We start from the raw sequence: 72089 nt of genomic DNA on the forward strand, positions 1-72089 counted from the left end.
CAGCATGTCTCCTACTCCGCCATGTCCAGGCCACGCCCCCTCCTGGTATGGATTTTAAGGGGAACCCCATGCCAAAATATAAAAAAAATGGCGTAGGGGTCCCCCTAGAAATCCATAACAGACCCTTATCCAAGCACACAACCTGGCAGGCTGCAGCAAAAGAGGGGGAACAAGAGAGTGCCCCCTTCCTAAACCGTACCAGGCCACAAGCCCTTAACATGGGGAGGATGCTTTGGGGTCTGGACCCCAAAGCACCTTGTCCTCATGTTGATGGGGACAAGGGCCTCATCCCCACAACCCTTGCCCTGTGGTTGTGGGGGTCTGCGGGCGAGGGGCTTATCGAAATCTGGAGGCCTCTTTTAACAAGGGGACCCCCAGATCCCAGCCCCCCTTTGTGAATTGGTAAAGGGTACATTGTACCCCTACCATTTCACCAAAAAAGTGTAAAAAAAGGTAAGAAAACAAGAGACAGCTTGGGACAAGTCTTTTATTAAAAAAGAAAAAAGTTCAGCGATGTAATCCATCTCGAGCCGACGACCGAAAAAAAGAAAAAAAAGTTGTAACAGATGCGCCTCCATCGGAGGGTCCAGCCGAATGATGCTTCTCTCGCTCTGACAGATCTTATATAGCTGAGGGTGGGGCCACCCAGTGACGTACATGGGGTGACCCTGCCCCTCTCTGACGCCACAGGGGTTTTCCACGGGCCGCTGGGCTTCTGCTTAGCTAGCTAGCTGAGGAGGAGGAATCACAGAGGGGGCAGAGGCGCCACCCAGTGGTGGGAAACCGGAAGTGACACTGCAGTGCCACAAAAAGCACCACCCACCTTCCTCCGGACTATGCCAATGAAAAAAAGAAGAGAAGCCCAAGGGACAAATGATTTTAGAGTGGGAGTGTTCGGGTGCATTGCTTGCGCACCGAACACTCCCTAAACACAGACCAATGAAGCTTTTCAGCTGCAATCAAAAAGCTTCCCATAGACAGCCATGTGTCCAGCGCCTGGACACACTTAAAAGACATGTTTTTTTATGACTAGCTTGGGGGGCCATGCCCGGGCACCCCCTATTGATGGGCCACCACTGTCTCATGGCCAATTGGGTCTTAGGAATCCTGGCCAATCAGGTCTTAGGACCCGCTTCCTGATTGGCCAGGAGGAGAAACAGGAAGACATTAGAAAATATTAATTTGCTAATGTAACACAAGTGGGTGGGCTCAGGGCGTAGTGCTCTGGGCCCCGAGCCCCCCTTTTTGAAGCCAGAGTCTCATGCTCTAATTATGTGCTTCAAAAAAAATTATTGGAATCCATGCGTCCGGCGCGTCCGGCGCCTCTGGTCTCAGATCTGACCATTCCAATCACTGACTGACACCCTTTTCTTTCCAGATTACTTTTTATCTCTTGCAAACTGTTTAGCCGGCCAGCACATTCTCTGCACTCATTTAAGGTGGCCTTAGGAATGAAATTAAAAAGGAATCATCTATTCTATGGCCACCTTAAATGAGTGCAGAGAATCAGTACATTCTCTGCACTCATTTAAGGTGGCCATAGAATGGTGGGTGGGAACACCTCATAATAGGCACAGCGAGTGTACAGACCCGGGAACTCAGCACAGGGATGATGGTAACCCCTCATAATGGGCACAGCGGATTTACAGACCCGGGAACTCAGCACAGGGATCATGGTAACCCCTTACAATGGGCACATCAGGTGTACAGACCCAGAAACTCCGCACAGGGATGATGGGAAACCCGCATAATGGGCACAGTAGGTGTACAGACGCGGAACTCAGTACAGGGATGGTGGGAAACCCCTCATAATGGGCACCGCATGTGTACAGACCTAGGAGTTTGGCACAGGGATGGTGGGAACCCCTCAAAAGAGCACAGCAGGTGTACAAACCCGGGAACGCAGTACAGGAATGGCAGGAACCCCTCATAATATGCACAGTGAGGCTGCAATTGACTGGCACAGGCCCAGGGCCGCTGATAAACCAGTACAACTGGCCCTGTTGTAGGGGGCCCGGGCCAGCAGGGGCCCGGATGGCAACCCCCTTTAAAAAAAAAAAAAAAAAAATTATTTTTTTTAGGGGTCCGGAGGTCCCCAGGGGCCCGGAGGCCCACAGGGTCCCAGATGACAACTCCCCTTTTTTTTATTTATTTTTTATAAAAAAAATATATATTTTTTTTAATATATTTTTATTTTTATTAAAGGGCCATTTTTTTTTTTTTTTTTAGAGGTCCGGGGGTCCCCAGGGGTCCGAAGGCCCCGGATGGCAACCCCCCTTTTTTTTATTTATTTTTTATAAAAATATATATATATTTTTTCTAATATATATATTTTTTTATTTTTTATTAAAGGGACAATTTTTTTTCTTAGGGGTCCCCAGGGGCCCAGGATGAAAACACCCCTTTTTTTTATAAAAAAATAAATACATTTTTATATATTTTTTTATTTCATGTATATATATATATATATATATATATATATATTATTAAAGGTCCCCAGGGCCCCAGATGGCAATCCCCCTTTTTGTATAAATTCTTTTTTTTTTCATATTATTTTATTTCATTTTTTTCTTTGTATTCCTTATATATGTGTATATATATATATATATATATATATATATATATATATATATATATATATATATATATATATATATATATATATATATATTAAAGGGCTCATGAGGTCTCCATGTGGCAAACCCCCCTTTTTTTTTTTTTTTATAAATCTTTTTTTTTTTTTAATTAAAGGGCCCAGAGGTCCCCAGGGCCCTGAATGGCAACCCCCCCCCCTTTTTTTTTATATAAATGTTTATTTATTTATTTTATATATTTTTTTATTTTTATTTTTTCATTTTTCATTTTTATTAATAATTTGTAAAGGGCCCCCCTCCGCTTCTGCTTCTCAATTTGCGGCAGCCCCCCCCCTCCCGCTTCTCAATTTCAATTTCAGACGGCAGCCCCCCCCCCTCCCCCCGGTTCTCTGCTCCAGGTGCCTACCAATGCCGCCAATCCCGTAACGTGCTGCAGAGACAGTTTCAAGGCGGGGCCAGGGGTGGAGCTAAAGGCGGGACCAGGGGTGGAGCTGAAGGGGGCCCCGTCAGGTAGGCTGTACGGGGCCCTATGATTTCTATCAGCGGCCCTGGGCACAGCCTAGCAGTAATGATACATAATCACCTGATAAATGGCTATTTACAGCCCTGCATTACTAAAAGTTAAATTTTTCAGTTAACCCCCCCAAACTTTTTTCGCCCCAGCCGCTTCTGCTGCAGAGACAACTTGACTGAATAAATGTGTGTTTTTTGTAGTCTTTGTCCCCACTGAAAAATTTCCCAACACTTCCCATTCCAAGGTTCAGTTTTTCACAATTTCTATGCCTTCCCCACTATGTTGAAAACTGAAAGAGTTAGAGTGCTTTCATCCTCACAGCGCCCGTGCCCCCTTGCTAGCACCCGAAAAAGGGTTAAAACCGCCGGCAAAGCGCAGTTAAAGCGGTGCTTTTGACAGCAGTTTGACGGCGCTGCCGATTGATTTCAGGAGCTATATTCACCGCTCCTATTGCTGCAAAGAAGCTGCTGGCAGGACTTTTTCTGACGCCCTGCCCTGCCCTTGGGCTTTCACACTGGAGTGAATGGAGCGGCTCTTTCAGGGCGCTTAGCAGGCGCTATTTTTAGCACTATAGTACCTGCACAGCATAGTGTGAAAGGGGTCTTAGACTTTAAAGGAGCTGTAAATTAAAAAAAAATTCACCTTAATGCAATCTATGCATTAAGGTGAAAAAACATTGCATAACGCCGCCCCCCGAGCCCCAATTATACTTACCTGACCCCTTTAAAGTCCCACGCAGTCCTGAGATCCTCTTCGCCGCTCAGCCTGGCCGCTTGGCCAGAGCGGATGGGATTGAGAGCAGTACAGCCATTGGCTGGCGCTGCTGTCAATCACATCCAGTGGGGCGGGGCCGAGTGATACAGTGAGCGGCTATGGCCGCTCGCTGTATCATGGGAGTGCGCCCGCAATTAGTGACCACCATGCGAGCTCTCGCATGACTGTGGTTACTAATTGCGGGGAGAGAAAAAAAGTTTTGGGACTTTAAATGAGAAATATGTTAACATATATCTACATCCCTGTTATATGTAGAGAAGAAGAGGGGTTTGGGACTTTAAATGAGGTATGCATGAGAGAACTCAAAGATAAGACAGTGTAATATGGATGCGTTTATTTGTCTAAAACACATAGCAGAGCATGCGATTTCGAATGTATACATAATAGGGTAACAAATGCCTATTTATTACCCCCAGCTACTACCTGGGTTGGGTGCCTTTACTATATAACCCAATTACCACTTACCCTTTTGGTTTTCATTAATGTTATCAATTATCTAATTTAGATGGGAGCCCCAGTTACCTGCCAGTTGAACATACATTCATCTGTGATACATGTTTATGCTCTTGGTTTTCCCACTGGCCCTACCTCAGTTCCCGATTGCAGACAACCCTAGCGACCCGTGCGCTCCTGGTCGCATATCCTCACATGCTGGGAATGAGTAAGTTTTTTGGAGATGGCCTTTTTTCCATCTCTTTATTGCTTCCCATTATTTGGGTGTTATGCTAAAACGTACATTTTATACTTGTGTCCTTCTGCAGAACTTACTCCACTACGCATCCGCCCCTGATGGCTATAATGCCATGAAGGGTGTCTCGGGCTTACACAGATGCTACATATGTTTCAGTTTTAGGACCTACCTTGGGTTTAATGATTCTATATGTTTATGGTTTTTGCATCATGCTTTTTATATGCACTGTCATGTATGTTTACTATTATGTATACATTCGAAATCGCATGCTCTGCTATGTGTTTTAGACAAATAAACGCATCCATATTACACTGTCTTATCTTTGAGTTCTCTCATGCACACTAATTGCGGGGAGGACCGAGACAGCTGCTGAGGGACCCCAGAAGACGTGGATCCGGGCCACTCTGCAAAACGAACTGCACAGTGGAGGTAAGTATGACATGTTTGTTATTTTAAACGAAAAAAAATAATTCCTGTGCAAACGCTTTAGGGCTTAGGACTAGGGGAAATTAAATGTACAAATTTTCTTTTTTGTTGTGTATATATCGAAGGAGGATATGTTAAAATATGTAATGATGATTATTTTTTTTTGTGTCTGTTTTCTTTATAGCTTTCCCTGTATAAAGGGAAAAAAAAGTTGGGGAAAAAAAAAAGACTTTAAGGCTGGGTTCACACTTGAAACAGATGCGGCTGATGGCATGGGTCCGATGCGACCCTGTTCCCTGTTTCAAGGATGAATCAAGCCCAAATTTTTGCCTGAATTTGGGCCTGAACCTAAGCTAAAGACGCACAGGACCCCTGTGCAAGTCGCTCCGCAGCCGCTCCAGAGATGTGTGAACCAGCTCCGTTGAGTGCCGGTCACAATTTCCTATCATGTGAATTGAAATGCGGGAGGATCCGCATTCAATTTGCACTAGAACCCAGCCTAAAACACAGTAAAATGCCGCCATCAGGGAGGTACAGGTAGTACAGTACACCTGTAAGGGGCCCAGAGGTCCCCAGGGCGCCGGATGGCAACCCCCCCCCCCTTTTTTTTTATAATTTATTTTTTAATTTTTTTAATTTTTATTAAAGGGCCCCTTTTTTTATAAAAAAACATTTAAAACTTTTTTTATTTTATATATATATATATATATATATATATATATATATATATATATATATATTATTTTTTTTTTTATTATTATTATTATTATTAAAGGGCCCAGACGGGCCCCGGAGGCCCCTGGGGCCCCTGATGGCAACCCCCCTTTTCTCACCTCGTCTTTCAGGACAGCACTTGGAGAGAGCGCAGCTCCACCCACTTCCCAGGAAACACTGCAGCCATTGCTTTAAATTCCACCCCTTCCACCATGACCTCAGTTGTTGTGTTTCCTCCGGCCATGGTGGAAGCGCTGCAGGGAACCAGGGGTGTGCTGTACTCTCTCCAGGTGGAGGTGGCTAAGGCATACCTGCGGTCGGTTGGTTGTTCTCAGGCAGAACCTGCTGGAAGTTTTTACGCTCCCATAGGCAGACAGCGTGGGCTAATGGAGGTAGGTCGGGTGCCTCTTCCGGGCTCACGCTGGTCCTTTCCGAGTGGCGGGCGACATCACTTCCGGGGGGCGGAACTTCCGGCAGCGTGCGGCGGCTTCCGGTTCCAGCCGCTGGAGCGCAGAGGGAGAGGCGGCCTTGGCGGTGCGTTTCCGGTCCTCATGGCGACGAGTGGATCGGGAAAGTTTAAAAAGGCAAACGGACGGCTGCTACACCCTGGGGGACTATGGAGCCAGAAGAAGCAGTGGAGGTGGCAGGAGCAGGAGCCACAAGCACCAGCCTGGCCCAGGTAGGAGACGGCGGTTTCCATATTCCTGGGCTGTGTGTCCCTCCTGTTGCCCCTTAAGGGCGAGGGGAGCGTGCAGCACTATCCCTAGTAATGTCTTTGGGAGAAATGCTTTATTTGTTTTTTCACAGCGGTGATGGGGATTGGTTGTTTTTGGTTGTTTTTGTTCACTGACTGTTGGTGGCATATTTTTTTGCTGTTATCTGATACACAGAAGCTAAGCATAGTGTTGTTGTTTTTTGTGTTTTTCAGAAATGTAAAGAAAAACTTAAAGATGCATTGCCGCCACCTAAGAAAAAGTGTGTTTGCAAAACTTCCCTTAAGGGATCATGGCATAAGCCATTATGCAAAACTTGCATTGCAGATTTGGTTAGAGAGGAAGTCTCCGCTAGTGCACCCTCTGAACAACCAAAGGAGATGCTTTCCTCCTTCAGGAAGGAATTGGAGGATACTTTTCAATCGTTCCGTACCTTCCTAGAAAAACGTCCGGTTTCACATTCTACTCCTAGAGCTTCCACTAGTTCCCGGGGGGGGGCAGTTAGTGAGTCTGAGGATGAGGAACCTAAAAGTGTGGTTTCAGGGTCTGAGGCAGAGGAGGACGATGATAGAGATAAATCTTCATCACGTTCCAAGTTGTCTTTGGAGGAGGTAGATGACCTCCTAAAAACCATACATGCTACCCTTAATATTAAGAAGATAAGGCCCAATTGTCGTTACACGACAAGATGTACCAGGGGTTAGATGAGGTTAAATACAAAACCTTTCCAGTGCACAAAGTGTTGTCGGATGCTGTCAGAAGGGAATGGAAGGACCCAGAGAGGGCCCCCTTCTTCTCTAAATCTTTAAAAAGAAGGTTCCCTTTTGATAAAGATGAAGCGCAGGTCTGGAATAAGAAACCCAAACTTGATGCAGCTTTTTCTAAAGTGTCACGTAATACAGATTTGGCTTTTGAGGACATGGGTGCCTTAAAAGATAACATGGACAAAAGAGCTGATGCTCTTTTGAAGAAGGCGTGGGATTCCACACTAGCCAACCTCAAGCCTGCTATGGCGTCTACAGTAGTAGCCAGGAACCTGGAACATTGGCTGGATAAGTTAAAAAGCCATATTGAGGCAGGTACCCCTCGCAGAGAACTTCTAGAGTCCCTTCCAGTCTTGGTGAACGCTGTAGGGTACATGGCGGATGCCTCAGCCGAGTCGATAAGGATGTCAGCTAGGTCCTCAGCCTTAATTAACTCGGCTAGGAGAGCCTTATGGGTTAAAACCTGGTCAGGTGACGCAGCCTCAAAGGTGAAGCTGTGTGGTCTGCCTTTTGAGGGGGACCTAGTGTTTGGTTCTGGTCTAGAGGCAGTTCTAGACAGAACAGCAGACAGGAAAAAAGCTTTTCCTTTAAAGAAAGTAGTGCCACAAACCAAGAAGAATTTTCGTTCTTTTTTCCAGTCCCAAAATTCAAAGGAGGAACAGAATGTCCTGGCGGCCCCCGAGGGGCCGAGGGAAGCCAGGGGTGTTGTTTCATCCCCCCAGTCAGCCCACAAAACCCCAATGACGGTCTCCCGGCTGTGGGAGGGCGTCTTCAGTCGTTTCTTCCACAGTGGGAAGTGGCGACTTCCAGTGCGTTCGTTCTCAAGGTGATCGCAGAAGGCTACACACTGGAATTTTCGGAGAATCCACCGTCCCGTTTTTACGTGACTCAGTTGCCCAGAGATCAGGAGAAATCTCGGGCAATGATGACACTAATAGAAGAATTTCTTCAACAAAGGGTTATCACTCCTGTACCCCAGCAGGAGGAGAGTCAGGGGTGTTATTCCCACGTGTTCTTAGTAAAGAAGCCATCAGGAAAGTTCAGATTGATTCTGAACTTAAAAATCCTAAACAAGTCAATCCGTTACAAAAAATTCAGGATGGACTCCATCTATTCAGTAAGGAATTTTCTCCCAACAGGATGTTTTCTTGCTTCAATAGATCTGAGAGATGCATACCTGCATGTCCCAATAAGAGCCTCATCGAAACGCTTCCTACGCTTGGCGATCAGGACGGGGAAGGAGGTGAAACACTTTCAGTTCAGAGTCCTCTCTTTCGGGTTCTCCTCCTCCCCCAGGGTCTTCACGAAGGTAGTGGCAGAAGCATTAGCACCACTCAGGTTGGAGGGAGTATCTGTGATCCGATACCTGGACGACCTCCTGCTGTTTGCCAAATCAGAGGATCGGTTGCTCAGAGACCTGAGGAGGACTCAGACCCATTTGGAGGAATTAGGTTGGATTTTAAACAGGGAAAAGTCGAACCTGGTTCCCTCTCAAGTGATAGTCTTTCTGGGGTATTCCATAGACTCGGTTCAGGAAAAGATTTTCCTTCCGGAGGAAAAGATAGTCAAAGTACAAGCAGCAGTAAAGGCAGTACAGACAAATCTCCCAGTAACTGTCAGGACAGCTATGTCCACTCTGGGTCTCCTCACAGCCTCTATCCCAGCAGTTCAGTGGGCCCGTCTCCATGCAAGAGATCTCCAGCAGGCGATCCTTCGAAACTGGTCTTTCGGGGAATCGCTGGAAAAACAGTTTTTGATCCCACCTCAGGTAAAAAGAAAACTATGGTGGTGGAGGACTCGGGCAAATCTGAGTCTGGGTCTGTTATGGACCTTCCCCACGACAAAGATCCTAACAACGGATGCAAGTTCCTGGGGGTGGGGTGCCCATCTCGAGGGCCATATGGCCAAGGGATCCTGGTCAAGGAGGATTCCAGGAGATCCTCCAATTGGAGGGAGTTGAGAGCCATTTTCCTGGGGCTAGGGGCCTTCAGTCAAATTCTCCAAAGTCAACATGTCCAAGTCCTATCGGAAAACGCCACGGCAGTGGCATATATCTCAAGGCAGGGGGGCACGAGAAGCATGTGTCTCCTGAATCTGGTTTTGCAAATTCTGTATTGGGCAGAAGTAAACGTGGCATCCTTGTCTGCGGTACACCTGAAGGGCAACCTGAAACATCTGGCGGATTTTTTAAGCAGACAGAGGGTTCTGGAGTCCGAATGGAGCCTAAACCTAGAGGTTTTTCAGGAAATTGTGGACAGGTGGGGAACTCCAAAATAGACCTTTTCGCATCTCAAGCCAATGCAAAGGTCCCACGTTTTTTCTCCCGCAACAGGCTGGACCAAGCAGAGGGACTGGATGAGTTAGCTCAGCGCTGGTCCTTCCGCTTGTGCTACGCTTTTCCCCCGGTACAATTGATCCCGCTGGTTCTCAGAAAATAGCAGGAGGAAAGGACGACTCTAAATTTTAGTAGCCCCTTATTGGCCCAAGAGGCCCTGGTTTTCAGGCCTGTTGGACCTAGCAATAGAAGCCCACTGGCTACTTCCAGTCAGGAGGGACTTACTGTTCCAGGGTCCCCTTCTACATCCCGACGCAAGTCATCTAAAGCTTGCGGTTTGGCTACTGAGGAACACATCCTAAAGAGTAAGGGATTATCCAGACGTTTAGTTAATACTTTGCTTAGTAGCAGGAAAGAAGTTACCAGGGCTATTTATTTTAAGACCTGGAAAATTTTTAATTTTTGGTGTGAGTCCAAGGATTGTCCTCCTTTTAAGTAATTTCTCTGTCCTGGAATTTTTACAGGACGGGATGGACAAGGGTCTGGCAGCCAGCACCCTGAAATCTCAGGTTGCTGCACTTTTGGTTTTTCTAGAGAGAAGGTTATCTCTGGATCCCTATATTGTTAGGTTTTTTAAAGCTTTAGCCAGGGCTAGGCCTGTACCATTTACATTTTTTCCCAAATGGGATTTATCAGTTGTTTTAAGAGGTCTGACTAAAAGACCCTTTGAACCACATATAGAGGCCTCTCTTAAGTTTTGGACATTGAAGCTGGTTTTGCTAGTAGCAGTCACCTCAGCTAGGCGAGTCAGTGAACTTCAAGCTTTGTCCATTGTTGAACCGTTTTTGACCATCTTCCAAGATAGGGTTGTGTTAAGGACAGATCCGGGTTTTCTACCTAAGGTAGCATCTGCATGAGAACGCAAGAGATAGTTCTTCCTACATTCTGTCCAGCTCCATCTGGTCCGAAAGAGAGAGACTTTCATACTTTAGATGTGAAAAGGTGTTTAGTACACTATCTAGAGATCACTAGTGAATTTAGGAAAGCAAATTCTCTCTTTGTGTTGTTCTCGGGAGCTCGGAAAGGCTATGGAGCTTCCAAAAACACTTTGGCTAGGTGGCTTCGTATGGCTATTCATGAGGCTTACAAAGCCATGGATATAGAACCTCCCACGGGAGTGGTGGCTAATTCTACAAGGGCAGTGGCAACATCCTGGGCGGAACGAGCTGGGGCTTCACCAGAAAATATCTGCAAAGCAGCCACGTGGACGAGTTTCTCTACATTCACTCGCCATTACAGAATGGATTTGCTCGCAGCAGCAGAGCAATCTTTTGGCAGGAAAGTCCTGCAAGCGGTGGTCCCACCCTAGAGTAAGTACTCGGTTATCATCTCCAAGTGCTGTCCTGAAAGACGAGGTGAGAAAACCTTAGTTAGACTTACCGGTAACGGTATTTCTATGAGTCTTTCAGGACAGCACCGATAACCCTCCCTTTGTATTATAAAGGTTAATGTATAAATGCTAACGTGTATAGTTGCTATGTTCTGCTTATCTAATTTCAGCATGGCCGGAGGTACTCGTTAACAACTGAGGTCATGGTGGAAGGGGCAGAATTTAATGCAATGGCTGCAGTGTTTCCTGGGAAGTGGGTGGAGCTGCGCTCTCTCCAAGTGCTCTCCTGAAAGACTCGTAGAAATACCGTTACCGGTAAGTCTAACTAAGGTTTTTTTATTTATTGAAAAAAATATATATATATATATATATTTTTTTATATATATATATATATATATTTTTTTATTATTATTAAAGGGTCCGGAGGTCCCCAGGGCCCCAGATGGCAACGCCTCTTTTTTTTATAAAAAAAAAAACGTTTTACATTTTTTTTATATATTTTTTTTATATTTCTTTTTTTTATATGTATATATATTGTTATTAAAGGGCCGAGAGGTCCCCAGGGCCCTGGATGGCAACCCACTTTTTTTATTAACTTTTTATATTATAGTGCCCAGAGGTCCCCAGGGCGCCGGATGGCAACCACCCCACCCCCCCCCCCCCTCTTTTTTTTTTATATAATTTTTTTTTAATATTATTAAAGGGCCCAGAGGTCCCTAGGGCCCCGGGTGGCAACCCCCCTTTTTTTTAATAAAAAATGTTTTACATTTTTTTATATATATTTTCTTTTATTAAAGGTCCCAGAGGTTCCCAGGGCCCCAGATGGCAACCCCCCCTTTTTTTATTTTTTTTATATATATTTTTTTTCATTTCTTTTGTAAAGGGCTCATCCGACCCCCACCCCCCCCCCCCGCGTCGGCACCCACCCGCTTCTCAATTTGAGGTGACAGCACCCCCCCCCCTGCTCCAGAGGGCCCATGCCTGAAGCTGTGTAAGGGGCCCTATAATTTCTGATGGCGGCCCCCTGTGTGCACATGTTCAATGTATCTGGTAATATGAATTGTATTACATACTATACATTGAATCCTGATATATATATATATAGTATACTGTGCCCAATGTTTGAAAATTTTAGGTTACAAACTGATGTTAACTTTAGATAAGTCATGAGATCATAGTATTGATAATAGTAGAGTATTACAGTAATACAATTTAAACATTGAAAACAAATAGTACTGTCATTTAAGCATTATACAAACGTCAGAAGGTTATTTTGATGCCAATTTATTGATTATATCATTTTGTAACATTCATTATTCTAAAATATGAGATACAGAATCAATATGAGATTTATATGTATCATACAGCAGTGTAACATAATAAAATTTGCTGTCGTTGTTTTACTTTTGTGCACTGAAAAACGATTTCTTGTGCCCTGAAAATAAAAAAAAATGTTTATATGTATATATTTATATATTCAATGTTAGTATAAATGTAAGTAAAGCATTTTAGTAAAACATTTTTTAATGATGGATAATCAAAAAGTAATGCAATATACAATGTTGTAATAAAAAAACTAAGCAAGTCTAAGGCCCCTTCCACACAGGGACGGACTCGTTTGCAGCGGTCCGCCAGCTCAGCAGGAGATCTCTCCGCTGATCTCCGCTGAGCTGGCGAATGACAGGCACAGGCCCCTCTCTGCTCACTGAGCGGGGAGGAGCTTGTCCAGAGCCGCTGTCTCCTATGGAGAGATCGGACGAAAACGGACAGCATGTGCGTTTTCATCAGATCTCACCCGATCAGCCATGGATCCGTCTGACACTGCTGACATCTGACGCTTCATAGAGATATATGAAGCGGCCGTTCAGGTCCGCTGACAAAACTGACAGGCGGATCTGAACGATCCAACCGTGTGAAAGGGGCCCAAGTCTTTCATTATTTTATCCTTTTTTCAATCTATGTGCATGAAAATAAATAAGTTACATTGTATAGGCTCTCCCCAAGTAATCAAAGTTCACTTCCATTGCGTTAACATCACAAATACTTTGGAGCATATTTACTAAAACAAGAAACATAAGTTAACCCCCCTGGCGGTATTCCCGAGTCTGACTCGGGGTTAAATTTTTCAGCTATGATATGTAACCCCGAGTTAGACTCGGGCTCCTCTCGCTGGATCCACAAGCAGTGTTTACTTACCTTGTCCCTGGATCCAGCGATGCCACCGCGCTGTGTGAGCGAGCGGGTCCTCGCTCAATTCACACGGTGCCTCTGTGTGCCGCCGATCTTCGTTCCTTGCGACGTTACGATGCACAGGAGCGGAGAACGGCGCCAAATTCAAAAAGGTAAACAAATACCTTACATACAGTATACTGTAATCTTATAGATTACATTACTGTATGTAAAAAATACACACACCCTTGTCCCTAGTGGTCTGTCCATGTCCTGCATGTACTTTTATATAATAAAAACCTTTCTTCTTGCAAACTGTAGATTGTCCATAGCAACCAAAAGTGTCCCTTTATGTCAAAAATGGATTTAGAGCAGCTAGAAAACAGCGATAATAATTTATAATCACTTGCAGAATTGTGCGATAGCGATTTGTGGGGAAATTCGTCATAAAAAAATAAAAGTAATGACAGCGACAATTCTGCAACTGAGCAAATTTCAGTGATTTTGAGTTGATTACATTATTGAATAATTTTTATTATAATTATATTATTATTTGTTATAATTATTTAAAATTATGTATTATATTATAATTTATCATTTTGTTTTTAAAAAAAATTCATACCCGGGATGCCTATTAGACTCTGGATTGGTCAGATTTAAGTGAGTTATTCCTAAGAATTACAGGCCTACAGTAAAAAAAGCCAAATTTCCTTGCAAATAATGGTACCGCTTTCAGCACCTTTTTTCTGAAATAATCATACCGCCAGGGAGGTTAACTGACATTTAAGACACAAAGCAGAGTGTTTGTCAAAGAATTCTGACTGAGGCTAGGTTCCCACTTTTGTGTGCGAGAGAGCGGCAGTACTATGCTATTTGGAGCATGTAAAATTGCGCATATTGGCAGATGCATGGAGGTGCCAGTAACATTATTGGCACCACCGTGCATCTGCTAAAGAGCACCTTGTTTCTGTGCATGTCAGGAAAGCCGCACTAGTGTGAACGTAGTTTGACTTGTGACAGGTTGGTGTTTTTTCATGTGTCTCTTTTAATTGCTTAGTACAGTTCTATGTAATAAATATACTTGTGATCACAAGCAAATGTGCTTTTGGCATAGTAAGTTTTTAAAAAGCATAGTCAGTTGATAGCCTAACATATGGTAAATGCTATGTTTCAGTGAGATATTTAAAACTGAACTCCAAGAAAATAGCTACAAACACAGATAAAACACATATGTGAAAGCTGTTTTACCTTGTATTTCTTTCCATCCAGCCCTGATATTTACACAGCTCTGCCCCAGGTTACAGCCCTATCTAGCATGAGAGGGGAGCTTTATTTACTGCAGTTTCACTTTCATGTACAGGTTCCCCTCCCCCACATCTATTCTGATACTGGGCAGTGAAACCACAATCATTACATGGATGAACTAATATTTTGGTTATTTTCCGCTCTCCTTATATCAGCAGGCGCCTTCCACTGCAATACAGTATGCCTGAATGACTCCTTGTGCAGATTCTCCCTCCATTTCTCTGAGCTCTGTTGTACAGACTGTACAGGGGCTGCAAGAGGTAGATGTGAAGATAAATTCCAAATTTGGGTACTTGGACCATTTGCATTACAAAAGTAATTGAATGATCTATTGATGACTTGAGAGCTGCATTAATTTATGAATTATTTTATCTACCCAAAGTTCAGCTTTATTATGTAGGTCTTATATAGAAAATACAAAGTATGACAGCAGTAGTAATGCCATTAAAACCAGCAACACTAAGATGCAAAACATATTTTAATATAATGAAGTATTGTTTTACCTTTTCTATTATTTAAGACGTAGGCTTGTCATCCGATAAGCAGAGGTATCTGCTGCTCTTGCAACTCCACTTTCTGAAAAAAGGCCTCCAAGATCATTTACACCTCCAGTTCCTATCATGCTTCCTCCAGGATATCCTGTATTTGAAATAGGTCTGCCTAAATCTAAATTTGCACCTGCAGACATTGCAACATTTCCATCTAAACCTCCAGTAACTTCCCCTGAAGCTTGAATAGCAGTTGAATCACTTCCCCATGTAGGGTTGGGGATTATTCTTGTAGGGCCACTGTTTGACCCACTTCCACTTGTACCTAGAACCCCTCCTAAAAGTTCAGGAACAATATTTGCAACACTTCCAAGAGGGCCATTTGCCCCTAAAACCCCATCTAAAAGGTTAGGAGCTATTTCTGTAACAATTCCAAGAGGGCCACTTTTTGGCTCACCTAAAACGCTGCCTACAGTTCCTAAAATACCAGTATTTGAATCAAGATTTCCAATCAACCCTGTAGCTGTATTAATAAGTCCACTATCTGGTCCACCTAGCAATCCTTCAACAGAATTTGTGACTTTTTCAAGTGTGTCACCAATGGTATGTACAGCACTATTAACTACTTGTAGCACAGTTGGCACCAGTTGTGTTACCCCACTCAAAAGTCCATTTGACCGCGTTACTGACCCTGCTGTTCCTCCACTGGATTGTAAAAGACTCCCTGTTACATCAGTTACCATTGCTGTGGTTCCATCAAGTTTCTTACCCAAATCACCAACATTTTTAATAACAACTCCTGGTAACCCACTTAATGATACAATTAACTCTCTAACCAAAACACCTGGTCCCAAAAGGACTTCTAGGACAAGCTGGAGGAGTTTTGGATTCCGAATCTGTAATAATGCTAAAAGGCGGGTCACTCTATCTATTGGTCTAGTTGCCTGACTTTGTCCAATAAAGCTAGGAACAAAATATAAAGACTGGATTAAAAAAAAAAAAAAAAAAGATACATGAGAAAGATGCACACTGTGAAACAAAATAATGTAATATTTCATAATAAAAGTGAACTTTAGTAACAACAAGAATTAGCATAACATGATTTTCAATTTTCTAACCTTTAAAGCTAAGGATCTTTATTTGAACCATATGACTATAACTTACAAATCTCATGGGACTTAACTAAAAAATAAATTTCCTTTTTTTGAAAATAATCATTCTTATCCTGACAACGGCAGTTTTCACTAAAGCCCTGTACACACGATCGGATATATGATGGAATCTAATCCGATGGATTTTTTCATTAGATATCCGATGAAGCTGACTTTCATCAGTCTTGCCTACACACCATCGGTTAAAAATCCGATCGTGTCCAACGCGGTGACGTAAAACACACCGACGTGCTGAGAAAAATTAAGTTCAATGCTTCCGAGCATGCGTCGACTTGATTCTGAGTATGCGTGGATTTTTGAACGATGAATTTCCCCACAGACGATCGTTTTTTTTCTATCGTTTTTTTAACCATAAGAAAAATTTATAACAGGTTCACTATTTTTTCATGGATAAAAAAACGATCAGTTTGTCCTATGAAAACGGTCCATCGGTCCATTTTCAGCAGACGAACCGGTCGTGTGTACAGGGCTTAACTGTTATATTCAATGACCTAAAAAGATTACTGATGACATTAATAGTGATATTGTGGGAATTTTTTAAATCATCATGTTATGAGAGCATTTACTACTACCTGTGACCTCAGTCCTGCCCTGGGGAGTAGGTTTACCATGGCAAACCTATGTTCCCTACATTCTGGAACAGTAAAGCGTCTGCCATCATCCACCTCTACGTCTCAGGGTCATCACATCACAGATTTGTCTTTCATCAGTCAGTGAGCAGAAATGAAAGCTTTTACTGACTTGCCTGGAGATAATGACCTTTACATATTTTCTTGTTCTCTTGTAAAAACTCTTATGTTTTTTACATCAGCAGGAATTAACAGTTGTACTGTCCCATTCATATTTTAAAATATACGTAAACCATAACTGAATTATATTTAGTTTGCTAAAGTGCGCAAAAAACTATAAAATGTTTTATTGAGGCGGTCACTTGTATTCTCCATCAGAAGCCCAGGTGACAGTGTAACAAAGCATGGGACCATTTGGAAGTCTTTCATGACAGGATCACCAGGTATTATTTTAATGGAAGCTCCATGTTTAAAAAAAATTACAATGACTTTTGAAACTACCCTGTCACATGTGTCACTGACTGAGACTACACGAGCCCAAGCAAACAAACAATACAGTACAAGCATGGTTCACCACGGTCACTATTAGGAAGTTTGTCTAGAGCAGGGGTGTCCAAACTGAGGCCCAAGATGGTCATGAATGCGGCCCAACACAAAATCCCAAACTTACTTAAAAATGTTGATTTTTTTGGAGGAGGGGGGGCGGGGGGGGGTTTGTAAAAATGCGTTTTCACTTAGCAAACACATTCAGCCAAAGAAAAATTTGACAGTGTCTTTACTGGACTTTTATAAGTTCTCCCAAAGAAATATATCCTACATTCACACCTTATTCATGTCATCAATTCTCAGCAGCACCTATATTTGGTGGCAACTTTTTTCAAGGATGAAGCACACGAAGGCCAAAATTAGAACCAAAATATCTGATGAACACCTTGAGAATTGGCACTACATCCATCAAACCAGATATCAATGCGTTAGTTTATCAAAAACGGTGTCAAATATTGCACTAGTTTTATGTTGCCCTCTTTTGCTTTTCTAAAAAAAATTACAAAACAATGTGGTTTTATTACTCAGATAGGTACATTCTCTATCCGCTTGCCGACCGCCGCACAAACGTATAAATCGACAGAATGGCACGGCTGGGCAAATGGGCGTATTTATATATGTCCCCTTTAATTTGCCGGCATGTGGTCACGCGCGCCGCGACCCTGTCGTGAGCTCCTTGACTGTGCCTGCGGGACCTGCGGACTCGGGGAGATGTCAGTGTAAACACATCTCCCCGTTCTTCCTAGTGACATTTCACTGATCGTCTGTTCCCTCTCATCAGGAACAGCGATCAGTGACGTGTCACTCGTACCCACACCCCCTAACAGTTAGAAGCACTCCCTAGGACACACTTAACCCCTTCAGCACCCCCTACAGGTTAACCCCTTCACTGCCAGTGTCATTTTTACAGTAATTAGTGCATTTTTATTGCACTGATCGCAGTAAAAATGACAATGGTCCTAAAATGGTGTCAAAAGTGTCTGATGTGTCTGCCATAACGTCGCAGTCATGATAAAAATCGCTGATCATCCCCATTACTAGTACAAATAAAAATATTAATAAAAATGCCATAAAACTATCCCCTGTTTTGTAGACGCTATAACTTTTGTGCAAATCAATAAACGCATATTGCGATTTTTTTACCAAAAATATGTAGAAGAATGCATATCGGCCTAAACTAGCTCTATTTTTGTTTATAGCGCAAACAAATAAAAACCGCAGAGGTGGCCAAATACCACCAAAAGAAAACTCTATTTATGAGAAAAAAAGGACATACATTTTGTTTGGGAGCCACATCGCACGACCGCACAATTATCAGTTAAAGCGACGCAGTGCCAAATCGCAAAAAGTGGCCTGGTCTTTCAGCCAGCCAAATGGTCTAGGGCTTAAGTGGCTATATCAGTGATCGTTAACTTGTGATTTGCTTGACTTCTTCTGCTTATCAACTATCCTTATTGTTAGTGTATTTTATGTGTGGCCCAAGACAATTCCTCTTTTTCCAATGTGGCCCAGGAAGCTCAAAAGATTAGACACCCCTGGCCTAGAGTGATGATGTGCAGCCAACACTAGTAAGCAATTTAAGGTCTTGGGCCTTCATGTGAACCCATAAAAAAAGAAAACTTACAGCAAGTAATTAGTTTAGCAAACATTTACTGATAATACTGCAGACCTTGTTCATACATTCTTCTTCTGAAGCCTCGTACACACGACCGAGGAACTCGACAGGCGAAACACATCGTTTTCCTCGTCGAGTTCCTTGTTAGGCTGTCAAGGAACTCGACAAGGCAAGTTTCTCCATTCCCGTCGAGGAAATAAAGAACTTGCTCTCTTTTTGGCTCGTCGAGTTTCTCGACAGTTTCCTCAATGAAAATGTACACACGACCAGTTTCCTCAGCAAAAAAGAAATCTCCCAGCAAGTTTCTTGCTGGTTTTTGCAGAGAAACTCGGTCGTGTGTACGAGGCTTCAGGCCCCGTACACACGACCAGTTTCCTCGGCAGAATTCAGCTTCCGACCGAGTTTCTGGCTGAATTCTGCCGAGAAACCCGGCCGTGTGTACACTTTCGGCCGAGGAAGCCGACGAGGACCTCGGCGAGGAAATAGAGAACATGTTCTCTATTTCCTCGTTGTTCTATGGGAGAACTCGGCCCGCCGAGGTCCTCGGCGGCTCCAGGACTGAACTGGCCGAGGAACTCGATGTGTTTGGCACGTCGAGTTCCTCGGCCGTGTGTACGGGGCCTTAGAGTCATTAGATGTGCAGACTATTTATGTTTGCATTGAACAAAACAAACTGATCTGATTTACAAAAATTTGAATTTGGAAGTGCATTTTCTAAAAAATAAGGTCCGGTTCCCACTGGTGCAATGTCCGCACTGAAGTGCAAATCATGCACAATCTCTGTGCGATGCGATTTCAGCCATACAGATAGTATGGCTGATATCGCATTGCATTCGGACCAAACTCGTACAGGACTCTTCTTTTGGTCCGCAGCAGAATCAGATCTCATGGCGTTCACATCAATATAATACGATTCCTGTCTGAATTTGCAGTTCGCACTGCGACATGCGAACTGATTTGGGGGTGTCATTAACTTTTAATTGACACTCCTAGTAGTTTGCATAGAGCAGTGTGGACTGCCGCCGGGGGAGACATGTGATGCAGGAACCCGCAGACGATTTGCAGGGTTCCTGCATCGCTGCAGTGGGAACCAAGCCTAAAAGCTAAAAGTTTTCATTGGCTTCTTTGTCGTTATTTTTCCTCAGCTTCACTATGAATGAACGGGTGCCAATATTGAATAACAATATAACATCAACATTTTGACAGATTTGTATTTACCAGTATGCTGCCTGTTTTTGTGAGAAGTGATTTCTGTAATAAAAAAAAAAAAGGAAAACAAAGCCAAACCTTAATAATCAAAGTGAAAAATCCCATGAAAGAAAATGTTTTGTCCATGCTCGGGCTTATTGTATGAGAAAGTTTAAAGTGCATTGTTGATATGCAAAATGAAGCAGCCTATACCAATCCGATTTTAAGCTATTCATGTACGATCAGTAAATTATGGATTCTGATTGTTATCTTGTCAGTCAAGCTCAACTGTCATAAATGTCAGCTCTGCCCAATAATGTTTCTGATTTACTGGATAATTTAATCAAATCTAGATTTTGCTTCTCTCAAAAATCCACAATAATTCCAATTTTGATCAATTTCAATGTCATATTTTCTAGATGGATTTCCCCCAATGTAACATAAACAAATAACTTTTCTGCATAAATTCACTCCTTTATTATGGTCCTGTCAGAAAAGTCAGCAACACGAATCATCAGGAGGCCATATAATTGTTGTAATGACTAGGTGATATGAAAAGCTAATGGGTGATTTAACCCTTTCTCCTACATAGCTGAAACCCATTTTGGGCAGAGGTAGTCATTGATGTTTGCAACGCATAGCATGCATTGTCTTAATTTCTCATCGGTTAAACAATAAGTGTCATTTCTATATTTCGTTGTAAAGTGTTTTTAGTTTTCAATCTAAAATGCAAAGTGACCAACTTTACTCTGACTTTCCTGATCTGAACATTTTTTTTAAGGTTTATAATTTAGTACTAAAGCTGGAGACAACTGGTCTGGCTCAAGGAAGAAAGACATATGATCTCACAATCGTAGTAGAGTGGTGCACTGAAGCACCAGTTCCATGTGAGTCCCCCGGACTGGGGCTTGTGTTTAATACATTTTTATATACTAAAATGGTATCACACTATCCAGCTTTTTTTTGTTATCCTACATGTACATGGAGACAAGGTTATTGGGCAGCCCAGCATCCCACAGAATTCTCAGAACCCACACAGAACCCAGAGGTGGTTCACAGGCATGTTTTGACTGAACTTAAGTGTTAGGTCACACGCTCTGAGGTGAGCGTTAATTACCTCGGGGAGGGGGGGAGCACCAGTGTGTGAACCCATCAATATGTTTGGATCATCACATTAAGAATCAACTACACAATTTGTTATGGACATTATGGTTTAACTTTGTTGCACTGACTTATGCAATTTACTGTCAGTGCTTTGTCACTTTATTTACTTATGTTATGGTAACATCTCTGTATAGAATTTGAGATTTAATCATGTTAGTTTGATTCACGTGAATAGCACTTTATTGCACCACTGTCACTTTATCTAGATATCATTTATCGTTATTATCATTGTATGGGAATTGCGATTTAATCATGTCAGTCTGATTAGGACTTTATTGCAATATTATCACTTTATCCAGTTATTACCATACACTATTGTTTACAGTTTAAGATAGCGTGCCATTTTATAACATTTATACTAGTTTTGCATAAAAATTTATGGCACATGATCAATGGCAGCAGCTGTCCATATAGTATCACTTTTCTGAGTGGTAGCTCACAAAACTTCTTTACTCAGATTATAATTCAGTACTGTTAGCCAGTTAATAAGTATAATAACCAGGCAACAAGCTTTTTTTTTTTTTAAATGGTCAACAACAGACACTGTATATCTCTCAGATATAGGTATACATTAACCTGTTCTTACAACTACCATCCCTAAAAACAACAAAAACAAGCGAACACATGTATCCAATCTAAGGCTGTTTGATAGATCATGAATCTTAAATGGCTGATTTATACAGAGCACCTGCTACAGTGCTTAAAAAAAAGAAAAATTGCTTGGATAGCTACAACAGTTGCCCATCACTGGTCTTGATATCCCACATTGTTGCAGAGGGGATCTGACATAACATAGTTTAAGCAAAATATTGGAAGGGACACACCCGTTTTGCTTTATTGAGGGACCCTAAAAATATGTTTTAGAGCAACATGGAAAAACACTTTAAATTAAAGAGGTAAAATTCAGTTCTTGGAGCTAATATTGGCATAGCAGAACAAACTGTGTTTCAAGGCATTCTTGGCATTAAAAAATTTGACAAAATAGCATTAGGTGCCTGCTTGGGTTTTGTATAAACCTGCTTTATAAAAATGTTTATATAAAACCCAAGTACCATGGCAGGAAAGGCAGCAAGGGCAAGACCAGTTAGCTGCTGGATCAATGTTGGATCAATCCAGGATAATTCTGGCTGTGTTGCATTTATATGAATTTGTTTATATCCCTATAGGTAGATTAGGTCAGTCTAAATATCAACAAAAACATATTCCCCCCTCTGTTTGAAGAGATGATCTCTATATTAGATATCAGAATTTCATCAATTTAAACTCTGCTGTTAATATGTTCATATTACCACTGAGCCACATTGAGGTATAATGCCATCTCCAAGATTAAGGGTCATCTAAAATAGAAATAAAATGTGAATTAAAATAGATACATAAATATGAATGTACAATGCTTTCAACATTGAACTGCAGACAAAATTATTTGATATTCTTTATTAGGAACTCCAACAAAAATACATTTCAGGTACATCAGAATTCTTTATCAGTTTTTTACTGTATCCCCAGTGGGAAATTACCCCCATTTTCCTATGTGGTTACCTGGATAGGAAGGCAATAGAGATCTCCCCAAGGGGGACAGACAGTGGTTTTAATCCTTCCAAATTCTAAACAAAACTAAACCTAACCAAATGAAAAACAACAAATACTTTTTATTGAGATTTTAGGCATTTAAGTACAAAATATGTTGATGTTTACTGTAAACATGTAAAGTTACCAGCAATAGCTATTATTACATAAGTTTGACAGTTTTTCTCATTCTGACAAATTTGCTTTAAACTTCTGTCCCCAGACGTTAAGCAAAAAGTAACATTTTGTGAAAGAGCTGTTAACAACATTGACAGTTGTGCTTTTGAATGTTTGAATGTTCCCACTATAGAGTCTGAAACTGGAATTAAAGGAAAAATAAAAAAAGACATAGTGTACACAATGCAGTCCATCACTAACTAGTGGCACAACGCCAATCATTGTATTCTCAGTTTTTTTACCTGTTGATCCTTTAGTTATATTTTAAAGCTGAACTATAATACTTTGAAGATGAACTAAAGCTAAATAGGAATTATGGGCCAGATCCTCAAAAGAGATACGCAGGCGGATCTGCTGTTCCGCCTGCGTATCCCTGTTTCTATCTTTGGAACTGATCCACATAATCAGTTTCCAAGAGATAGACAGAAGATCCGACATGTGTAAGGGACTTACACTGCCGGATCTTAGGATGCAGTACCGCATCCGCCGCTGGGGGCATTTTGCGTCGAAATGCTGCTTCGGGTATGCAAATTAGCACTTACGGAGATCCACAAAGCTTTTACGCTTCGTTTTTTCTCCGTAAGTATTAAGTTGCATGTGTAAAATTAGGGCTGCTTTTACAAAGTGTAAACTGTTTACACTTTGTAAAAGTAGACCCTTCTTACCCGCGACGCTGTTATTTTTTTTTCCCGCCGTATCTTTTTTTTTTTCGACGTAACTTTTTTGACCCGGCGCGATTCACGAAGCTCGGCGTAATGTAATTTCGCGCTATGCACGTCGGGAAAATCAGGTCACAAGCATGCGCAGTACGTCCGGCGCAGGAGTGCGCCTAATTTAAATGGGACTCGCCCCCATTTGAATAGGAACGCCTTGCGCCGGCGGAATTTAAGTTACACACCCGAGAATTTCTAGGTAAGTGCTTTGTGGATCGGGCACTTAGGTAGAAATTTTCCGGCAGTGTAACTTAAATGGGAAAAGATAAGTTACGGCGGCTGGCTGTGGATCTGGCCCTATCTTTTTTCAAAACTTGCATTGGTCCAGCTTGGTTATATCTAATTCTTTTTATCCCACAACTAAATGGCCACTGGTGATAGTGACATCATCTGCACCTCCACTACGACTTGTCCAATCAGAAAACACCTGGTATTCATTTAAAAAATGCAAGATGTTCTCTAAATGGTGAAAGTGTAGAGCAAACAGACAGAAAGTCATTTGAGCAACACCCGAAACAGACCAGTTCTAACTATATGCACAGGCTACTGCAGTGAATTTCTACATCCGCATGTAAGTTTAAAAAATATATACAATCCCTGTAGTTCAGCTTTAATAAACATTAACTGTCAAATAGGCAAATCATTTTTGTCAGGTATTTGCTTACTATCAGGCCCCGTACACACGACCGAGTTTCTCGGCAGAATCCAGCCAGAAACTCGATCGGAGCTGATTTCTGCCGAGAAACCCGGCCGTGTGTACCCTTTCGGCCGAGGAAGCCGACGAGTTCCTCGTCGAGCCAAATAGAGAACATGTTCTCTATTTCCTCGTTGTTCAATGAGGAAAGTTGGCTCGCCGAGATCCTCGGCGGCTTCACACAGAACTCGACGAGCCCGTCGAGTTCCTCGGACGTGTGTACGGGGCCTCAGTGTCTTGAAGAAAAGTCAAAATCATTTCCTGTCCTGGTGACAGTGTGTTACAGGGGCAGGAAGTAATGACAAATGTATTATCTAGGGACGGGGGCATCTACAAAAAAATTTTTTAGTAGAATAATAAACACTATTAATGTTTTTATTTTATTTTACTTCCGGTGTCACAAGCCAGATGGTGAAAAACTCTCCAGTGCCGTCATAGATAGCAGTGAGGTACAAAGCAGATTAATAGCAGGGCCCTTCTAATTTGGTGGATCAATTCCCCAATCTCTAGTGTGCAGGTAATGGATACAGATTTTAGTATTTAACAGTTCAGTGTAGCAGAGCAAGAAGAGTTCTATAAAATACTGCAGTTATGTTCCACATTGTAGAGTCATAAAAGATTGGTTTAATCCCCTTACCAAAATATCATGTATACCCCTTAGTAAATTCTGAAGATATCCTGTCACATCGAGAGATAATGCCTCCTGTATAAGCAGAAGTGTAAAAATAAATATATATATATATATATCAACATTTATTCATCTAAATTCAAAGGTTTAGGCATTTTCTACCAGAATTCCAGTTTTGACCAAGAAAAAACTCAGCTAGGCCAAAGGTCCTTGTATAACTCAACTGCCATCACTGCTGATTAGGGGATGGGAAAATACACGTTATCTATAAACTAAAGTAGATTTTAAAGCTTTACTGATACAACCACAAGACAGATAACACAACAAGAAATGTCACCAGACCACAGGCACACAGCTTTTCTAGCATCTTCACAGCCACTAGATTGCCTTTTATACTCCGCCCTATATTTCTTTACACATGACTCTAATCAGAAAGCCTACACTGTAAAGAAGTCTACACCATAGACATTATATTTTTTGAAAATAACCAAACATATATCATGTACAGGAGAAACATTCAAGATGGGTTGAAAGAAATTTTAGTAATCAAATACTCACTAAGGTAGTACCAGCTCCCAAAAGATTAGCAAGATTACAACCAGTAATTTCCTGTAAAAAGTACAGAACCACATGGTAATAAAGGATACTGTAACAAGAGATAATAAAATGTGATTTATTAGGCATATATCAGGCAAGCATTGTAACACAATGTATCTCCATGCATGGGCTGATGTACATATATCATGGTCCATTTAGGTTCCACAAAAATAGAAATGGTTTGCATCCTTTTTCGTTTATGCAGGCCCCAAATGGTACAGAATGGAGGAACATTGATGAGAACAGATAGATGCACATTTCTCCATTGTGTGCCCATCCATAGATTGCATAGGTTCAAAATTGACACAGATGTTACAAAAGTGACATCCATCCTGTTCTGATCAGAATCAGCTGGGGATCTGTTTACATAGTCTTAAATACTTTTTTTTTTTTTTAGTCAAAGGCCCAGATTCTCAAAGGAGTTACGCCAGCGTATCTCCAGATACGCAGTCGTAACTCTGAGTGTGAGGCGTCGTATCTATGCGCCTGATTCTTAGAATCAGTTACGCATAGATTTGTCTTAGATCCGACTGGCGTAAGTCTCTTACGCCGTCGTATCGAAGTTGCATATTTACGCTGGCCGCTAGGTGGCGCTTCCGTTGATTTACGTGTTGAATATGGTAATGAGCTAGATACGCCGATTCTCAAACGTACGTGCGCCCGGCGCATTTTTTTACGTCGTTTACGTAAGGCTTTTTTCGGCGTAAAGTTACCCCTGCTCTATGAGGCGTAGATGAGGCGTACCAATGTTAGGTATGGACGTCGGAACAGCGTCTGATTTTTCACGTTTTACTTGGTTGCGTAAGTCGTCCGTGAATGGGGCTGTGCGTAAGTTGCGTTCACGTCGAAAGCATTGAGTCTTTGCGGCGTAATTTGGAGCATGCGCACTGGGATACGTCCACAGACGGCGCATGCGCCGTTCGTTAAAAGCGTTGATTACGCGGGGTCACGATTAATTTCCATAAAACACGCCCACCACTTCCACATTTGAATTAGGTGGTCTTACGCCGGCCCAGTTACACTACGCCGGCGTAACTTAAAGCGCCAGTTCTTTGAGAATACGGGACCTGCCGCTCTAAGTTATGGCATTGTAGTGTATCTGAGATGCGCTACGCCCGCCTAAAGATAGGTGAATCTGGGCTAAAGTGTATTACCACACATGCCACTTTCACACACATGGCCACGTGGTTAATTGTTAGGATTTTAAATGTTCCTAATATTTTAATAAAGCTTTTTACATTTTAGCACACAAATTTCTCAGATGTTTTTTGATAGTGTCAAAATATATATATATATATATATATATATATATATATATATATATATATATATATATATATATATATATATATATATATATATATATATATATATAATGTGTGTGTGTGTGTGTGTGTGTGTGTGTGGTTTCCTTATAGAGAGGGACAATGCACTGTCCTTGCTTTATCAAAAAGACAGGGTAATATTTGCAGCATTTGCAATGTTTTCTTTTTTTGGCAAGGTATATTGCTACATATGGGGAATATGCATTATTTATGTTATAAGTACATTTTTTCCACATCCAGTAATGTGTAAGTGAAGCACTTGCAGGAATTTAATACCTCTCATGAAGATCAAAGTAGTCCACCTGACAATGCCTTCATTGGTTTTCTCTCTAGTTGGTTGGTGCTCTCTTTTATTTCAGGCATAATCCAGCATTGGCATCTACTGACTAATTTTGGCTCAAAGATAACACAATTTGGCATGTGCAAAAGGGAAAATTTTGTTTAGTTTCGTTTTGTTTTAATTCGTTATTTAATTAATTTCGTTAAGTTAGGTTCGTTACATGTGTTAAATTCGTTTTCGGAACTCGTTCGTTTTCGACCGAATTTTGAAAAATCCGGTCGAATTCGAGAGTATTTCGACCGGATTCGACAACAAATAGTCTCTTTTCGAATATAATTTCGAAATTCGATCGGAATTCAAAAAAAATAAATAAATAAATAAATAAATTTCGAATTCCAAATCGAAAACCCGCGGACGAAATTCGATCGGAATTAAAAAAAATAAAAATAAAAATTAATTTTTTCGAATTCCAAATCGAAAACCCGCGGACGAAATTCGAAAAAAAAAATCGAATTCCGAACGAATTTCGTCCGCGGGTTTTCGATTCGGAATCGAAAACGTTCGTTCGGATTCGGTAAATTCATTAATATTGCAATTCGGGAATTCGTATGCATCCGAATGTCCGAATAATGAAAAATTTGTCCGAATTTCGATGCCTAAACACAATCATGTAAATTCCAGGGCATGTGTGCAGGGGAGAAAGACTTGACATCAATGATGATGAGGTGTAGACCTGGCTTACACCACATCATCAGTGATGTCATATCCGCCTCCTCTGCTGTCCCCAGAAGGCTTTGATTCCCAGCTTGGGCTGTGCCATAGGAACCTCTGATGTTCGTTTCACCACCTGCGGTGGGAGTCTGCAGACCAGATGCACTTGAGAGTGGAACATTGATGATTTTTTTATCACCTTTGTATTAGGAGAGCAAAGAGTCACCAGCAGAGTAGGGAAACCAGCACCCGAGGCTGCACCCTAGGTGGCAGTGTGCCCTAGGTGGCTGCCTAGTTTGTCTAGCGGTAGTGCTGGCCTTGCAACTAAGGCAAAGTCATGGAGCAGGGGAGCTTGGCATTACTGCAGCCATCACCTGCTTTTTGTGGGACTCTCTTTAAGAGTACATAGAGACTCACACAGAATCCTAGTGCTGTCATTATTCTACAAGTGCATAAACAATGTTAGCCTTCTGGGTTCACATAAATTGCTATGTTGTATACTGTCCAAGACATGTAAAATGGTACACTGTCCTAAGACTGGTAACACATCCTCTTTTGCTGTACTAGTCACACACCATACTATGTAATTTTATAATTTAGGGTGGAAAATTACCTGAAGATTACGAATTGCTATTACTACTACTACTTTGTTTTCTGAAACCTAAAAAGAGAAGCATATATCAGTATAAAGAAACACTAATGCAAAATACAGTATAAACAAAGGATTTTGATTGTAAATTTTCATGCTCCCAGACCTTTAATCCTCCATACAAATGTTCGATCGGATTTTCTGACGGGAATTGTGTGATGACAGGATAATCCGACCATTTGTATGCTATATCGGACAATTGTTGTCGGATTATCCGATCGTGTGTACACAAATCCTTCGAACAAAACTTCAAAGTACAAACACGCATGCTCAGAAGCAATGCTAACCATAACACAACATTAGCAGAAGGTGCCCAAAAGGTGGCGCTAAAAAGATGAATAACCATGTAGTTTCGTGTTTGTTGGCTGACAATTTTTTGCTGTTTGTATGCAAGACATGTTCATGGCCAACGCCCTTCGGACAAAAGTTCTACGCTTTGTCCGTGGAAAATCCGATCGTGTGTACCAGGCTTAAGCAATCTCTGGGACATACAACTTGCCTGCAAGCAAATGCAGTGAGATTTCCTCCTATTAGCCTAACCTAGGGATTTGTTTTCAATTTCTCTTTATAAATTTATGAAAAATATTTGCAGTTATACAAGATTCATTACCAAATTCATTTATTCCTTCTCCTTATGTATTAAAAAAAGAACCTTGATTATTATCTATTAGCTTCTTTATCTTAAAAAAACTTCTACAGTCACACTCACATATTCCTACTTTCTTCCATACCCATTCACCCTAGTATATCCCAAGAAAAAAAAAAGGGGGGTGGCATTTATCTCCCCCTTTATATCTCCCATTTCCCTCCTTATTTTCCTCTTATATCCCCATAAGGGGTTAATTGTTATTTTCCATTTATAGATATTCTATCAAACTTGTCGAAGAACAAAATTCTTCCCATTTTTACCATATTCCTGGCATTTGATTCATTATATATATTTCTTCTCTTGTCTATCTTTCCATATGTTGTATTTCGTTCATTTCACGTATCCATTCTGTTATCGTTGGACTTTTATTTTCTCTCCTCTTACAAGCTATTATTGTTCTGGCTGCCGTTGTCATGTAGTGAAGAATATCCGTTTTAATACTCTTTATTGAATCTGACATCAGAGATAACAATTAAATATCTATACTTGGTTTCCTCTCCACACCGACACTTTCTGATATATCTCAAATATATTATTCCAAAAGTTCCTCACCAGATGACATCCATACCACATGTGGTCCATAGTCCCTCTTCCTGCTTTGCATCTCCAACAGATCTCTGTATTTCCATTATTTATTTTATTTAAGGCTACTGGGCTCCAATACCATCTCATTACTATTTTATAATTTCTCTCTTGATGTTTAATCGCTATGGATGTTTTGTGTATTGTTGCGAATATTTTCTCCCATTCTGTCTCTGATATTGGTCTCCCTATTTCCTTTTCCCATTTTTTCATTCCTAATAACTCTCTAAGAGATCCGTAAGGGAGTAATAAATTATATATCTTAGATAGTTTTTTAGTTGGTTTTTGTTTGTCTGTTAGTATTTGTTCAAATTTAGTTTTTGATCTATTTATTAAAGATAAATCTATTTTTGTTTCGATATATGTATTTAATTGATGATATTGTAACAATTTATGTTCATGTTCAGATCCTAGATCTTGCATTTTTGGCAGTTTACCATACACTAGGATCTGGGCCACCCTTATGTTCTCCCATATGTTCCATTTTAAGTATTTTGTGGTTTCTAATGCTGGTGGAAAATCTGGATTGGAGAACAATGGGGTCATAGGTCCAATCATAGTGGATATTTCTCCTTTTTTTTAATACCACGTCCCATATTTTTAATGTAGCTCTTACAAAGATTGTTCAGTTCAGTTTTTATTTCCAGGTCTTAGATGGGGTTTTATCCAAGGGAGGGATTTAAGTTGTACCCCTATAATATCTTCTTCTAGTTTAACCCATTGTTTGTCCTCTATGTTGTGATGCCACTCTATAATCCTAGTTAAGGAGGCTGTTTGTAGATACTTTGAGAAGTCGGGTAGAGCTAGACCTCCATTTTTCTTAGTTCTGATTAAAATTTTTCTTTTTATTCAAGGTGTTTTTTTGGGCCCAAATGAAACTTCCTATTGCTTTTCTTAATTTAATCATTATTTTTTTTTGAATAGCTAATGGTACTGTTTGAAAAATATATAATAATGTTAATTCTTCCCATCCATGAATACCCTACGTTTTCATATGTATGCAATAATTTTATTACTTTTAGGATTGTTGCGTTGTAATTCAAGTCTTGTAACTGGTTTAAAATACTCGGGATATACATTCCCAAATATTTAATTGCTTCTTGCTGCCATTTAAACGGAAAGTCTTTTTGCAATAGTAACTGTGGGCCAGATCCACAAAAACCTGACGTAACTTAAAAAATCCAATTTAAGTTACACTGGCTTAAAGTTTCTACCTAAGTGCCTGATCCACAAAGCACTTATCTAGAAATTTCAGGCTGTGTAACTAAAATTCCGCCGGCGCAAGGCGTTCCTATTCAAATGGGGCGAGTCCCATTTAAATGAGGCGCGCTCCCGCGCCGGCCGTACTGCGCATGCGCGTCGGCCGTACTGCGCATGCGCGAAGTTACGTTACGCCGAGTTTTGAGGATCGCGACGGCTTAAAGTTGCGTCGGGGAAAAAAAAAATGACAGCGGCATGCATTCCTGAGGGAGAACTCCATGCCAATTTTCAAAGAAAAAACCGGCATGGGTTCCCCCCCCAGGAGCATACCAGGTCCTTAGGTCTGGCATGGGTTGTAAGGAGACCCCCCCACGCCGAAAAATTGACGTAGGGGGTCCCCCTACAATCCATACCAGACCCGTATCCAAAGCACGGTACCCGGCCGGCCAGGAAGGGAGTGGGGACGAGCGAGCGCCCCCCCCCTCCTGAGCCGTGCCAGGCCGCGTGCCCTCAACATGGGGGGGTTGGGTGCTCTGGGGCAGGGGGGCGCACTGCGGGCCCCCCCACCCCAGAGCACCCTGTCCCCATGTTGATGAGGACAGGACCTCTTCCCGACAACCCTTGCCATTGGTTGTCGGGGTCTGCGGGCGGAGGCTTATCGGAATCTGGGAGTCCCCTTTAATAAGGGGGCCCCCAGATACCGGCCCCCCACCCTAAGTGAATGGATATGGGGTACATCGTACCCCTATCCATTCACCTGGAGGCAAAAAGTAAAAGTTAATAAACACACAACACAAGGCTTTTTAAAATATTTTATTATTCTGCTCCGGACGCCCCCCCTGTCTTCGTTATTAGCTCAATTACCAGGGGGGGCTTCTTCTTCCGCTCTCCGGGGGTCTTCTTCCACTCTCCGGGGGTCTTCCGCTCTCCGGGGGGGCTTCTCCGGACTCCGGGGGGGCTTCTCCGGACTCCGGGGGGCTTCTTCCATCTTCTCCCCTCTTCCGCTCTTGACTCGGCGAACCCCGGTTCTTCTGCAGCTCTCCGGTGCCTTCTTCTTCAGCGCTGGCTGCCTGCTATGTTTGTGTGTTAGCTCGATTTCAAACAGGCAGCCGGCGCGGTCTTCTGTGGCGTCAGGGTCTTCTGGTCTTCTGTTCTTCCGATGTTGTCTCGTCGCCTGTTGTCGCTGTAATGATGGAAGCGCGCCTTGCATCCCATTTATATAGGCATCACCGTCCCATCATGCTCCGGTAGGTACCCACGTGGTGGGTGCCTACCCACGTGCACCCACCACGTGGGTACCTACCGGAGCATGATGGGACGGTGATGCCTATATAAATGGGATGCAAGGCGCGCTTCCATCATTACAGCAACAACAGGCGACGAGACAACATCGGAAGAACAAAAGACCAGAAGACCCTGACGCCACAGAAGACCGCGCCGGCTGCCTGTTTGAAATCGAGCTAACACACAAACATAGCAGGCAGCCAGCGCTGAAGAAGAAGGCACCGGAGAGCTGCAGAAGAACCGGGGTTCGCCGAGTCAAGAGCGGAAGAGGGGAGAAGATGGAAGAAGCCCCCCGGAGTCCGGAGAAGCCCCCCCGGAGTCCGGAGAAGCCCCCCCGGAGAGCGGAAGACCCCCGGAGAGTGGAAGAAGACCCCCGGAGAGCGGAAGAAGAAGCCCCCCCTGGTAATTGAGCTAATAACGAAGACAGGGGGGGCGTCCGGAGCAGAATAATAAAATATTTTAAAAAGCCTTGTGTTGTGTGTTTATTAACTTTTACTTTTTGCCTCCAGGTGAATGGATAGGGGTACGATGTACCCCATATCCATTCACTTAGGGTGGGGGGCCGGTATCTGGGGGCCCCCTTATTAAAGGGGACTCCCAGATTCCGATAAGCCTCTGCCCGCAGACCCCGACAACCAATGGCAAGGGTTGTCGGGAAGAGGTCCTGTCCTCATCAACATGGGGACAGGGTGCTCTGGGGTGGGGGGGCCCGCAGTGCGCCCCCCTGCCCCAGAGCACCCAACCCCCCCATGTTGAGGGCACGCGGCCTGGCACGGCTCAGGAGGGGGGGGGGGGGCGCTCGCTCGTCCCCACTCCCTTCCTGGCCGGCCGGGTACCGTGCTTTGGATACGGGTCTGGTATGGATTGTAGGGGGACCCCCTACGTCAATTTTTCGGCGTAGGGGGGGTCCCCTTACAACCCATACCAGACCTAAGGGCCTGGTATGCTCCTGGGGGGGAACCCATGCCGGTTTTGTTTTTTACAAATTGACGTGGAGTTCTCCCTCGGGAAAGCATACCAAATGCCGTCGCTGCAATGGGCCTTTACAAGGTGTGACTAACTTTACACTTTGTAAAACGAGCCCTAATTTTACACTTGCAAAATAACACTTACGGCGCAAAAAAGAAGCTAGAAAGCTTTGTGGATCGCCTTAAGTGCTAATTTGCATACTAGCAACGGCATTTCGACTCGAAATGCCCCCAGCGGCGGATGCGGTACTGCATCCTAAAATTAGGCAGTGTAAATCAATTACACATGCCGGATCTTCTGTGTAACTTTGGAAAAAGCCTTTTGAGGATCGTTTCCAAAGTTACACACAGACTGAACAGCACTTAAGTCGGAGTATCTCTTTTGAGGATCTGGCCCTGTGTTTTTTCTATTAGCGATACATTTAACATTTCAGATTTCTCATAATTAACTTTAAAGTTACTTAATTCCCTAAATCGTTTAAATTCCTTTATTAAATTTGGTATTGCTATAATGGGGTTAGTCACATATATTAGTAGGTCATCTGCATATACCGCTGTTTTATATTCTTTACCTTTGATAATAATCCCCTGTATATCTTTGTTTTTTACTATTGCTGTTATAAGATGTTCCATTACTATTATATATAAAAAGGGGGATAAGGGACATCCCTGTCAAATTCCACTTGATATTTCTATATCTTCCAATAACATTCCATTTGTTCTTATTTTGGCCCTTGGATTAGAATACAATGCGACAATCCTACTAAGCATTTTTGGGCCCATTCCTATCTGAACTAATGTTTCTTCTAAGAACTGCCATCCCACCCTATCAAACGCTTTCTCAGCATCAATAGTTAAAAGGCATGTTGGGATGGCAGTTCTCTGAGCATATTCTACTAATGTACAAGTTTTTATAATATTGTCCCTCGTTTCTCGCCCTTTCGTAAAACCCGTTTGATTCAAATTTATATGTCCAGGTAAAATGGGTATCAATCTATTAGAGATGATCTTATAGCTATGTTTTTCAGAAAAACTGGTCGGTAGTTATTGCATAATGTATGATCTTTCTCAGGTTTTGGAATTAATGTAATATGAGATTCCATACTTCGTGGTACAAAGATTTGTGTTTTAGATATGGAGTTATATATGTGTTTAAGGATAGATATAATTATGTTGGCGCTATATAAATCCTGTATAATAATAATAATAATATCTTGAAATTATTTAACTTAGGGATTTGACACCCACGATTGTTTATTTTCAAGTCACAATATTTTTTTGGTAGTAATTTTAAAATTAAACAAATACTAATATTGGCCAGAAAAGAAACAAACAGTGAAATGCATTATTTTTGAACCATGTACAAAGAACTGTCGCCAAAAAAATACATTTGAAAACCAAGAGATTAACAGTAGTGCTACAGAAAAACATGAGGATGATATACCGTATAGACTCGAGTATAAGCTGACCCGAATATAAGCAGAGGTTCCTAATTTTACCACAAAAAAATTGTAAAACTTATTGACTCGAGTATAAGCCGAGGGTGAGAATGCAGCAGTTACTGTAAGTGGAAAAGAGGGTCAACAATGCCCATTTGCACGCCTCACTGTGCCCATTGCAACCTCACTGTGCCAACCTCACTGTGCCAACCTCACTGTGGCCATTGCAACCTCACTGTGCCCATCGTCACTGTGCCCATCGTCACTGTGCCCATCGTCACTGTGCCCATTGTCACTGTGCCCATCGTCACCGTGCCCGTTGTCAGTGTACCTGAAATTGAGAGGCTACGGGCATCCATTCATTGTTTAAAACTTGCAGTCTCCTCCTGGTCCCTTCCGTGATAGGCGTTTCTCAGCTGACACAGTTCCGCCTATCACGGACGTTTTCTCATCCTCGGACTCAGTTTCCCAGCAGACACTGTGTTCAGTGTTCCGCCAATCATGGATGTCCTCTTGTTCGAGGACGAAAAGGTGTCCGTGATTGGCGCAACACTGAACACAGTGTCTGCTGGGATGGGTGAGCACGTTCGTGATAGACGTTTCTCAGCAGACAGAGTTCCGCCTATCACAGAAGGGACAGGAGGAGAACGCAAGTTTTAAACGATGGACTCCTGCAGCCTCTCAATAATTTTAGGTACACTGACTCGAGTATAAGCTGAGGGGGGCATTTTCAGCCCAAAAAAAAAGGTCTGAAAATCTCGGCTTATACTCGAGTATATATGGTACATACACATTATATATATCTATATAACAAAGGACACATACATTTGAGGATGTCCTAACTGGATGTCTGTCCTGCATACCTGCTCCCTGAGGCCCCGTACACACGACCGAGTTTCTCGGCAGAATTCAGCCAGAAACTCGGTCGGAGCTGGATTCTGCCGAGAAACTCGGTCGTGTGTACACTTTTCAGCAAGGAAGCCGACGAGGAACTCGTCGGGCCAAAAAGAGAACATGTTCTCTATTTCCTCGTTGTTCAATGAGGAAAGTCGGCCCGCCGAGCTCCTCGGCGGCTTCCACACTGAACTCGACGAGGAACTCGATGTGTTTGGCACGTCGAGTTCCTCGGACGTGTGTACGGGGCCTGAGTCTCTGCTGTCACTTGTTATCAGAAAATCAGCAGAGAAAGTCTTTCACTATTCCTTTATGAATCTGACAGGTCATGTGATCAAATGCAGAGTACGGTAAAGGAATTGTGCAGTGCAGTAAAGTAAAGTAGATTAAAGATTTACTCTGCTGGCTCTATGATAAATGAAAGCAGGCAAATGGGAAAAGCTGTTCACATATGTTCAGGTCCTAGTCTGTCAGGGATCTGGATAAGACAGCTGTGGCCCAAAATAATGCAGAGGGACTGCACCCTGCCAGCTATAGCCAACAGCAGTGATTGCACGAAAAAGCCCAACAGTTTGGAAGTAATGAATTAAATCAATAGATTCACTTTAAAGGTCAGTATGGCGAATTTCACTATAAATGCGACAGAACTTTTAAAGCCCTTGGATTCACTGTGATCTCACCGTGAATCCAAACCTCATCCCTATTTACTACTTTAATTGTTGGACAGCTGAGACCCAGGGTCCATAGCAGAGAATATAAATACATACTACACTTACTTTCATACCCTTATACATACTTTATTAGCTTGAAGTGTTTCTCTTTTAAACAAAACTATTTATAGGTATATGAATTAAATGTTATAATAAATTATTCCCTACCTGTTATTTTTAGCTGTGCTTTTTACCATATACAATATCTTGACTATATTTAATTTTAGCATGCATAAGTAATTTCCAGTAAAATGTTTTACCTTTAGATACATAAAATGTAATCATATTACCTTAGCCTTATCATAGGCACAAAGGACGTTTGTCATGGCATTAACAGTTGCAGGCATGTTTTTGAACTAAAAAAAAAAAGAAAATAAATCAAAAAAATATATATTTTTCTGATCACAGTATTAATTCATTATTATATAACTTTTTTTCAGGCTTTTCTTACATAGATATTATATTAATAATAGTAATAATAATAATAATGTAAACAACAAAACTACTATTAGAAAACCATAAAATCAGAAAGTAGTTTACTCTAGAAGCCACAAGGTTTTTTTTTTACTTTGTCAGTTTCACTCAGGTATAACAAACACGCATGCACCTACGCATCTTAGCTCTAAGGAAGGGGTGCACCCAAAACGCGTTAGTTTTATACCCGTTTATGTGAAACGGCATCTGTGTGTCTACATTGTGACATTGATAGTTGCCACTTTTGTGAGTATCCACTTTTTATCCTTTTTATTATTGAATTAATATGTTTTTGGTTATGCACTTGGTGCGTGGGCCTCCCATTTTGTTTTGTTTTTGTATTATCAATCGTATTACCCCATTTGAGGAGGGCAGCATCTGTCCAGTTTCGGAATACTGTTGACCTTGCTGCTTTTAACCACAGAAGATCTCATAGCACTGGAAGTGACTGCTTGCCTTTGTATAGTCAGGTTAACAAAGACACAAGTTCATTGAATCCAACCAATAGAAAAATGAATGAATAAATACATAGGTAAAAAAAAACAACCTGCAAACAGATAACCCAAAAGCACAGTCAATCCAGTTCAGAGGCAAAAAAAAAAAAAAAGTATAAAGCATGATACAATTTTCTCCAACAGGCAAAAATGTTCCTTTCTGATTTCACAAAGCAATCAGAAGTTCCCTGAACAACAACTTTTTAAATATTACAAAGCAATTATATTCTTTGCATTTAGAAACACAAACAGCTCATTAGTTTCTAAACAATCTACTAAGCGGCTTGAACTAGCTCCTGAAAAAGTTACACATTTTCAAATTTCTTAGTGTGAAGAAGCTTTTCCATATGCAAAGAATAAACCCTTTTTTCTCAAGGTCCAAAGAGTAGCCCCTTGTCATTTGCAATGACTTTAAAGTGAACAGCTTTACACTAGGTTCAATATATAGATCAATTATATATCTATACAAGGTGATCAATTTCCACCTCAAACGCCTCTGTACAATTCCTGTACATAATCTTCAAAAGCAACTGATATGGTTCAAGCAATAAATGGACACCTCAACAGTTCGACATTACATCCTGCATTTCAAAGTCAATAGAACAGCAGCATGGGATCTTCGGGCCAGATTCAGGTACAATAGCGCCGGTGTAATGTAAGCCATTTACGTTACACCGCCGCAAGTTTTTAGTTTTAGTGCCCGATCCACAAAGCACTTACCTGGAAACTTGCGGCGGTGTATCGTAAATACGTCCGGCGCAAGGCGGTCCAAATCGAATGGGCGGGTAACATTTAAATTAGGCGCGCTCCCGCGCCGGACCTACTGCGCATGCTCCGTTTCCTAACTCCCGCCGTGCTTTGCGTGAAGTGACGTCATTTTTTCGAACGGCGACGCGCGTAGCGTACTTCCGTATTCCCGGACGTGTTACGCAAATGACGTGAAATTTTGAATTTCGACGCGGGAACGACGGCCATACTTTAGACAGCAATACGTTTGCTGACTAAAGTTAAGGCACCCAAAACGACGACTAACTTTGCGACGGGAAACTAGACTAGCGGCGACGTAGCAAACACGAAAAATCGTCGTGGATCGCCGTAACTCCTAATTTGCATACCCGACGCTGATTTACGACGCAAACTCCCCCCAGCAGCGGCCGCGGTACTGCATCCTAAGATCCGACAGTGTAAAACAATTACACCTGTCGGATCTTAGGGATATCTATGCGTAACTGATTCTATGAATCAGTCGCATAGATACTCTGAGAGATACGATGGAGTATCTGAGATACTCCGTCGTATCTCCTTTGTAAATCTGGCCCTTCATTAGCATAGTAGTAAGAATTTATTTAAATAAAATAATTGTACGCTCACATTAAAAGTTATTGACATTTGGCATTGAAAACAATAGATTCACCAGGGGAGAGATCCCATCAGGTTGTATTAAGCATCAGCTTACCCACCGGCATGGAAGTGATCTCAGATCTGACAGCTGTTAGACACAAATGCCAGTGCCCGACGTTTAGCAATGCTGACACTGCCTCGTGGAAACCTCAACACACTGGAAGCAAAATGATGGGGGCAGTCATGGATTTCAAAGGGAAACTCCTTTTTTGTCATAACCTATCCTGCATTAATATAGCCTACTACCTGTTGTTCCTATCAACAGTGCAAGTGGGTTGCCACTGGACACTGCAGACTAAAGAGTGGGGTTTCCTCTAAGATTTTATGGTATAGGAGACTTACCATGGCATTTTGGAGGCAAGTTACATCAGTTAACTGGCTTTGCCGGCAGACAGAAGCACACCTCCTTTCACAGTTTGATGCTGCAGGATCTAAAATATGAATGAATTTAACTGCTTTAAAAATGCACATATATTATATATTTTTTATTTTTTTAAACCATACTCCCTATCTTCATACCAGCATTTACTGGGGAACTGCCTAGAAATGCCCTATTTTAACTAAATACATTAACCTAGACCAATAGTACATAACCTGATTTTTTGTTTAACTAGCTTGATTCTCTGGCCTAGAACAAGTATGAAGATAAGAATTTCTAAATGTTCTCCAACTTTTTAGGTCTGCATAGCTTTTCTAGGTAGTTGGCATAGACAGTTTGAAGCCAGTGTTCAGCATAACAGACAATAATTTAGTATTCTCAAAAGGAGGTCAGCAGTTTCAACCCAGCATTGCTGTCTTGACAGATTTACTTATTAAAAAACATGCTTGGGCTAAAAGGCTAATTTATAAGATATACTGTACTACACATTCAGCAATATGATGTTTTAAATTCTTGGCATATGATCTACTAGATACTGCCTAAATCATCTATATAGGTCTATAATCGAACTACCTAAAACAATTATGCATGAAAACTGAACAGAAATGTGGAAATGTTATTCATTGCAACCAAGTATATTCCAGACTATGGGCTAGATTCATAAAGACTTACGATGGCGTATCAGTAGATACGCCGTCGTAAGTCCGAATCCGCGCCGTTGTATCTTTAAGCGGTATGCTCAAATTGAGATACGCTTAAATGTTGCTAAGATACGACTGGCGTAAGTCTCCTACGCCGTTGTATCTTAGTTGCATATTTACGCTGGCCGCTAGGGGCGTGTACTTCGATTTACGCCGAGAATATGTAAATGACGTAGATACGCATATTCACGAACGTACGCTCGCCTGTCGCATGTAAGATACGCCAATTACGTAAGGCGTTTTCAGGCATAAAGATAAACCACCAAAAAGATGGCGCAGCCAATGTTAAGTATAGACGTCGGACAGCCGCTGATTTTTACGTCGTTTGTGTAAGCCGATTCAGAATGGGGCTGAGCGTAGGTTACGTTCACGTCGAAAGCAAGGAGTATTTGCAACGTGATACTGAGCATGCGCCGTACGATCGTCGCTTCATTTGCATGTATGGTAATGAATCGTGAATTCATTACCATACAACACGCCCCCTACCTGCCTATTTTAAATTAGGCGGGGGTTACGCCGGGCCATTTGCGCTACGCCAACGTAACTTAGGAGGCAAGTGCTTTGTGAATACAGTACTTGCCTCACTATCTTACATCGGCGTAGTGCAAATGGGATGCTCTACGCCGGCAGAAAGATACGCCGCCGTACGTGAATCTAGCCGTATATGTTTCAAGTGCAAGTTAAAAAAATATATGATAAAATCTTGATGGTAATTTTTTCACATTCCCTTCATCATTAAACAGAATGTTAAGACCACTATCTTTCCTCAATAATTAGGATATAATAGTTCTTCTATAATATGCGTTTTTTAACAGGCATGTTCTTGAAATGCAAGTTCTTGCAAGTGCATGTTCTTAAAATTTCAAGTGCAAGTTAAAAAAATATATGATAAAATCTTGATGGTCATTTTTTCACATTCCCTCCATCATAAAACAGAATGTAAAGACCACTATCTTTCCTCAATAATTAGGATATAATAGTTCTTCTATAATATGTGTTTTTTAAGAGGCATGTTCTTGAAATATGCCACTAGATAGCCCCACATGATTTCACCTTCCAAGAAATGCTAATTGTTATCAAATGTCAACTCTTTTAATTCTATAGCCCCATAATAGCCTACACATTAGCAATGTAGAACACAACTTACTGAAGCAGCAGCTGATAGCCACAAGCAAAAGACACACTGCGATCTTCATGGCTGAAGAATATGTGGATTTCTATTAACCTGTTTCCCAGTCACTCTATTTATACCTTGTTGGGCATGTACTGAAGCTCATAGTGTCATAACAGGAAATTACACTGAAACTTTAGAAGTGTGGCAAGTTTATTTATTTTCTAATTTACTATAATCCTCATTGGTCATGGTGGCTCCAAAGGACTTGTTTAAATTTATAGCCTTTGTGATTTGTTGCGCTACTTTTAAATGGAACTAATCAAAAATGAATTGTAAAGATCAACTAAAGATTAAATCGCTACTTAAATTGCTCCTAGAATTACTTATTCTCATGTATTTTTACTTTATGTGCTGTTGGTTTTATATTAACCATATAGGACCATTAAGATATCAAGAAAAAGTCATTAAGAGATAAGTAGAATATCAGACATTTGCAAGAATCTCAATCTCTACTTTAATTATATATACTATAGTACATTATATGTTACTATAGTATACTTTATGCTATATTTGAACCATACTGCATAGTATAGTAATATTATAACAGTGCAGCTTTTTCCTTCTGTGTTTACTGTACATGTTGTTATTATTCACTTGTATTCTCCCCCCATTAATGCAAAAATGTCAGCCCAGTGTTAAACTTACATGGCTCTTGTCTAAGATCATAGCTGAATAACTGATACTCGGCAGAATTCAGCGAGAAACTCGGTCAGAGCCGGATTCTGCCGAGAAACTCTGTCGTGTGTACACTTTCGGCCCGATGGAGCCGCCGAGGAACTCGTCGAGAAAATAGAGAACATGTTCTCTATTTTCTCGTTGTTCTATGGGAGAACTTGGCCCGCCGAGCTCCTCGGCGGCTTCAGGGCTGAACTCGCCGAGGAACTCGATGTGTTTGGCATGTCGAGTTCCTCGGCCATGTGTACGGGGCCTCACACTCACCCTGACTAAGTTTGTGTCAATCGAGAGTTCTAGCTGTTCTAGGTTCCTTGATTGTGCGAACTAAAAGGACAGACTAGGCCTCTTTTTGCCCACCAGTGATTTAAATAGCAGTGGTTTTACTACTGGCATGAATAAATGGCTTCCTGGGGGGCGTGGCCACCGAGTTCCAAGATGGATGACGGCGGTGCCCGTACATAGCACGTACCACAAGGCCGTGGCGTCTCACAATGGCTACAAGGGGCCTCAAAAAACACCCACTAAAGCCACACCGCAAAGCGGATCCTCTTCTGGGACCTCTAGTCCTTCTACCAGAAGCCTAGCGAAACAGCGCATCAACTCCCCGGTCAGGTCGCAAACAGCACAGGCAATATGATACAGCCTCATATGAATGACCCCATAGCTGCATTCCCCATCTTAGATAGACCAGTGTCAGACACCATGTTAAAGGAAATGCTACTCTCCTTGCGGGCCTCCCTACAATCTGATATGACAGCAGGGATCAACAAATGCCAAGTAGAAGTTCTAGCCATATGAAACAGGGTAGACCATGTTGAACAAAAGATAGGAGAATGCACCTCTTCTTTCAACACATTAGGGAATGCCCATACAGATCAAGGCGAGGAGATAGCTTGGCTGAAGAATAAAGAGGCAGATTTGGAAGATAAGTCTAGAAGGAACAACATCAAGATTAGGGGGTCCCCAGAAACCATACTAAATACCCAGCAACTACAGTATACTCAACCACTGTTCCCCACATTGGTACCAACCATAACAGCACAAGATCTCATAGCTAAGCCTTCCTTCCTTCCAGAAGAAACCCTGGAGATGTACTGCTAGGAGTACACTACTACCATGTCAAGGAACAGATTTTGATAGCATCATATAGACCTGAAAACACGCATCCCCAATATGCAGCTTTGCAACTCCTTCCAGACCTATCCAGGCACACCTTAAAGCAATGCTGCAACCTGGCGACAATCACCAAAGCTCTATGGAACCAAAAGGTACTCCATAAATGTAAATACCCAGCAAAGCTCTCTCATTAACTGTTTTTTTTTTTTTTTACTATTTTTCTTTATGCACCATGTTCAAAGCACACAGGAATGTCCTAAAAACTATACACACCCCTAATGTGTAAACAAAGCCTATTCAGTAGGGATGAGCCGAACACCCCCCAGTTCGGTTTGCGGCAGAACATGAGAACAGAACGAAAGTTTGCACGAACATTCGAACACCGTTAAAGTCTATGGGACTCGAACGTCAAAAATCAAAAGTGAAAATTTTAAAGGCTAGTATGCAAGTTATTGTCCCAAAAAGTGTTTGGGGACCCGGGTTCTGCCCCAGGGGACATGTATCAATGCAAAAAAAGTTTTAAAAACAGCCGTTTTTTCGGGAGGGGTGATTTTAATAACACTTAAAGTGAAATATTTCTTTAAATATCGTACCTGGGGGGTGTCTATAGTATGCCTGTAAAGTGGCGAGTGTTTCCCATGTTTAGAACAGTCCCTGCACAAAATAAAATTTCTAAAGGAATAAAAGTCATTTAAAACTGCTTGTGGCTGTAATATAATGTTGGGTCCCGGCAATATGGATGAAAATTATTGAGAAAAACGGCATGGGTACCCCCCCTCCCCCCCCCCAGCCCATTACCAGGCCCTTTGGATCTTGTATGGATATTAAAGGGAACCCCGGACCCAAATTAAAAAAATAAAAGGTGTGGGGCCCCCAGGCCCTATATACTCTGAACAGCAGTATACAGGCAGTCCAAACAAGACAGGGACTGTCGCATCAATCATTCATTCTATGTGTTTTCATCTGGCTTTAATATAGACTAATTTACAGTTCAGCAAACGCTGTGTGATTGTGTGTGTTATAGCCAGGCTGATATCTGGCCAAGGTATTAATATAGTGTCAGCAGGGGTTGTGCTCCAGCCAGGAGTGAATGGGGAACCCAAAATACTTAGCAGCTCCTGAATGGGCAGCGAAACACAACCAAAGAACATTGCTTTTTTCTCAACAAAAGTGAAGTTACACTTTAAGCTGAGGTGCCTCCAGTTAAATTTAGTTTTGCTTGCAGCTAGGCCAGAACCAGTTGTCAGGATCACTTAAGTGCTTCTGCTCCTTATTCCAGCATCTCCCTGTCTGTGCCCACCTGCAAGTTGATTGATATGGTCAGTCACCTGTTATAAGTGTAGCGCTACCCCCGTAGGAACTGCTTAATATTTGTTTGGTTCTGCACTCTGCCGCTCAATCCCAAGAACTGTCTCAACCCCTCTGGCACACCTGCTTAACATAATGTTAGTGTAGAACCCAGCAACAAAAAATGACACAATAATGAAAGAGCATATAGTATACAGTATATATACAGAGACCCTGGGTTCCATCACTTCATAAGTTACATAGTTAGTCAGGTTGAAAAGAGACACAAGTCCATCAAGTTTATCAATTGTGGCAGTAAATAGAGACTCACCCAAGATATCAATGAACAACTTGTAAAAGTTTACTAAGATGAAAAATAGTGAAGAATAACATAAAGAAATGGTGTGAATAACAGATAAATAACTCAAGTATTGATTGGCAGAGATATTTGTTATTTTAAGGGGACAGCAAATTGACACTGTTATACAAGCTGTACACTCACTACTTTACATTGTAGCAAAGTGTAATTTCTTCAGTGTTGTCACATGAAAGATATAATAAAATATTTATACAAATGTGAGGGGTGTACTCACTTTTGGGAGATGCAGTGTGTGTGTGTGTGTGTGTGTGTATATATATAATATATATATATATATATATATATATATTAGGAAAATGTATTCTTACCTGAAATTTTCTTTTCCTGTAGTCCGTAGGCGGCACACAACGGGTTAAGCCTTCTTCTAACCCCTAAAGGAAGAAAGAGCTAAACTAGCAGTGAGACAAGTTAGATTAAATGATTAACCATAGTGGGACCACCTGTCCCCGCCCTATAAACTGCCCCCAAGAACACAGACACACGTATTTTATGCAGCAATAGAGTAAATTTAATGGGAGGGAAAGCTGTGCCGCCTACGGACTACAGGAAAAGAAAATTTCAGGTAAGAATAAATTTTCCTATTCCTGGTCGTCCTACGGCGGCACACAATGGGATTTGCAAAGCAGTGCAAAAAAGAAAAAAAGGGGGGGATCAATGGTTTAAGGCCGCCTGAAGCACTCTCGAGCCAAAGGCCGTTCCCTCGGACGATACTACATCTATTCTGTAGTGCTTTATGAAGGTGTTCGGTGAAGCCCACGTCGCCGCCTTACAGATTTGGTCCATTGGAATATGATACCTCTCTGCCCAGGACGCAGCTGTAGATCTTGTAGAGTGAGCTTTTAGGAGAAGAGGGGAATCTTTGCCTTCTAAAAGGTAACAGTGTTTGATAGTGTCTCTTATCCACCTCGCCAGTGAAGATTTACTTGCTTTTTTCCCCTTGTTTGGCCCCTGGAATTGTAGAAACAGGGCCTCAGACTGTCTGAACACCGAGGTTCTCTGCAGGTAAGCAGAGATGATTCTCTTTACGTCCAAAAGGTGCAGGTTATCTTCAGATCTATCTTTAAATACAGGCAACACAATTTCCTGATTGATGTTTGAGGAGGTGGAAACCTTGGGAAGGAAACCCGGCATAGTTCTTAGGACTACTGCGTCCGAAAGTAATCTGAGATAGGGTTCCTTGGATGACAGGGCCTGCAGTTCACTTATTCTTCTGGCGGACGTAATTGCTACCAGAAAGGTGCACTTGAATGTGAGGAACCTTAAGGACGAACTCTCCAGAGGCTCGAAGGGAGGTGACGTTAACCTTTTTAGTACTAAGGGCAAGCTCCAAGCTGGCAACGGTTTTTGGAAGACTGGTCTTATTTTATTAATTGCCTTGAAAAACCTGCTGACGAGAGGAGTTTTTGAAAATATTTTCCGTTCAGGCAGGAGTTAATAGCAGTCAGCTGGACCCTTAGGGTGTTTGGCTTTAGGCCCTTTTGGAAGCCCTCTTGTAAAAATTGTAAGAGAGATGCTACCTGCTCAGGAGAGGATGAAGTCCTGGTGCACCAGGCGGAGTAGAGGGACCATACCCTGCCGTAGATTTTCAAGGTAGCAGGCTTCCTTGAAGCCATGAGGGTAGCTATAACCTCCTGCGACAGGCCTTGAGCTGTCAAGGATCTGAGTTCAAATTCCATGCCGCAAGCTGGAGTTTCTTGAGGTCCGGATGTAGCATCCCTGATTGGAGAAGAAGGTCCTTCTGGATGGGTAGTTTCCAGACTGGTTTCCTTGCCATATTCAAGGCTAGCGGAAACCATGCCCTCCTGGGCCAGAATGGTAGGATTACTACTGCTCTCACCTTCTCGTCCCGAATTTTCTGCAGTACCTTCGGGATCAGCGGAGTCGGGAGAAAGATATAGACAAAAAGTTTCCTCCAGCTTATCGAGAGAGCATCTATCGCTAGCGGGTCCCCCACACTGGAAAGGGAGCAGAACTGGGGGAGCTTTTTGTTCTGGAAGTTCGCCATAGCATCCACTTCGGGCAAACCCCACTTGGAGGTGATCTTCCTGAAAACCTGAGGGTTTAGTTCCCACTCTCCTGGCAGGATCGAGTTTCTGCTGAGCCAATCCGCTCTCACATTGTCCACACCCCTGATGTGAGTGGCCGTTAAGGAAAACAGGTTCTCCTCCGCCCAGAGCATCATGCGGGCACACTCCCTTTGCATGGAGGGGCTCCGTGTTCCTCCCTGTTTGTTCAGGTAAAAGACTGATGCCAAATTGTCTGACTGTACTTGAACTGACTTGTGAAGAACTTCGGACTTGAAATGAATGAGTGCCTTCCTGATCGCAGTAAGCTCTTTTAAGTTCGAAGACATCTGAAGCTCTCTCCGAGACCAGGTCTCTTGTACCCAGTGGTCCCCTACATGGGCACCCCAGGCTGAGCCTGAAGCATCCGAGGTGAGGACTGTCTGAATCGGAGTCCTGAGGGATCTGCCCTCCCGGAAGCGTCGAGGGTGTATCCACCAAATGAGATCCTTCTTCACTATAGGAGAAATGATGATAGTCCTGTCCAAAGAGTCTCGGCTCCTGCCCCATTGGGACAGGATGCAGTTCTGAAGCATTCTGAAGTGGGCCTTGGCCCATGGAACAGCCTCCAGGGACGAAGTCATCATACCTAGGACTTTCATTGCCTTCCTCACTGAGCAGTGATTGGATTGCAGGAGATCCTGCACTGCCTGTTGGACATTGGAAGCCCTCTGAGGAGAAAGGAACAGTTTCATCTGAAGGGTGTCTATCGTGAACCCAAGGTAGGAAATGATTGGAGTAGGGATCAGAGAGGACTTCTTTACGTTCACAATGAACCCGTGAGAGCTCAGCATTCGGAGGGTCTCGAGAAGATGCTGTCTTAACACACATTCCGAGGGAGCCCTGACTAGCCAATCGTCCAGATAGGGTGTCACATATATCCCCTGTAGGCGAAGGGCTGCTGTCAGGACCACCACGACTTTTGTAAAGACTCGAGGTGCTGAGGTGATGCCAAATGGTAGGCAAGTAAATTGATAATGGAGAATCTGATGGTTGCAAATTAGAGCTAATCGTAGATACTTCCTGTGTGATCTTAGGACGGGGATGTGCAAGTATGCGTCCTGAAGGTCGACTGACGCTAGGAAGTCTCCCTCTTCTATGTTCGCAACGGCAGATCGAATCGACTCCATTCTGAACTTGCGTTTCACGAAAAACTGGTTCAGAAAAGAGAGGTCTATTACTAACCTCCACCCCCCGGAGGCCTTGGGAACTGGAAATATTGGGGAGTAGAGACCTTGAAATTTCTCCCGATCTGGAACTTCTTCTAGAGCATGCTTTTTTATAAACTCCTCCACTAACTCTAGAACCACTGGGTTGGAGGGCTTGTTGAGCATAAACCTCTGTGGAGGGAAAGAATTCAGTTCTAGGGAGTACCCTCTGGAAACAATGTTTGTTACCCAGGAATCCAATGATGTCTTTTGCCAGACCTGAGAAAAAAACCTCAGCCTGCCTCCCACGGGAGGAGAGGCGTTGATGGCGTCAGGCTTCTTTGGGCTTGTTGAAGGGCTGCTTTTTAGCCGCGGTTGAATCCTGCTTTTTCTTATAGAACGGTCTTCTGCCCCGAAAGGAATAATTCTTCTTTGGGGAGTATCTGGGTCTTCCATAAAATGGTTTATTAGGCCTCCTCTTCTCTACAGGAAAAGAAGCGTCCTTCTCCTCATTGTAAGATTTGAGGATGTCTTTCAAATGAGGGCCAAACATGGATGAAGGGTGGAAAGGCATGTTAACAAAACTAAACTTTGAAGATAAATCACCCGTCCATTGCTTTATCCAAAGCGCTCTTCTAGTCGCATTAGACAAAGCGAGGGATCTGGATGAAAACTTCAGGACATCTACCGGGGCATCACATAAAAATTCAGCAGCAGACTTCATCATGTGAACATCTTTTAGCAAAGATTCTCTAGACACCCCTTCTTCTATATCTAAGGATAATTGACTCAGCCAGACCCTTAGGGCTCTAGCTACTGGGATTGAGGAAGCTGCAATTTTTGAGGTGGAGGCTGCAGCTAGATAACTCTTTTTTGCTAAGCTATCCGCCTTGCGTTCTAAAGGGTCGGACAATTTGGAGGATTCGTCGGAGGGAAACAGCGATTTTTTAACCATCCGGGCAGCCGCCAGATCCAGCTTGGGTGGATTTTCCCATTCGGACGAGACCTTAGAATCCAACCTATAAGAAGTTTTAAAGCGGGCTCCTGCATCGGTTTTTTTGTCAGGGTTCGGCCAGTCCTTCTTGAACCAGTCAGCAAGAATGGGGTGAAACGGAAATCTCATATCTGGGACTTGAGGAAAGTAATATAATTGGTCTTTCTTCGGCCTAGCCGATACGTCTTTGGATGACTCTATAGTGTCCTTCACTGCCGACAGTAGCTTGGGAACTTTGTCCTTGGGTAATAAATACAAATCGTCATCTAGGTCCTCAAATAGTATCTCCGGGTCCGAAGAGGAAGCACTACATTCCCCGGAGGAGATAGTTGCAGTGGGGGAAATACCCCTGGAACTTCTCTTCCTTTTCTTGGGCACCAGAGAGTCCTTAATTTCTTTAAATGTATTGGACATTTCCCCTTTAAACCACGATAGGAATGAATTGGTATTGTCAGACGGGTTTAAACATGATACACAGGTGTCACTTGCATAAGACTCCGGCATGGGCTGCTCACATTTGTTGCAGAAGGTGTGTTTGGACTTTCTCTTGGCTTTACCAGAGGACGCCATCTGGGAAAGACAAGACAGAGAGGAGTCCCTTTTTAAAACCTGCCAAAGCCTCCACACTGGGCAAAATCAAACCTGCTCTTACCTCTGACCGGCCAAGGGATCTGCTGCCTAGGCTGAGTGCAGCCATAGCAGATCCCTGCCGGCCAGAAATAGTGTGGACACCTAGACCGGAAGTGACGTGGCCGCGGTATGGGGGAAAAAAACCCCCCCAGACTTGAGACCCCCCCCGTTTACAAGGGTATGCCCATCCGACAAGGTATGTCCCATAGTGGGTGTAGAGAGAAGAAACGGCCGCCACAGGCGCTTACCTTACCGTCCCTCCAGTCCCTGGACGCGATTTCCGGAACTCCCGGAAGTGCGTCATCAATACGCGCGGTCCACTGCGACGTTTCCAGCCTGTGGAGCGCAAACAAACCTCCGGTATCCATGTAGCCGTTTCTTTCGACGGGGAGAGTATGGCGGCCTCTCGGGAAACACTTCCTGCAGCCGAACCAGAGGATGACGGGGTACAGGCTGAGGGACCGGAGATAGCACCCGGTATACAGCCGCCCCTTCGCTCAAGAACGCGGAAGCACCGGGGGTGAGCACTTGCCTCACGTCTTCTTCTTCTCCTTCCAGGTACGAAGAAAGAAAAAAATACGTGTGTCTGTGTTCTTGGGGGCAGTTTATAGGGCGGGGACAGGTGGTCCCACTATGGTTAATCATTTAATCTAACTTGTCTCACTGCTAGTTTAGCTCTTTCTTCCTTTAGGGGTTAGAAGAAGGCTTAACCCGTTGTGTGCCGCCGTAGGACGACCAGGAAATATATAATTATGTGTGTGTGTGTGTGTGTGTGAAACAAAAAATCATATCTTTAGAAATACACAACTTTTAGCGTGACTACCAATCATTGGTGCACTTCCTTTAGCCCACAATTCCCTTCTGTGATAAGTGCTAATTGATTGCATCAGACCCCCAAGACAAAAATTCACAGTCCTCCCATGGTAAAAAATAAGTACTTGCACATGCTTTCTTCTATCATCCAGAGCCCAGGAAGCTCAGTATAAAACTATGGCTTTTAGTTTTGATTATATACCTCTGCCCCTTGACAAATCCTACAATGTATTTTGCTTAACCTTGTATGTAGAACCTCTAAACAGTAGTGGTGGCTAAAAACTTAACATTTGCATACTAAGCATAATAAAAATGATCATCAGAGTGGCAACAATTAATTAAAATCAAGTTATAATGTAAAACATGCCAAAATAGTCGCCCTTTAGTTGATCTAATACCATTCAAAACACATAAAATATTTCCATACTTTTTACAGGTATACAGCTATTTAGCTTTCTACAGCTATAAGTATAATACTGTAAAGTAGTGGAAAGCGGTAGGAGAAAATTGGAAGAAAAAAGTAAATTAAATCTTGTCAAATCAATAAGTCTCTTTTCTGTTTTTCTGGTGCTGCACTTTAAAACCAGTCCCCAGGGACTTAAGTCAAATTGAGTTTAGAAATGTTCTAAGATGACTTTGGTGGTGTTACTGTTTCTTGTAATTCCTTGATATTTTTCTCTGACCTTTAGCAGCGTGTTTTTACCAAGAATTGCACAGCAACAGTTTTTCGAAATAAACAGATTTTATATTATGCACCACTTTTAAATGATGTTCTTTATTTTTCCAATGTTCACAAGAAAAACAAATGCAATTATGGGAGTTCATTGGCCCCCCAAAATGAGGCCTAAGAAGCAGCAGTCCTTGCACGATGTGTCAGCTCCCAGTCAGAGGTCTAGTATTTTCCAGCAATGTGTCACTAAAGAAGGCTTATCTGTATGCAGTGGAATAACGTCCTTACAGGATGTCTCCAATTTACAAGCCGACCTCAATGCTCTGTCTAATTGAGCGACTATGTGGCAGATGAGGTTTAATGTTGATAAATGTAAAGTTATGCACTTAGGGGCTAAGAATATGCATGCATCATACATACTAGGGGGAGTACAACTGGAGGGATCCGTAGTGGAGAAGGATCTTGGGGTTTTGGTAGATCATAAGCTCAATAATGGCATGCAATGCCAAGCTGCGGTTTCCAAAGCGAGCAAAGTCCTTTCTTGTATTAAGAGAGGTATGGACTCCAGAGAGAGAGATATAATTTTGCCACTGTGCAGATGATTGCGAAGTTGGGAGAATTTGGGACTAAATGAAGCACATATTGAATGGGTTTCCATCCTGGATTAGAATACAAAAAGAGAAGAATTTGGGACTTTAAATTAAGCAGAAGACTGAGAGGGATTCTATAAAGGATAGAAAAATATTTATTGTGTGAAAACATAATGTCTGTATATCACATGTATGAGGGTAGCATGTGCAATGTACACATGAGCATAAACAACATAGAAACATATACAACATATCAAATTGGCAATACATCATAATTATATAACAAGATCAGAACAATATAAATACATTTGAACTGGGCAACACATAACAGCATGTTAATATGTATATAAAAAATAATACTAGTCATCAACTTAATGTGTCTGATGGAAGTCCTAAAAATGCATCTAGCTCCATCCTTGGTGCCGACGCGTTTCGTGTCACAAGACACTCCTCAGGGGCGGATGCTAGATATCTGAAATGGCAGAGTATAATGGAATCAAGAAATTGACTAAATATAACCAGAAAAGACAAATATGTGTCATTTCCTGGATACTTACAATATATCACAGACATGTGGCTGGTAATCTGCATCTGGTGGCATGTGGCTGGCAATCTGAATCTGGTGGCATGTGACTGGCAATATGCATCTGGTGGCATGTGACTGGCAATCTGCATCTGGTGGCATTTGGCTGGCAATCTGCATCTGGTGGCATGTGACTGGCAATCTGCATCTGGTGGCATGTGACTGGCAATCTGCATCTGGTGGCATGTGACTGGCAATCTGCATCTGATGACATGTGGCTGGTAATCTGCATCTGGTGGCATGTGACTGGAAATCTGCATCTGGTGGCATGTGACTGGCAATCTGCATCTGGTGGCATGTGACTGGCAATCTGCATCTGGTGGCATGTGGCTAGCAATCTGCATCTGGTGGCATGTGGCTGACAATCTGCATCTGGTGGCATGTGGCTGGCAATCTGCATCTGGTGGCATGTGGCTGGCAATCTGCATCTGGTGGCATGTGACTGGCAATCTGCATCTGGTGGCATGTGGCTGGCAAGCTGCATCTGGTGACATGTGGCTGGTAATCTGCATTTGGTGGCATGTGACTGGCAATCTGCATCTGGTGGCATGTGACTGGCAATCTACATCTGGTGGCAGATTCTGCATTATGGTGAGTTTAACTATTGTAAGGGGTTAGCTCGGTAGCGGGGGGGTGTGACCCCCTGGATGGGTTCACTACACACGGAACGATACAGAGAAACAGCCGAAGACGGTTGAAAACAAAGAATTTGGTTTATTCTTCCATCTTGCTGGAAACAAGTGCAAGCATCCAAACAGCATAAACAAAATCAAACATAAAATAAACCCTGGCCACTTGGGGCGTCTACCTTCACCACACAGGAACCTATCTATGGAGTCTGGCACAGCCTACTGCTGGGCCGATACTGCTGGTCCTACAGCAGAAAAACAAATAGTCTTTTTGATTTTTATCACACAGAAAAATCAACAGCACCTCACCTCTTCAGAAGTATTTCTGTTCACTGCTCTCCTTCACTCAAAAAGCCTCAGGATGTAGCAATCAGTAGTAATCCTCTGGATTACTTATAGAGGCCTTAATTGCCTCATTCTGAACAGCTGAAGTTTTCCAACGCCCTTAAACCTTTCTGGCTACTTCTGCAGCCGACGCCTGATAATAATTGGTGTATTGTCTAAACAAGGCAGAAATGTATCTCCCCTCTGTGACAACACCCACAGATTTACCTGACTTCCTGTCACATACCCCCCTCTTGTTTCAACCCTAGGGTTGGGACACAGGTTGCCAGGCAGGCATGCACTCGGGACAACCCATCTACATTCCCCATTTTAGCACCGGGGTGATGCGTTACCACAAAACTAAATTCCTGGAGGGCCAGGAACCACCTATTTATTCTCCTATTGGTCTCTTTGTTCTGTGCCATCCACTTCAATGGGGCATGATCCGTCACCAGTTCAAACTGTCTACCCACGAGGTAGTACCGGAGAGAGAACCCAAAGCCCATTTCAAAGCCAAACACTCTCTCAATGGTGGCATAATTCTCCTCATGGGCCTTCAACTTTCGGCTGAGGTACATAACAGGGTGTTCCTCCCCCTTGATAATCTGAGACAGTACAGCTCCTAACCCCACATTTGACGCATCTGTCTGAACCACAACGTCCCGTGAAAAATCAGGCAAATTTAAAACTGTCTGACTACATAAAGCCTGTTTTAAAGCCTGAAAAGCTGTTTCTGATTCAGGAGTCCATTTGGTCATGACAGACTCCTTCCCTTTGGTCAAATTGGTCAGGGGAGTAGCCTGTGAGGCAAAATGGGGGATAAAGCTGCGATAATACCCCGCGATCCCCAAAAATGCACGAACCTGTTTCTTGTTGGTGGGACGTGGCCAATCCTCAATAGCCTCAACTTTGTTTATTTGGGGCTTGATTAGACCCCTTCCAATAGTATACCCCAGATACTTCGCCTCTTCTAGCCCAAGGGTACATTTTTTTGGATTGGCTGTAAACCCGGCTTTCCAGATGGAATCCAACACAGCCTGAACTTTTGGCAAGTGTGAATCCCAATCCTTACTGTGGATGACAACGTCATCGAGGTATGTAGCAGCATAGGCTCGATGAGGCCGAAGGGTCTTATCCATGGTGCGTTGAAATGTGACGGGAGCATTCTGTAACCCAAAAGGCATCCTCCGATATTGGAAAGCTCCGTCTGGAGTTACAAATGCTGTTTTTTCCCTGGCCGACTCTGAGAGAGGAATTTGCCAATAACCCTTGGTCAGGTCTAACGTCGTCATGTACCTGGCAGTACCTAGGCAATCAATCAGCTCATCTATGCGGGGCATAGGATAGGTGTCAAACTTAGTGATTTGATTCAGGCAGCGAAAGTCATTACAAAACCGCCAACTTCCATCTGGTTTGGGCACTAAGACAATGGGACTGGACCAATCACTATTTGACTCTTCTATCACCCCCAGCTCAAGCATTTTTTTTACTTCCTGGCGAATTGCCTCTCGCCGGGCTTCTGGAATTCTATAAGGCTTCAACTTGACCTTATCCCCTGGTGTGGTGATAATGTCATGTTCAACTCTGGAGACCCAACCTGGCAGGTCTGAAAACTTCTCCTTATTATGGAGCACAAATTCTTTAACCTCCTGTTGCTGAGTTTTGGATACAGTCTCCACTATGCCAACTTCAGGGACAGCCAGGTTAAATGGAGCAGAGAATCGGGTAAGCTTAGCGACCAAGGACTCTCTATCCTTCCATGGTTTCAGCAAGTTCACGTGATAGAGCTGCTCAGGTTTTTGTCTTCCCGGTTGGCTAATTTTATAATTCACCACCCCCATTTTCTCCAACACTTCATAGGGACCCTGCCATTTGGCTAGGAATTTACTTTCGACCGTGGGGACCAACACCAACACCCTATCACCAGGTGCAAAGGAACGGACCTGGGCCCCACGATTGTAAATCCTTTGTTGAGCCAATTGGGCTTGGGCTAAATGTTCTTTCACAATCGGCATCACTTGGGCAATTCTATCTTGCATTTGGGTCACATGTTCAACCACACTTCGATGAGGGGAACTCTCAGGCCCCGTACTCACGACCAAACATGTCTGCTGAAACTGGTCCGCAGACCAGTTTCAGCAGACATGTTTGGCCGTGTGTTGGCCCGAGCGGACCATTTTCAGGCGGAGCGGACAGGTTTCCAGCGGACAACTGTTTCCTGGACTTGCATTAAAACAGTCCGCTGGAAACCTGTCCGCCCGGACATGTACGGTCGTCTGTACAGATCTACCGTACATGTCCTGCCGCCCGCATCCCTCGCATGCGTCGAATGACTTCGACGCATGCGTGGAAGCATTTTAAAGGCGGGCCGCCCACGTCGCCGCGTCATTGTCGCGGCGACACCGCGTCATCGACGCGGCGACACCGCGGACACGCCCCGCGTAATGTTTACGCGCGGACTTCTGTTCGATGGTGTGTATAGCCATCGAACAGAAGTCCCCGGGCAGTCCCCGGCCAGACATGTCCGATGGAAACGGTCTGCAGACCGTTTTCATCGGACATGTCCTGCCGTGAGTACTAGGCCTCACTCTCCCATGTTTCCCTGGCAATGTCCAGTAGGCCCCGGGGGTGCCTCCCATACAATAGCTCAAACGGACAGAACCCTGTGGACGATTGGGGAACCTCTCTTATGGCAAACATCAGATAAGGGAGCAGATAATCCCAATTATTTCCGTCTTTATCCACCACCTTCCTCAACATTTGTTTTAAGGTTTTATTAAACCTTTCCACTAACCCGTCTGTCTGAGGGTGATATACTGATGTACGTAATTGGGTCACTTTCAGGAGTTTACAAAGTTCTTTGGTCACCCTAGACATAAACGGGGTGCCCTGGTCAGTTAGGACTTCCTTAGGAAGACCCACACGGCTGAAAACCTGAAATAACTCTTTGGCAATGGTGTTAGCAGAGGTGTTTCGGAGAGGAATCGCTTCTGAGTAACGGGTGGCATAGTCCATTATTACCAAGATATGCTGGTGCCCTCTAGTGGACTTCAGTAAGGGGCCAACCAAGTCCATGGCGATCCTCTCAAAAGTGACCTCGATAATGGGCAGGGGTACCAACGGACTGCTGAAATGTGGCATGGGTGCAGTAATCTGACACACTGGACAGGAAGAGCAGTACAATTCCACTTCCTTACTGATCCCAGGCCAATAAAACCTCTGGGTGATCCTCCCCTGGGTTTTTTCTGCTCCCAAATGTCCCCCAAGAATGTGCCCATGGGCCAGTTCCAAAACCATCTTGCGGTACAGTTTAGGCACTACCAGTTGCTCAATGATGTCCTCTATCCTCTGTGACACTTGATATAACAGGTCTCTTTCAATAATGAAGTAAGGGAGGGTAACCCTCTCGTCAGGGTTAACTAACTCCCCATCTATCTTCACTACATTCTCCCGGGCTCTTAGCAATGTGGGGTCCCTCAATTGCTCAGTGACAATTTTCTCTGTGCACCTCGAGGTCATCAAACCCTATCGGCCGCTGTTCCTCTTCTGAGGTAGCAGGCTCCTCCCTAGGGATTGGTGTTTCCCCTGCTAAGACTGAGAATGGAAACTCAGGAGAATCCTCACAGTTAGAGGTTTCTGGAGTAGATGTTTCAGGCTCAGAAGAACCACCTACTGGGGAATCTGGGCAGTCCCAGAGTTCCCAGAATTTTGGGAAATCCCTTCCCACAATGGAGTCATGTGGCAGTTTGGGAACTAAACCCACCTGGTGACACAAGTTACCGAGGGAGGTTTCAAAGGAAACTGTAGTCACCGGATATTCTCGAGTGTCCCCATGTACACAAACTACAGCCATTTTCCTAAGATGTAAGGTTTTTCCCACCACTAGATCACTTTTCACTAAGGTGACCAGGCTACCTGCATCCAACAATACTACAACATCTTTACCATCTAAGCACATTCTATATAAAGGTTTCTCATTTTCCTTTGCTGCAGTGCATGTGGTTGCAAAAAGAGTCTGTCGTCTCTCTGTCAGAAAGTCACACTGCATGGGTTCATCACCCGCTGGGCAAACCGCTGCTACATGTCCCTCTTCCCGGCAACGGTAACAAATCTCCTCTCCTGTGGGATGGGTCTTCCAGGCCGCTCTCGCCAAACATTAGCAGTAGTCCCGATAATTCCTCTAGTTGCTCCTTGGTCCCTCTCTCCCCCCCCCCCCCCCCATCCCTTGATGCAGTCTTACCTATAGGTGAGGAGGGTCTGATCTTGGGGTGAAAAGTCTGTGCGTCTCTGGTGGAAGAGGACAAATTCTCTGTTGTTAGGTACCTTTCGACCAGGTCTACAAGTTTGTCTGCGGTTTCCGGACCACCATGGTTCACCCATTTCTGCAGGGTGTTAGGAAGAGACCCAAGAAATTTGTTCATGACTACTCGCTCCAAAATTTTTGGTCCGGACAGAGTTTCTGGCTGAAACCATTTCTTAGCCAAATGGATGAGGTCATACTGTACATCTGCGACTGAGGTGGCTTCCTCAGCTGATAACTCCATTTGTGGACCCGCTGAGTACGGACATCCAGGGTTACACCAAAACGTGCCAATATTTCCTCTTTTAACCGATCATAGTTTTTCACGTCTGCCAGCTCCAAATCAAAATATGCCTTTTGGGCTTCTCCAGATAATAGGGGGGGGCACTAGTCCAGCCCACTGTTCTTTAGGCCAACTCTCTCTTTCCGCTGCTCTCTCAAACATGGTCAGAAATATCTCAGGGTCCTCATCTGCAGTCATCTTTGGCAATAAGTGTCTTCCCCGAAAAGTCGGTATGTTACTGGCCTGACTCCCAGCCTCGGTTTGCTGTCTCTGAAGCTGTTTCACGATGGTCTCCATTTGCTGCTGGTGTCTCTGTTCCAAGCCTGCAATGCTCTTTCGGTGAGCTGCAAGGCTCTCTTGGTAAACCTGTTGTTAAGCTGCCATGCTCTCTTGGTGAGCCTGTTGTTGAGCTGCCTGAGCCTGTTGTTGAGCTGCCATGCTCTCTTGGTAAACCTGTTGTTGAGCTGCCATGCTCTCTTGGTGAGCCTGTTGTTGAGCTGCCTGAGCCTGTTGTTGAGCTGCCATGCTCTCTTGGTGAGCCTGTTGTTGAGCTGCGTGAGCCTGTTGTTGAGCTGCGTGAGCCTGTTGTTGAGCTGTGTGAGCCTGTTGTTGAGCTGCAAGGCCCCGCTGCAAACCTGCATTGGTTTGCTGTTGATTTGCATTTGCTAAAGCCAGCTGTTTCAGTATCTCCTCCATTTTGGGTTTACTTTAACTGCCCGCGGCACTCTACCATGTGTAAGGGGTTAGCTCGGTAGTGGGGATGTGTGACCCCCTGGATGGGTTCACTACACACGGAACGATACAGAGAAACAGCCGAAGACGGTTGAAAACAAAGAATTTGGTTTATTCTTCCATCTTGCTGGAAACAAGTGCAAGCATCCAAACAGCATAAACAAAATAAAACATAAAATAAACCCTGGCCACTTGGGGCGTCTACCTTCACCACACAGGAACCTATCTATGGAGTCTGTCACGGCCTTATCTTTTATTACGATTAAATCGTCTATCCAAACGGAGAGCACTATGTTTTGGCATTTGTTTATTACATGACCTGGGATGACCTATCGGTTTCTCTGTGACGTCTCTACTACTACTGGATTTGCTGATATTTACACATAAAGCGCATTTGACCCTCCATAATCAAAGGGTGCAGTGGGTGAGGTGCGAGGCCATTTCATGTGGTGGTGGATGTGTGTCTAGCATGTGTGAAGTTACCTACACAGTCATCTGTCTGTCTACATTGGCACTCTGGAGGTGTACTGCGATTTTATGGATTTTCTATTCATCTTTTATTATTTTATTTGAGCGCTGCACCATCTGTATTTGTTTCTCTACAGGGATTTTGTGATTATTGACCCTGGTGTTCAGCTGCTATACAGGGGTTCATTTGTCATTTTTGCGCTGATTTATTTTCTTTTTATTCTACTTCTATCTTGTGGCCAAATACAATTCTGCATAACAGTAGCAATGCACAGTGTTACAGTTGATCTGTGTAGATTGTGGGAATTGTAACAAACGGTTGAATTTTTCTACCTTTTTCTGCTCTGAAGAAATAGCTGTTTGTTTCGTTCTGTCTTATGAAGACTGATTCTTAATGAGCGGGACTCTCAAAAAATGTAATAATTTTGTCATACAGCTTAACTTCAAGTGCAATAATTCCAGTGATGTGTGATTTCACAAAAATATTTTTTAAACTTAGCAGGGATGGTGGAAACCCCTCTACAGATAATTGCAATACAAATTAACTTTAAGTGCAACTACTTTTAAGTTGGGAGGTTCACACCATTATAGCACTTTTGAATTTTTATTTTTTAGATTGTTACACTTAATTCTATATGTTTTATTTATTATTATAATGGAAATTTTTGCACTTGAAGTTAATTTTCCACCACCATTGCTAAGTCCATATCTTTATGGACCCTGCTTTGTGCACTGGTGTGCAGTCATTTTGGAACAGGAAGGGACCGTCCCCAAACTGTTCCCACAAGTTGGGAGCATGAAATTGTCTAAAATATCTTGGTATGCCTTAAGAGTTCCCTTCACTGGAACTAAGGAGCCAAGCCCAACCCCTGCAAAACCTTGGTTTGAGAGTAACTTGGTTTGGGAGCATTTTGCAAGATAAGCAAAATGTTTTAATACATTTCGACTTTTTATACAAGCGATGTCTTGATATACAAGTAGCGTCACATCAAAACTGAGTATAGAAGAGAGGCGCCTCTAAGTATATAAATATGGTTTCATTTAATGAAGGTACAACATTTAGCAACATATTCCTACACTTAGAGCCGGTTCACACAGGTACGACTTGGGATCCAACTTGAAGTCGCCCCAAGTCACACGACATTAGAAATTCAATTGAAGTGAATGAGAGCCATCTTAATGTACACTACTGAAGTCGTTCCTACTTCAGAAAAGGTTCTTGTACTACTTCAATCCGACTTCTAGGTGACTTATATCCATTAATTTCAATGGAAGTCGCCTCCAAAGTCGAATCACTGTCTTGACTGAAGCGACTTTCCAGGAAGTAAAAATAGTTTTTAAGGGCAAACCCCTCCCTCCCACAGAGCAGATTATTATTTGATTGGCCACTGGCTTTGTTGCCTGTCCTGGAGGCGACTTGAGTCGCGTTGTAAGTCGCCCCAAGTCATGCTCAAGTCGTCTCCAAGTTGTCTGTGAAAGTCGCGCTGGAAGTCGTGTTGCCCCAGTGTGAACCGGCTCTTAGAGGCGCCTCTCATCTCATTTATACTCTGTAGCTCCTGCTGGATTTTTCTTCTAATCCCATTGTGAAGGCTTCCATTTGTGGATGGACATGTTATGGTTACACAATCTGGTCACATTGCTTTAATCTTTTTATATGGACTATAAACTGAAGGAGTTTCATTTGAGTTTCTATTATTTCTTATGGGGAAATTCACTTTAATATACACGTGCTTTGGATTACAAGCATGTTTCTGGAACAAATTGTGCTCGCAATCCAAGGTTTTACACACATGTGTGTTTGAGCTTTGGGGTGCACACCCTAATGCAAAAGGCTGCATACGCCTATGCTTGTATCTTAGTACAGACTTCTAAGAAAATCAGTGAGACAATCACTCAAGCATGAAATGGCATTTCTTGTGGCGTTCTGTATACCAATGGTGTACAGAATGCCACCATGTTGCCATATTGTATTGCATTTACTGAAAATCACAGTGGCTGCAGATTGAAACGGAAAAGTATATTTTAATAGTATTAAAATACTATATGGTTTATGCTGTGTGCGCTATACAAAACTTGATCTATCCTTTGAGGTAGGGTTCTTACACAGGTTAAATGCGTACTTTATTTAAATTTTATGCAGTAATTTCATTGTCTCCGGTACAATGTATAATCTGATGTCTGGGCTATAATACTATTTTCTGGATATGAATAACTGGATGTTCTACGGTACTTAATTATATAGTAGGCGACCAAAAACATTATTTGTTCTCTGTGCTTCCTGTTATTAAACTCAATATTTATGCAGGGCAAATAATTCAATAAAAGGTCATAACATATTTATTTAGAACTATGAGATTATCTGCGGAATCATTAGAAACAGGGCAACAATCCAGAAAGGCTGATTGCTGGCAGCAAAGAGAAACTAACTGTACAAAAAAGTTAAAGATCTTGGCAAATTGCAGGGATTTGATTTTGGCCCATGTGACAGCTGGGTAGGTCGGATGTAATTACATACGGTGTGCAGATCTATGTGTAGCACTACCCCCGAAGAAGCTGCTGGTTTGTTTTGGGTGGCATGTTACCTCTATTCCTTCGCCATCTAGGGTATACGATGAGAGCTGAGAAGAACTAAAAAAAAAGGTATTCAGCGCTGAAAATTAAAAATCTATATAAATATGCAAGCCAGCACTACGGATAAATTCATAAAAAAATCCAAAGCAGCAATAAAGTGAAAAAACAGTGCAGCGCAAACAAAGAAAATGTAAACAATAAAAAAATAAATTCATAAAGGAAAGAATCCATGTGAATGAAAAGTCCATATGAAAAGTAAAAATCCAGAAATCCAATCAATCAATCGGCATAAAGTGCAGGTGAATGTCAGTGACCAAAGAAAAATCCTCCACCGTGCAAAAGATGGCCTCTCACCTTAATTTGGAAAAGATTTGTGTTTTGCAATTCTGAGTTGACAATCATCCCATGGACGCCTCATTTTGATCCTGTGGTTATTAATGATATGCCCTGTGACCTTTTAAGGTCGAATATCTAAGGTGAGAGGCTATCTTTTGCACGGTGGAGGATTTTGCTTTGGTCACTCACATTCACCTGCACTTTATGCCGATTGATTGATTGGATTTCTGGATTTTCACTTTTTATATGGACTTTTCATTCACATGGATTCTTTTCTTTTATGAATTTATTTATTTAGCTGAGAAGAACTGCAATGTCCACACTTTAGGTGTCTTTTTCTGTGCTTTATTACCCAACAGGTAAAATAATGAAACAACAACAACACGCCCTGACTCGACTGCTGCCACCCTTGGCCTGGGGTGGTACCAACACCCCAGACAGCAATAGTGGTCACTCATAGTACAGTCATGGCTGGAACAGAGGCCCAAATTTAAGGCAGCATCAGCTATGAAAGTAGCAGGGCACTACATTTGGATAAATAAAATAGATACATTTCATGAGATCTCACGATTAGAACTGTTGGCGCAGGCCTTCCAGAAGACATTGATGAGGTAGAAGATGGAAGGCCAGGAAAAACATATTGTTATGTTTAATAAATGCTGGATTTTAAAATAAATGTAGTTAGAATTTCTTATTGGGTGGGTAGGGTCATAAAATATGCTTAAACTATAACTAAAGGCAAAACTTTTTCTTTCCCTCATCAGCTGTCTCCAGCAGAGTCCCTACCCTCATCAGCTGACCCCAGCAGAGTCCCTCCTTACATCAGCTGTCCCCAGCAGAGTCCCTCCTTACACCAGGTGTCCTCAGCAGAGTCTGCCCTTACATCAGGTGTCGTCCCCAGCAGAGTCTCTTCTTACATCAGATGTCCCCAGCAGAGTCCCTCCTTACACCAGGTATCATCAGCAAAGTCTGCCCTTACATCAGGTGTCGTCCCCAGCAGAGTCTCTCCTTACATCAGGTGTCCAAAGCGGAGTCCCTCTTTACATCAGGTCTACCCAGCGGAGTCCCTCCTTATATCAGGTGTCCCCAGCAGAGTCCCTCCTTACTTTAATTGTCCCCAGCAGAGTCCCTCCTTACACCAGGTGTCCCCAGTAGAGTCCCTCCTTACACCAGGTGTCCCCAGTAGAGTACCTCCTTACATCAGGTGTCCCCAATAACCAGTGGCGTTACTAGGGATGGTGTCACCCGGTGCAGAAAAACATGGTGTCACTCCCCCTCCACCCACTATAGTCCTCCCTCAGTACAGACCCCCCCTCCTGCAGTACAAAACTCCTTTACTAAGTGCAGACCCCCCTCCCATAGTGCAGACCTCTCTCAGTGTGGACCCCCTTCAATCAGTGCAGACCCCCCTCCCTCACTATAGACCCCCTTCCATCAATACAGATCCCCCTCAAGATAAACCATTCCCTCCTCCATCAGTACAGACCCCCCTGGTCAAACCCCCCTTTATCTGTACTGACCGTCCCAGGACAAACCACCATCCCATCAGTACAGACCCCCAGGACAACCCACCCTCCTTATGTACAGACCCCCCCCAGGACAAACCACCCCCATATGTACAGACCTCTCAGGACAAACCACCCCACCATAAGTACAGACCCCCCCAGGACAACCCATTACCCCATATGTAAAGACCCCATGACAAACTACCCACCATATGTAAATACCCCCCCGGGACAAACCACCCCCATATGTACAGAGCCCCCAGGACAAACCACCCCCCATGTGTACAGACGCCCCCACCCAGGACAAACCACTCCCCATATGTACAGACCCCCCCAGGACAAATCATTCCCATATGTACAAACCCCCCATGACAAATCACCCCCCATATGTACAGACCCCCCCCAGCACAAACCACCCCCCATATGTACAAACCACCCCCATATGTACAGACGCCCCAGGACAAACCACTCCCCATATGTACAGACCCCCCAGGACAAACCACCCCCCATCAGTACAGACCCCCCCCCCCCCGGGACAATCTATCCCCCTCCCCTCATGCACTGGGCGACAAGCAGATGATTCATCTGCATTCATTACCACCCGGACTCTTGTTTCTTCATCACGAGCTGGACTTCGGTAAAATGGCCGCGACTGAGACAGTATTACCAAGTGTCGGAAGTGGACCTCTAGCGGCGGGGGGGGAAAAAATAAATAAATCGGGAAACAGTAAGATTGGGAGAAAGGTCTAAATCCCAGGGAATGTCCTGGGAAATTTGGAACAGTTGGCAAGTATGCATGGGGCAGCCAGAGCATGCATGTCTTCAGGAGGCAGATGTACTTGGTGACAGAGCAGCAAGGCACTGAGTAAGCTAGGAGAGAGCTTAACTCTAGGAAACTCTTTGGTCTGAGGAGCAGACCTTATGCCGCATACACACGACCATTTTTAATGGTCTAGAAAAAAAAAAGTTTTTTTTCAACCCGTTTGTTGTTAAGCCGGCCTTGCCTACACACGATCGTGAAAAAAAATGCTCTAGCAAAGCGCAGTGACGTACAACACGTACGACGGCACTATAAAGGGGAAGTACCATTCGGATGGCGCCACCCTTGGGGCTGCTTTTGCAGATTTCTTGTTTGTAAAACTTTAGTGAGAGACGATTCGCACTTTTCAGTCTGTTACAGCGTGATGAATGTGCTATCTCCATTACGAACGCTAGTTTTACCAGAACGAGCGCTCCCGTCTCATAACTTGCTTCTGAGCATGCACGTTATTTTTACGTTGTTAAAGCCCAGACACGACCATTTTTTATGTCGTTAAAAACAACACGAAAATTTAGAGCATGTTCTAAATTTTTAATGCCCATTTTTAATGTCGCGAAAAATGTACACATGATCGTTTTTAATGACATTCAAAAAATGAAATTTTTCACATTGCGAAAAACGGTCATGTGTACGCGGCATAAGGCCTAGGCTAAAGGCCTGAAGCAGCCGTGTGGCAAGAATGTAAGCCAGGAGTATAAAGTATTGAGTGTGCAAGATACAGTAATGGTGGAACCCCCTCTGCATGGGCTACTGATGTCTTTGTGAACTTTTCTGTGCTTTTAAATAAAAGTGGGCTACTAGGCCCTTAAAAATACAGTTTTGGACTGCCGTACTCATTGAAAACACACCTACTGCTTGAGTCTGATCACCCCAATCTTAAATATGGTGGAGGTATTAATGCCGTGCAGAGTTGGAAGAGTTCCAGGTCCTTGCATACCAAAAACAGTGAGTAGCAAGAAACTGTGGGCCGGATTCAGATAGGTTAGCGGATCTTTAGATCCGCGTAACCTATCTGATTTACGATCCGCCGCCGCAAGTTTTTGAGGCGAGTGCTTAATTCAGAAAGCACTTACCTCAAAACTTGCGGCGGCGTATCGTAATTCCCCCGGCGGAATTCAAATTCCGCGGCTAGGGGGAGTGTACTATTTAAATCATGCGCGTCCCTGCGCCGATCGAACTGCGCATGCGCCGCCGGCTAAATTTTCCAGCGTGCATTGCTCCAAATGACGTCGCTAGGACGTCATTGGTTTTGGCGTGAGCGTAACTTGCGTCCAGCTCTTTTATGAATCGACGTACGCAAACGACGTAAAAATTCAAAACTCGGCGCGGGAATGACGGCCATACTTAACATAGGAAACCCCTCACATAGCAGGCGTAACTATACGCCGGAAAAAGTCGAACGCAAGCGACGTAAAAAAAAAGCGACGGGCGGCCGTTCGTTTCTGAATCGGCGTAAATGCTCATTAGCATATTTGACGCGTAAAAGACACGGAAGGGCTACCTAGCGGCCGGCCTGGAATTGCAGCCTAAGATCCAAAAGTGTAAGTCACTTACACCTGTCGGATCTTAGGCATATCTATGCGTAACTGATTCTATGAATCAGTCGCATAGATACGACCGGCCGGCCTTGGAGATACGACGGCGTATCAGGAGATACGCCGTCGTATCTCCTATCTGAATCTGGCCCAGAGTGTTTTGCAGAAATACTGTGAGGAGAAGCTAATGTGAACCAGTGGAGTCTGCATGTGAACCTGTGCTGCTTGCAAGTCTTAAGCCTCATACACACAATCAGATTTTCGCAGGCAAAGCCTCAGACTTTTGTCCGAAGGGCATTGGCCAAACACTTGTCTTGCATACAAACTTAGTTCGTAGTTTTTGAGCTCTTTAGCATCACCCTTTGGGCACCTTCTGCTAATGTTGTGTTTGGTGAGTATTGCTTCTGAGCATGAGTGTTTGTACTTTGGACTTTTGTCCGACGGACTTGTGTACATACGCTCGGAAAATCTGACAACAGACCTTTGTTCGCGCCAACAGTCTGTCTTCACACAATTACCGTTGGAAAATCCAATCGTGTGTACGAGGCTTAAAAGAGACAGTATGCCAACTTTTCCTGTGTTAAAAGGAACTGTGTTAAAAAGCGTTGTGGGCCTGACTGCAGAGATGGGGCGGTCAAAACGCAAAAAGGAAGCAATGTTTGCTGAGATGAGATGAGAGACAGAACCCTGTGGCTGTAGGGGTTGTTACCAACAGAACAAGCCCAAGACTGGTGCAAGATGCACTTGGCCGCACTGGAGCAAAGAAAAAAGGAAAGCAAGCCGTCACTTTGTGCAAAGAGTGAGCAGATGGGTGCGGTTGCCTGTGGCAACAAAGCAGAAATCCGCACAGCTGACTTCATACGGCCTATGTTGCCTTCTGAACATGTTAAAGACTTTTTGGCTGAGTTTGCGATGACTGCTTGCTACAGAGGATGGCTCAAAGGTCGCTGGGTTGAGTTGGTGCAACCTTTTCTGATGGAGGAGTACCAAGAGTTGTACCATGGGATGTGTCATAACCGAGATGAGTATGACAATTTCCTAGGAGCAATCCAATCTCTAGAGAGTGCTGGAAAATTCAGCGGGGAGAAGGTGGTCTCCCATAGCAACTGGAGAAAGTATGTTTTCAGAAAAGAGGAGCTATAGCGAAGGTTGGCTAAAATTTTGAGCAAAGATGTTGGTGCAAATGTGTCTGTTGCCACCCCTGGCAACTGTGGTGAAAATTTTGTTCAGCCTACAGGGGGTGACAGAGAGCACAAGAAACCAGTGCTTTCATCTTATGGCTGCTTGTGTGAAGTGGTCAGCCTAGAGAAAAGGGCACTGTATCCTGCAAGGGATGTGACCAGGTGTGTGGGTCTGCTGTTACCCCTGGCAACAGGAAACCTGTTTGGCCTTCAGGGGATGTTGCAAAAGCCAAGAAGGATGCAATGTTGCCCTGTGTCCATGTGGGGGCATTAGCTTGTAAGAGCACAGCAAAGAAGGGACAACGCCCTCAATTGAAGCTTTCAACACCTGCCAAATGGAACCGTAAGAGAAAGAAAGACTTGTGCCACATTTTTTATACTACAGACTGCACCACTATCCCATGTATTTTCAAATGGAATGGTAAGACTGTTGCTGTTACAAATGTGAGAGACTGGTTAAGGGACTATTGCCTGTGAAGTGGGAATAAGTCCAGTGAGAATATCTGCTTTCAGAGACTTGCTGCAAATGAATACCCTGTATAGTAGCAAAGCACAGTTTGAAGTTGAACCTGTAGAAAGCTTGAGGACTGGTAAGAACTTATATTCAGTCAGTGTACCATGTAGCAGGAAGACAAGTGGTAAAAAATATAATAATGTGTTGCTCGCTAATGCGATTAATAATGCTAATGGTAAAAATGTGATATTGCATGCAGAAATGTCGGGTGGTGACCACTGAGAAATGTGTGCCATTGCCCCTGGCAACTGTACCTGGAGACTGCCCAGGAGCTCATGGTGTCTGAGCTTAGGGTTTCCCAGGACAACTGTGTCGCCGCCACCCGACTGACAAGTGTGTTTCACACGGGGTGAAAAGTGATGTGCTAAGTATTCTACAATCTCAAACTGCTAATGTGCTAACACAGCCTATACAAAGCAGGAATGTGGATAATGATGATGTTGAAAAGTGTATTACTGACAATGATGATGGTTTGGTGTCTCCCATGGTAACCACAGGCAGTGCTGCAGAGTTGTCCCAGGAAATCTCACAAACACTCCCTGTGTTGGAGCCGGCGGGGTCCAGGACAGCTCTGATACAGCTCAAATGATGGAGCATGAATTATCACAATCTGATGTGGTTGAAAGTGACTGGTGCAGGATGCCTGCTGCTAAACCACTCTGTCCACCTGTGTCTCATTGGGCAGAGGGAGCAGTACTACGGAGTGCGAAAATGTATACAAAAAAAATGGCACCTTGAGGGGATAAGTACATATAAACCAACAGCTGCACCCTTTAAAGCAGTGGTTCTCAACCTTCTAGGGCCGTGACCCCTTGATAACATTTCCCAAGTTGTGAAGACCCCTAACAGTAAAATAAATTTTGTAGCGGGGGTTGTCAGCACCCAAGGCAAGACAAGTAATTTACGCCCCTAACCCAGGGACATTTAGCACTCCCCGGGTCCTTGTATTGGCAACTATATTCGCAGGCAGTGTAACTCACTGTCTTTGGCTTCTCTGTGTCTCCAGCTCTGTGGTGTCTCATAGCAGTGACACCTATGCCGAAATCAGGAGATGGGGTCTCCTCCAGCCCCTCCCACTTCACATTCCTCACCAGTCAGCTGACCTCTAGTCTTTGCCCCCCCAGCCATGCCGTAAACTGAATTGACGCCTGCTAAGCGGCTGAGTGGGCAGCTGTGGGCTCCAGAGATAGCCCTGCTGGGTGGCTGCAAAAACGCTGGGAGGGTGATACGGGCTTCAGGATCAGCCCAGGATTCGGTGACCCCTGTTAAATCATCATTTGACCCTCGAGGGGGTCCTGAACCCCAGGTTGAGAACCACTGCTTTAAAGTGAACAAATCACTAAACTGTGTAGAATTATAAAGTAAAGAATAAGGCGCTATACATGTTCATGTGAAAAACTGGCACAAAGAAAAACACTGCATCAAACTTAAATGTGAACATAAATAGGTAGATTCAGGTAGATTGCCTTAAACTTGCGGCGGCGTAGCTTAGCGTGTTTAGGCTACGCCGCCGTAAGTTAGCTAGACAAGTACATGATTCACAATGTACTTGCCTGCTAAGTTACGGCAGCGTAGCCTAAAGCGGGCGGGCGTAAGCGCACCTAATTCAAATGTGTGTAAGGGGGCGTGTTTTATGTTAATGGTGCTTGACCTTAAGTTTTTGACGTTCTTTCTCAACTGCGCATGCGCCGGGCGCCAACATTTTCCAGTGTGCTTTGTGGCTAAGTACGCCGCACGGGCCTATTGATTTCGACATGGACGTAAACGACGTAAATCCCGATTCACGGACGACTTACGCAAACGACGTAAAAAATTTGAATTTCGATGCGGGAACGGCGGCCATACTTAACATTACTTTTCCAACTAGGGCCTAGCTCTAACTTTACGCGGCCTATCTCTAACGTAAACGGCGTAAAAGTACTGCGTTGGCCGGGCGTACGTTCGTGAATCTGCGTATCTACTAATTTACATATTCTACGCCGACCGCAATAGAAGCGCCACCTAGCGGCCAGCAAAAATATTGCAACCTAAGATAGGACGGCGCAAGCCGTCGTATCTTAGATATGTTTAAGTGTATCTCTGATTGAGAATACACTTAAACATACTATCTACTGATAAGCCGGCCTTATGCCCCATACAGACGGTCATTTTTTGTGATGAAAAAAAAATGACGTTTGAAGTGATGAAAAAAAACGACATTTTTGAAACTTCATTTTCAAAAACGATGTAGCATACACACCATCATTTTGAAAATTGATGAACAAAGTGACGGCACTCTAAAGGGGAAGTTCTATTCGCCTTGAGGCTGCTTTTAGCTGGTTACTTGTTAGTAAAAGATGATTCATGCTTTTTTGTCTGTTACAGCGTGATGAATGTGCTTACTCCATTATGAATGGTAGTTTTACCTCCCGTCTCAAAACTTGCTTCTGGGCATGTGCGGGTTTAAAAACGTCGTTTTGCCCACACACTATCATTTTCATTGACACAAAAAATGACATTTTGAAAAACGACACAAAAAATTCGAGCATGTTCGAATTTTTTTTTTGTCATTTTTCAGAAGACATAAAATGACATTTTGCCCACACACGATCATTTTTAATTGACATTTTTAAAAATGTCATTTTATTTCATCACAAAAAATGACCGTCTGTACGCGGCATAACTCTTTCTGAATCTACCTAAAAGTCCATAAGTGAATAAATCCCAACACTAAAATGGAATGCTCTCAGATAAAACTTCTAGATCTTCCACCACGAGTGCTCAGTATGAAGATGGCTACTTACCAGAGCTGTTTGACCCCTTTTTTCCGGAACGGTCAAAAAATGCTTTAGGAACACCAGATTGGTTCCGCTAATGGCATAAATCCACTCCAATGGCCACTGAGGAGGGGGCTAGAATGTAAAAAATGACTCCACGGGAGACACGGATAAAAGTCTCATAGTGTAGTCATTTTTAAATAAAGTAAAAACAGCAGCAATAATGGCAGTTACACTCTTACATGTTGTAGTTCCTGGCCTGGCACTAGATGTAAAACGCGTGTGTGAGTCAGCTGATCCCTGGGGGTGGTGTGCGTTCCACGTCTTGCTCCGAAGGGCAAAGCCTGATGTGGGGTATCAAATATGGACACGGAAATGATGGATCCTCTGCTCCAACATATGTTTCGCAGTGATTGGCTCTTCAGGAAGTCATAGGCATAGGATGCATTAAGGTGAAAAAAAATAAGGGTTTACAACCCTTAGTCACCAGAGGTTTCTGCGCTTCGCGATAGAGGAGGACCACTATCAGTTTGTGGTCCTTCTTTTTGGTCTAGCGTTAGCACCAAGAGTTTTCACCAGGGTGCTCGCACCGATCCTAGCTTTGCTGAGACATGGGCTGCTTAGATGACCTTCTTCTGAGAGCAGCGTCTGGCTCAGAATTAGGGGAAGATGTGTCTATAGCCAGCCAGACCCTCCAAGAATTTGGGTGGGTGTTAAACATTCAGAAGTCGGCCCTGGTGCCGAACCAGCGTTTGAAGTACCTAGGGTTGATTCCATGGAAGCAAAGGTCTTTCTTCCCCTGGAGAAGTTGCTGACTCTTCGGTCTGCAGTGAAGGTGTTGGCATCTCGCATCTCCCGTTTTTGCATGCGAGTCCTGGGCTTGATGGTTGCTGTAACGGCTACCCACTGGTAGTGAGGGGTATCGGCCGTTGGAGACGTCCTTTTTGCTGACAAGTTATGATATGCAGGTACCGCCGGTATATCCCATCGAACGCCCTTCCAAGAAGAAACGAGACGGGCTACGTTTGAAGGGTCAAGCAGACTGACTTTATTTGGCATATTTCACCTGCTTATATCTGCTTACAACTGTTACAAGAACAATGACAGTTTCCGCCCCCCCCCCCCCCTTCACCCAGTAGGGGGCTTCAACACAGACCCCCTGAAACAATGACATCTCCTTGAATTAATCACTTGACCAGTCTCTCGACGCTTCGGCACCGCAAACCACTTAACATTTTCTGGCCAGGCACAATCTTTTCTCAATAGAATTCAATTAACCTTTAAAACAATTATCACTCACACATAATCCCCATCAGCATACACCTCACAGGGGGCTGTTACCTACACAAGAGAGAGTTCATTAGCTATGCGAAGGGAACATTAGCATTCAGCAATGAAAGAGACTTGTCCAATTAACCCTTTGAGCTCAGAATACAATGTGGTACATCCAATTGTGACAAGCCATGCAGTTCCTTGTAGTCCTCCCTGCACGAAGATTATAACTGTCCCGGCAGCATGCATATGTCCGTTACAGTTGCCTCCTTTGAGGCGGTACCGTATGCCCAGTTCCACACTCGTGTTTTGCAGAAGGAGATACTGTCCAAGTGGTACAATTCTCCTTTGTCTCTGGATCGTGAGATTCAGGTAAGCCACCTTGTCAGAGTCTCTCTGAATTGGTGGCTGAGATCCCTGGCTCATCGGTCTGGGAAGTCATTTCTTCCCTTCCAGTGGACGGTGATTAAGACGGACGCCACCCTCACGGGTTGGGGGGCGTCTGGGGGGTCCAGTCGGCCCAGGGTTGATGGACTCTAGAAGAATCCTGTCTGCCGATCAATGTCCTAGACCTCCGGGCGATAAAGCTATGCCTCTCCTCGTGGTCGAGGAGGTTGCACGGTCGCCTGATCAGGATTCAGTCGGACAACGCCATGGCAGTGGCTTATGTCAACCATCGGGGGGAACACGGAGCTCGACTGCAGCGTCCGAGGTCGCTCACATCCTAAGATGTGTGGGAAGAGGCGTGATGGCTCTGTCGGCTGTCTACATTCCGGGCGTAGAAAGCTGGCAGGCGGACTAACTGATTCGCCAGATGCTGGACTAGGGGGAATGGTCATTGCGTCCGGAGGTGTTTCAACTCCTTTGCAGGAGATGGGGCACACCGGACGTGGATCTCCTGACCTTTCGTCCCAACCGCAAGGTGTCAAAGTTCGTGACCAGGTCAGGAGATCCCTGGGCAGACGCGTCAGGCGCGTTGGTGGCCCCGTGGGGTCAGTACCGGCTACTTTATGCCTTTCCCCCATTGAAGTTGCTTTCTCGGCTGCTCCGCAGAGTGGAGGCCGAGGGAATCCCGATAATTCTAATCGCTCCAGATTGGCCTTGGCATCCTTGGTACGCCGATCTTGTGCACCTGGTGGCAGATGTTCCCTGGTG

General features: G+C 43.5%; 1 protein-coding gene across 1 annotated transcript; it reads right to left on the reverse strand.

Annotated features, from left to right (window-relative positions):
- Positions 1 to 12123: 12123 nt before the first annotated feature.
- On the reverse strand, positions 12124 to 40839 carry LOC120932394. The gene is made up of 10 exons (XM_040344734.1): positions 40734 to 40839; positions 38849 to 38937; positions 36428 to 36493; positions 28376 to 28423; positions 25408 to 25458; positions 24859 to 24924; positions 22361 to 22408; positions 19938 to 19970; positions 14833 to 15800; positions 12124 to 12290 (listed from the first exon to the last, which is right to left on the reverse strand). Exons 1-9 carry the CDS (start codon positions 40780 to 40782, stop codon positions 14841 to 14843), a joined length of 1410 nt encoding a protein of 469 aa, XP_040200668.1. The 5' UTR covers positions 40783 to 40839; the 3' UTR covers positions 12124 to 12290; positions 14833 to 14840.
- Between the last annotated feature and the right edge of the window lie 31250 nt (positions 40840 to 72089).

This window comes from Rana temporaria, chromosome 3, assembly GCF_905171775.1.
Source record: "Rana temporaria chromosome 3, aRanTem1.1, whole genome shotgun sequence".
Classification (NCBI taxonomy): Eukaryota; Metazoa; Chordata; class Amphibia; order Anura; family Ranidae; genus Rana; species Rana temporaria.

Excerpts from the sequence above, each read along its gene's own strand:
- LOC120932394 (XM_040344734.1), bottom strand. The coding sequence starts at position 40,782 with ATGAAGATCGCAGTGTGTCTTTTGCTTGTGGCTATCAGCTGCTGCTTC. Across the intron at positions 36,494-38,848 it reads CTTGCCTCCAAAATGCCATG|TTCAAAAACATGCCTGCAAC; the intron begins GTAAGTCTCCTA and ends TTTTTTTTTTAG. Across the intron at positions 25,459-28,375 it reads TAGCAATTCGTAATCTTCAG|GAAATTACTGGTTGTAATCT; the intron begins GTAATTTTCCAC and ends TACTTTTTACAG.